At 33.4% G+C, this 72,089-nt stretch overlaps 2 protein-coding genes and 2 long non-coding RNA genes across 4 annotated transcripts in view; 2 read left to right on the top strand and 2 right to left on the bottom strand.

Annotated features, from left to right (window-relative positions):
* LOC132721854 (5-hydroxytryptamine receptor 3A-like) overlaps window positions 1–1,078 on the top strand; it is a 9,273-nt gene extending 8,195 nt beyond the window's left edge. Inside the window, exon 4 of the mRNA XM_060706227.1 lies at window positions 215–1,078. Within this exon, the coding sequence (XP_060562210.1) occupies window positions 215–799 (585 nt within the window). The 3' untranslated portion in view covers window positions 800–1,078. The remainder of the gene's footprint in view (window positions 1–214) is intronic.
* Window positions 1,079–3,381: 2,303 nt separating this feature from the next.
* Window positions 3,382–6,177, top strand: LOC132721856 (uncharacterized). Its single transcript, XR_009624530.1, has 3 exons — window positions 3,382–4,209; window positions 4,575–4,752; window positions 5,975–6,177. It is a non-coding gene; the product is annotated as an uncharacterized LOC132721856 (long non-coding RNA).
* A 29,020-nt stretch (window positions 6,178–35,197) lies between these two features.
* On the bottom strand, window positions 35,198–38,926 carry LOC132721855 (uncharacterized). The gene is made up of 3 exons (XR_009624529.1): window positions 37,367–38,926; window positions 36,964–37,097; window positions 35,198–36,040 (listed from the first exon to the last, which is right to left on the bottom strand). It is a non-coding gene; the product is annotated as an uncharacterized LOC132721855 (long non-coding RNA).
* Window positions 38,927–39,265: 339 nt separating this feature from the next.
* On the bottom strand, window positions 39,266–64,843 carry LOC132721853 (uncharacterized). Its single transcript, XM_060706226.1, has 3 exons — window positions 64,772–64,843; window positions 61,250–61,822; window positions 39,266–41,496 (listed from the first exon to the last, which is right to left on the bottom strand). The coding sequence occupies exons 2-3, from the start codon at window positions 61,599–61,601 to the stop codon at window positions 40,817–40,819; spliced, it is 1,032 nt and encodes a 343-aa protein (XP_060562209.1). The 5' UTR covers window positions 61,602–61,822; window positions 64,772–64,843; the 3' UTR covers window positions 39,266–40,816.
* Window positions 64,844–72,089: the final 7,246 nt, after the last annotated feature.

Below are 72,089 nucleotides of genomic sequence, written 5' to 3'. Positions count from 1 at the left end.
ATTTGTATCAACTTTTAAGCTAGATAAGAGAGTTTCAGATATTGGGTCATTTTCATGTTCAAGTTTAATGTATGCAGTTATTTTTGCAATAAAAAAACAACAAAATGTCACCATTGAATATGTAATATATGTTTTCTTGATAGAGTTTACAATAAAAGTTAGTTTCAAACGATTTGGTTCAATTGTTGCATTTTGTTTCTTTCACTTAATATAGGATGTTGTCCTGTATAACAGTGTTGGGAAGGCATACTATGATGAAATGATGACAACACGGACAACATGTGATCTGGACATGACCTACTTTCCTTTTGACGTCCAGTCGTGTTCTGTTATGCTTACCTTGGTCGGATTTATACAATTTTGGTTCAGGTTAGACGTCTCTATGCATGAATCGTTTTCTGAAGAAGATGCTAACCATGGTTCCTGGCGATTACTAAACACAAGTGTTACAACAAAGAATGGTGGTTTAAAAATCAATCTGGTATTTGAAAGGAAACCATTGTTTCTGTTGATCAACATTTTATTGCCCATAATCGTTTTAGCTACATTAACACCATTAGTATTTGTCTTACCGAAGAAATCCGGGGAGAGAGTGGGCTATGCAATAACAATGTTACTTGCAATTTCTGTCTACATGACCATTGTAAGTGACAATCTGCCTAAAAATTCTCAACCGATGCCCCTCATATCAATAATGATATTTATCTGGTACATCTTGGATGCAGTCATCGTTTTTGGGGGCGCATGCGCAATGCGCCCCCAATGTAATAACGACAAATTCAGATTTACTATGATGTGAACACAATTAGTCAGCTACCTACGCTAAGCAAAATAGTTCCAAAACTTCGCAGTAACTCCAAAATCATAGTTCCCTATCTATTTTAAAATTGACTGGCCAATTTTGTACTAAATTTAGCAATCGTCTTTTAAAATTGTATGTATATTTTTGCTTTACGCGATTTTAATATTACTACGCCAGCGGTCGATCATAGCCAAAGTACTTGCATAAATATAGTACAAATTACATGTAGTCACAAGTTAATTAAGTGTCATAGAACTCAAAAAATTAGCAAGTAATGGAATACGGATTTCAGATCAGCTAACTTTAAAGCTTATAGGGCCTAATGCTTCATAAGTGTAAATTTAAGAAAAAACAATGCATGCGTATGAATACGAACTATTTTTCGCCCTTACGTCATTTTACCGCAATCGCCATTGTTTACAAGTTCATCCGTGAAAGATTGAGAAGTTTATATAGAAGTTCCACGTGTTAAAAACGAGTTGTAAGTTTTATTTTACAAAAACCTTATCTCCCATTTACCTAAATGTTGTATAACTTTGCTTGTTTTGCATTTATCCATTTATCAGTGGCGAAATCGTCGTCAAAACGTTGGCGATTCTGGTTGCTTACAAAAAATACAAGGACTTAATACCGGATATGACTTTAAATACAACGTTATTCAAGATGACTGATGTTCATTGTTTATATTTCATAACGTTGATATTTAAGTTGCAATCAAAAGCTGTATTTTTTACAAATTTTCTTCACAATCGGCCATTATCGGGTAAAGCTTTTTTGTACTGAATTGACCTTATCAAATTTTAAGTTTAGCAGTTCCTTCCCTTGAAAGTCCTCCCTCAAACCATTTCCTACCCAGACATTTTTGACCCATTTTTTTTTTATATATTTTTTGGAGGTGAGTTATTTACATCTAGCGTATACATATTGTTGATGCTTACCTTACAGCTTTTTTAAATAAAAAATATACAAGTTCAGTAATGATGTCTCATTACATTTTCTCAAAGAATGAACTGGATCCACGGTGCATAATCCATATTTGTACCCTCTTTGCGAAATCTGCTGAAACGGTACCTATCATTCACTGCTTAAAACAAACCAGCGGTGGATAACAATCATGTAAAATTTCATTGTAATAAGGAAAAGAGCTGAGGTATGACACTTAGAAACCACAGAACACTAGATTGTTTTATTTATGTGCTGATTCATCATGTGCCAGTCTCTCATGTACTGCAACTTCATAATAAGCTAAAAAAAATCGACATGTCTTGCCTTGTCCATCACTTCGGCTTACAGACACTTCACCCCCCAGACACTTCACCCTAGGCCCTTTTTTGCAGACACTTCACCCCTCATTTTAATAAATTTGAGTAAGGTTATAATTATATTTACACTGGGGATTAGCATTGAAAAACCCTGACATTTGCTTAGTTCTGTGTAACATCTATACGCTACCAGTACAATTTTTTTTTGGGAAAAATGCGTTTTGACTCAAATTGATACTACATAACTGACAGGTATTCATGCCACATGGTTAATTTAGAATTTTATCCAGGAGACATGAGAATTATGCATAATATTTATACACATTTAAAGTTAAACCATGCATAATATATTGATTTCTTATTGGAGTGAAAAAAATGAGTACATGTACATAAATAATGTTCGGAAGTATAAAATGAACTAGGTACAAATATTGCTCTGTCAGATGTAGTTATACTTGGTTTTTATCACATACTACTTATCAATATGAAATCATCCATTTTATATATGCCAATTTTGGATGGGAATTTTGACAGTAATTTTGGGACTTTAAAAATAAAACATTTGAAAAATTTGCTGTCTTTTTTTTATTGGGAATGTAAATAGTTTTATAAGGGAAAAATGCTGTTCTATTACAAATAGAATAGATAATAGTTACAAATACTACAAATAATATATCAGGGATTGAAAAACGAAAAAACAACAACAACAACAATGCTTAAAAAATATAAATTTCCTACATGTTCTGACTCATTTTTCTTTTTTGAAGACATTTTTTCTTTTTTTGAAGACACTGTTTAACTTACTTCTTTCTGGCTAAACATTTGCCAAATATTGCATTGTGACATTTTAAAAAAATTTTGTGGAACATACTGGAATCGCCGCACAGGCTTTTAGTAAGTTTTTACAAAATAGAATCAGACAGAATTAAGCGTTGCATTCAACAAATCAACATCAGTTTTGCCCATCAAACACAGGGGAATTATTTTGTGCTCTGTCCTACTAGTAAAACTTGAAAAATGGTTTCAAAAGAATTGAATTGAAATTTGATTAATTTATGCTAGAAATTTCACACGTCCTGCAGGACGGGCATTTTTTGGGAGATTAACTTGTCCAGAGTCATTTTTACTCGTATTTATCATTTATGAGCAGACAAGTGGATTTGTCAAGCCTTGATTAACTGCAAGTGATTAACCACATTATTTCCATAAAACTTATACTACATGTAATTACATTTGTTTGAGATAATAAATCATTTGACTTACTAGTGAAATAAGTTTAAGACTGCATAATATGATATAAAAGTGAATTCAGTTAGTGGGTTCCAAACTACAGGTGGAAACTGTTCTATTTTCTATTCAAGTTTTTTTTTGATGAAACAAAACTTAATCCTGACAACAGTTATATATGCTTAACAGTGTTGTATTTTGATTATTTTAAAATCTGTTGAAAATATTCATATTAAATTCATGAAAAGAAGTTTAAAAAAAAAAAAAGAAATGAGATTTGGGCATAATTTTTAAGAAGGTAAAGATACTTCAATGAAAAAGTAAGATAGGTAACAAAAATCAATCAAACGAAAAACTCATTTAAATTTCAAGTTGTTCCTGACATGTCTAAGTTGTTCCTGACATGTCAGAACAAAATTAATAATTTTTTTTTTTGAAATCTGGTAACCTTGAGCTATGTTCTCTACTGATTGAGCTATGATTCCGACAATTATTACTCACTTTTACAATAATTATTGTTAGTCAGTCATATCTGGACATGCAACATTCAACTTACCCATATATATGCCTTTAAAAAGGACTGTTTCGACTATAAATACTTGAAATTATAAAGAAATTGCCCTATTATTCTTTACAGTCTATTGTGTATAGGCTAAATTTAGGAGACACTTGTGAAAATACGCAATGAAAAATGAATAATTACATTGAAAATACAGGAAATGAAAATGAGCATTTTACTTTATCAATATTTCTTAATGTTTCAATGAAGTATGTAATAAATTAAAAGAACTATTGTATTGATTAGGAAAAGTTTTTATTTCAGGTTTGTGAATAAAGGCTTGTTTGTTAGATTTCAATTGTGGCTCAGTTGGTTGTTTGCTGAGAAGCTGTGAAAACATAATTATACAGGCCATTAAGGTAAAAACATGTTAGCTTTTTTCTGACTTTGATATATATATCCATCTTACTGTAGCATAACAAAAGAGAACAATAGAATTCATTCCATAACAATAGAATATGGGGCCATGGCCCTTTAATAAACAAAAGGAAAAACAATAGTAATGGTCCTTAATCCCTTTTTCGGTCACACGGGCAAACATTTTCTTCAAGTAAGACCATACATTATATATGTTAGAAAGTTAAAAAGGAAATGTTCATTGTTATATTTATATTTGGTTTGAAAATCTTTGTATATTTACAATTTTGACCAAATAGTTTCTCAAAGTATTTATTTGACATTAACTGACATAATTAGTGGCATATGTTTCTAACTTCTTTTCCAGGAGGTTTTTGTCAGATTGATGAATGTGAAATTAAGAGGACCCATTTTGAGGATGCTTTTTATGAATGGAATCACGAGAGATGAAGTCTAAAATGTGATACTGTCAATGTGACTAACCTTCACTTGAAGTAAACAGATGACACAATGTTTTTTCAATGTCATGGGCATATAATGAAGAGGTACATGATTATTTGTATACACTTTTCCTTAATAAATACTTTCTAAATGTTTGACATGTTTAAAGGCCAACACAGGGCTCAAAGTTTATTTAAAATCTGTAAGCTTGGCACTTAGAGCCAATTGTATATTAATTATTTCAATATCTTTTCATTATGCAATCTGTTGTTAATTTAGGAACAAAAGTCGATAGCAAAAACATTTTAGCCGTGTCATGACGAAACCAACATAATGGGCATCCGCCCAGTCTGATCAGGATCCATACTGTTCGCTATCAGTTTCTCTACTTGTAATAAGGTTTGTAAGCGAACAGCATGGATCCTGATCAGACCAACCTGGTCTGGATCCATGCTGGTCGCAAACCCATTATGTTGGTTTTGTCATGACATGGCTCATTTGTGACATGTAATTCACTTAAATTGTATTTTTGAAATTCAAGTTTTCATTCCTTTCACCTCAAGGCATTTGACATTGAAATAGTGACTTCATGTAGTAAGCAGTCAGTAAAACCTAATCATCTCATCTTGACTTAGCTGTATATAGATTATCAGAATCACTCTCATTTACAAATTTATATGACTTTAAAAAAGTTGTGTTACTAAGCAAATAAATAGATTTAATTGGGGTGACCATAGTCAAAGTAATGCACCTAAACCACTTACCTTTAAAGATATACTATGCTCATCAGTAAAATATTTTAATCATGAAAATGTATTGAATTCTATGCAATTCTTTTTGAATATGTCTAATTTGAATGAATTAACTATGCATTGGAAGCCATGTTCCTTCTTACGAGACAAAAAAAAAATTTGGTCCTTCTTAAAAAAACTGTCAGTTTCCTAACAACACTATATATTTATATTGTGACCAACTATAGCATGTGGTGTTTTAACATTACATAGCTACTTTATGTAAACACAAAACATGCTTATTTTATGTTTACAAAGAGACTGTGTAGCAATTATCAATGTTCTATTATATTTAATATGGATTCTTTAATGTGAGAAAGCAATCCAGCTAGCTTTAAAAAAAGGCGGTGGTTCTACTCAGATGCTCGTTTGTGAAATCTGATCAGAGGGTTGAGCTCTGGCATTGGTCGCGCATTTTTTGGTTTTATACCTTTATAAATCAGAGTAATTCTAACAGAAAGATGCTGAAAAAAAGTTAACATACAAGTATGAATATCTCGGTCAGCAATAAACTTTTTTCAAAACTCTATTTCAGAAAACAGAGATGCTTGTTTGACAGATACAGTAATAGTAGGAGTTATGAGGGAAGATAGAATGCAGTGATAACTATATTGAGGCACCACTTCATCACCAAGAACATGAAATGAATTATCAATGTTTTCAATGTGTTTGAACACCCATTTTAAATAATACAGCTCAGAGTGAATTTTTCAAAATAATTAATTCTGTTTTCAAAGTTTTTTTTAGATGTTAGTTGATCTTGTCAAGTACTTATTTTTTTAGGGATGGCAACAATTACTAAAATCAATACTCGAGTACTCGGTCATTTAGAGTATTCGGTTACTGGGATGATTTCCAATGATCTTTAAATTTTTATCACACAATATCAAACACCGTCTGCATGCTACCTTCATTTCTATTTTAATTCATAGAATTTGTAGCTATAAATAGGATTGCAAGAAATACATATAATAAATATAAGCATAAGAAATGTCAATGACAGCATTTATTATATACCTATAAATTTCTTCCTAAAACACAGGATTATCTTGAAGCGCAAATAGTTTTCAACGGTTAGAAAATTCTGTATTATGTTAGAGACAAATACAGTACCATATATGAAAGGCCTGGACTATTTTTATGCTCCCCAAAAAATTTCGGGTGAGCATATAGTCGCCGCCTTGTCCGTCCGTCCATCCCCTTTTCTTGTCCGGGACTTAACTTTGAAACAACAAACAGGTATTAACATGAAACTTTGTAGGTAGATAGATCTCATTGAGTAGGTGTGCAGTGCACAAGAACCATAACTCTGCCTTGCTTAATTTTTGAATTATTCCCTTTGTTTATTTTACACTTTGAACTTTGTCCGGGACATAACTCTAAAACTATAAGAGGTATCAACATGAAACTTTGTAGGTAGATAGATCTAATTGAGTAGGTGTGCAGTGCACAATAACCGTAACTCTGCCCTTGTCTAATTTTTTGAATTATTCCCCTTTGTTTATTTTACACTTTGAACTTTGTCCGGGACATAACTCTAAAACTATAAGAGATATCAACATGAAACTTTGTAGGTAGATAGATCTAATTGAGTAGGTGTGCAGTGCACAAGAACCGTAACTCTGCCTTGCTTAATTTTTGAATTATTCCCCTTTGTTTATTTTACACTTTGAACTTTGTCCGGGACATAACTCTAAAAGTATAAGAGGTATCAACATGAAACTTTGTAGGTAGATAGATCTCATTGACTTGGTATGCAGTGCACAAGAACCGTAACTCTGCCTTGCCTAATTTTTGAATTATCCCCTTTTCTTTATTTTACACTTTGAACTTTGTCTCTAAAACTATAATAGGTATCAACATGAAAACTTTGTAGGTAGATAGATTTCAATGAGTTGGTAAGCAGTGCACAAGAACCTTAACTCTCCCTTGCCTTATTTTTGAATTATCCCCCTTTGTTTATTTTTACACTTTGAACTTTGTCCGAGACATAACTCTCAATGTAAAAGAGATATCAACATGAAACTTTGTAGGTAGATAGATATCGTTGAGTAAGTTTGCAGTGCACAAGAACTGTAACACTGTCTTGCCTACTTTTGGAGTTATTGCCCTTTGATCATTTTGGCACTTTGAACTTTGTCCGGGACATTACTCTAAGCAGTGCTTAAGAATTATTACTCTGCCTTGCCTTATTTTGAAGTAATTGCCCTTTGTTTATTTTTACTTTTTGACTTTTGTACGAGACATAACTTTAAAACTATTAGAAATATCAACATGAAACTTTGTAGGTAGCTAGATATAATTGGATAGAACTGCAATGCTTAAAGAACCTAAAGAAAGGCTGGTCTAATTTTGGAGTTATTACCCTAATTTCATTTTTACACTTTGAATTTTACCTTGGACATAACTCTGATATCATCAGGCAACTTTATAGATGGATAGATCTAATTGAATAGAAGTGCAGTGCAAAAAAAAACATAACTCCTCTTTGCCTAATTTTGGGGTTTTTGCCCTTTGTTCATTTTTTTTATACTTTCCAGTGTCCAGAACCTTCTCGGGGGAGCATCACCCGGTTCAACCGTTCTTGTTAATGTTGGTTCTGATCTTAGCTGTGTATAACATAGTATATGGAAACGGCAACCAAAATAATAAAAGGTGTGGCTGGTTTTGCACAAATTACGTATTCATCTGTCAGTCATAATTTATTTCTTGACAGCTACATTTCTTTTTCTGAAATTTCTTATATAAGTGTAGTATAATGAAAATCATTTATACTTCAAACGAAAAGGTATATTATTAAAGGAAAATTATGTTGTAGTAGCTTTCTGAGGCTATGCATTTTCTTCTTGCAATGTTGGAAAATTGTTATCTAGCTCGCCCTTTAGTCTCGCAAGATATCAATTTCCCACCGCTGCTCATAGCAAAATAAAAAGCCTCAGAGAGCTACTACAACATAATATTCTGTATATATATTTTTTTTATAATTAACAAGTTTGGGCTATCCTTGAACTTTTTTTTTATTTAATCAAGTTTGATTTTTTTTAAATATATTTATATGAATGCATGCAGCTTTGAAATAGATTTTACTTATGTATATTTGGCAGCAATTTCACATGTAGCTCTTCGAAAAAAAAATCACTTGAGCAAAAAAAATTTTATAGGCATAAAGTGATACCCGTTCTGTCATCATCAGTTTTTTGGTTTTTAGCTCACCTGAGCTTGCTCAGGGTGAGCTTTAAGGATCTGTGAATGTCCGTTGTCCGTCCACAATTGCTTGTGAACACTCTAGCGGTCGCATTTTTGCCTCAATCATCATCAAACTTGGTCAGGATGCTTATCTAGTTGAAAGCATGGATGAGTTCGAACATGAGTCATCTCGGATGAAAGGCTAGGTCACAAGAGCTAAAAAAAAAAAACCTTGTGAACACTGTAGAGGTCACATTTTTGACCCAATCATCATTAAACTTGGTCAGGATGTTTGCCTAGGTGATAGCTCGGATGAGTTCGAACATGGGTCATCTCTGATGAAAAAAGTAGGTCACAGGAGCTATAAATAGAAACACTTGTGAACACTCTAGTGGTCACATTTTTAAACCAATCATCATCAAACTTGGTCAGAATGCTTGTCTAGTCAATTGCTTGGATGAGTTTGAACATGGGTCATCTCTGATGAAAAACTAGGTCACAGGAGCTAAAAATAGAAAACCTTGTGAACACTCTAGTGGTCACATTTTTGACCCAATCATCATCACACTTTGTCAGGATGCTTATCTGGTTGATAGCTCGGATGAGTTCGAACATGGGTCATTTAGGATGTAAAACTAGGTCACCGGAGCTATAAATAGAAAAACCTTGTTAACACTCTAGCAGTCACATTTTTGCATCAATCATCATCAAACTTGGTCAGGATGCTTATCTAGTTGATATCTTGATGAGTTTGAACATGGGTCATCTCAGATGAAAATGTAGGTCACCGGAGCTAAAAATAGAAAAACATTGTTAACAATCTAGCGGTCACATTTTTGCATCAATCATCATCAAACTTGGTCAAGATGCTGTCTATGTGATAGCTCGAATGAGTACAAACATGGGTCATCTTGGATGAAAAAGTAGGTCACCGGAGCTAAAAATAGAAAAACCTTGTTAACACTCTAGCAGTCACCTTTTTGCATCAGTCATCATCAAACTTTTGTCAAGATGTTTGTCTAGTTGATAGCTCGGATGAGTTTGAACATGGGTCATCTTGGGATGAAAAAGTAGGTCACCTGGGGTAGAAATAGAAAAACCTTGTTAACACTCTTGTGGTCACATTTTGCATCAATCATCATCAAACTTGATTAAGATGCTTGTCTAGGTGATAGCTCGGATGAGTTCGGAAATGGGTCATCTCGGATGAAAAACTAGGGTCACAGGAGCTAAAAATAGAAAAACCTTCTTTTAACACTCTAGTGGTCACAATTTTGACTCAATTGTTAGCAAACTTGGTCAGGAAACTTGCCTAACTTGCCTGGGAATAAATCGAACATGGGACATCTCGGATGAAAAACTAGGTCACAGGAGATAAAAATAGAAAAATCTTGTTAACACTCTAGTGGCTACTGTTGTGATCCTAATATTCTGTTAATTGGTCTAAAAGTTTGTTTGATGATTTCTAAGTCAAGATCCAACATGGTTCATCTTTGGATGAAAAACTAGGTCACACCGTCCAAATATGGAAAAGCCTTGTTAACATTCTACTGGTTGCATTTTCGACTCAATTATCATCAAACTTGGTCAGGATGCTTGTCTAGTAATTGCTTGGATGAGTTCGAAATCGCATGTGAAACTAGGTCACCGGAGCTAAAAATAGAAAAATCTTGTTAACACTCTTGTTGCTACTGTTTTGATCCAAGTAATCCTGGAAATTGGTCTGACAATTTGTTTTGATGATTTCTAGGTCAAGTTTGAATATGTGTCACCTGAGTAAAAAACAAGGTCGCACTGCTCAAATATGGATATCCTTGTTAACACTGTAGTGGTCACATTTTTGACTCACCTGTCGTGAGACTTGGTCAGAATGTTTGTCTAGGTAATTGTTTGGATGAGTTTGATAAGTCAGCGTGAGCGATCTAGGGCTATCATGGCCCTCTTGTTTTGTATGGTTTTATTTAAGAAATATTTTGTTTCCAGTTATTTACAGATGTTTTGTTATGATTATTGGATTAAAGTTAAAGTACACTGATTTTCTTGTTATACACTACAATCCATTGTAACATCTTGAAATGTTTTCCATGATATATACATATATATTTATATATGGAATAACTATATGGTCTCAACCATGACTTGGTAGTTTTTAGCTCGACTATTTGAAAAAAATATGAGAGCTATTGTAGTAACCCAGCGTCCGCGTCTGCGTTGGTTTAAGTTTATTTTAAAGTCAAATATCTCAATTATTGCTTGAGATATTCAATTGAAACTTACAATAGTTATTTTATAGTAACAATGTACATCAGATTGACAAGTTGGATAACTCTGCTTACAATATTAAAACTTCACATGCATTTAGGGTCATAATTGTACATGTAGGTTACTGACCAAGATCCATAATTTTATCGAGAATTTAGGCTTATTTTTTCCCCCTTTTTTTCAACTTGAGAATTTAATGGTAAAGTTTTGCTTGTAAGCATGTTATCTCCATAACTACTGAAGGTTTGTGCCTTTTTTGGGACAATTTTATGCATTCATGATAATAAAGCAGTGATTTACTTGATAAAACATCTTAATCCAAGCCTTTGTACCTTTTTGCGCGTCAGTTTTATGTATTCATTGGTAAGCATTTTTATACTCAATAAACACCCTTGTGACAACTTTTTCGAAAAAGTCGAGCCTTACTGTCCTCAGACAGTTCTTGTGTTTGTATAATAATAACTGAACAAAAGTTTGAAGGAGTTATATTTCACAAGGTATGCAAACAATAGCTGTTGGTAGGACAGCAGGACAGCACACTCAACTATATGCTTAGTGCTTGACAATAGAAGAACCTTGGTTATTTAAAATATTTTAAGTTCACAAAAGGACCAAAAATTTCTTTAAACCCAATATTCTACAGATATAAGCATTGGAGAGAGTCCTAGCTAGTATGCTCGCAAAGAAATGTATAAAATTTCAATTTATTTCAAAGCCAGATGTCTATGGAATACGAAAATATCTTGAAGCCATAGGCAATCTTTAACAAATGGGTGCCTGATCGGGATCAAGTGTGCAAAGTTTCAATGCCATATGTCAATGGACTTCGGGAAAAATTGAGGTGATAGACGCCAATGTTCAGATGACTAGGATAATTCTACTTATTCTTATCGAATAATCGAGTAAAAATGTGACATCTGCTTTGAAAGTAGGAATGGCATCTGCTTGTAACAATAGACCACTATACAATCATCATAATGCGCCCCCAGCAGTGCTTTCAGCGCTTTGATTGTTGTTATCATCAATACGAAGATAAAAACCATACATGACGACATGCAAGTCCCATGCTTTGCCAGGAATTTTGTGATAATTACGCAAAAAGCAACGTCCCTTGTCACATGTCAATACTGCAAGAAAACAGATCACGGATCTTCAGACGAAAAGGAATCTTGTATTGAAATGGAAGCTAAAAATAAAACAGAGAAAGATGTAGACTTTTCAAAATCGGAGAAACATGACAGTTTGGATAAAGTTACTTGGAATGATGTTAGCAAATCTATCGATAAATGGTGCTTTATTATAAGCTACTTATTCAAAATTTTGCTTCCTATCATTTTCCTAACAATCGCGAAATCAAAAAGTGGTTTTGAAGAATAGTAAAAGGATAAAGACCTATACGATAATTGGAAAACACAAGTCTTGTATATTTGTCCCTATATATCTATTAATATAGCCCATTAAACAGACAAAGAACAATAAGTTTTACACCGTCTCAAGTTATTATTGTATCAAAATGAAAAGACAAAAGACAATTTGTTTTTAAAAAGACCACAAAAAATGATTTTTATATTTACATACTTTTTGGGCCATGCATCATTTAGTTGTGTAACATATATACTACCGGTATGTGAATATTTAAGTGAATTGTCTTCATATTTTTATATTATATTTAACAATAGCATGGCTACTAATCGTCTTGTATTTCATGTAAGATCAAACAATTTTTTTTTGTTACTCTGTTTTCAACTAGAACTATCGCTGAATGCGATTCATACCCCCACCAATGTCCTTGACAGATGACGACTTGGAAAGGTGGTTAAGGGAATAACTTTAATGGCACAAATACATATACATATACATAAAAAGAAATTATCTCAGGTGCAAAAAAGACAAATTGTACAGGTAATAGTATAAATATATACTGTCGAATCATGTTCGAAACAGTTACAAATAATCTTTTATTTTCCCAATGTACTAAAAGAAACAAAAGCAGTGAAGTTGAGAAAATAGCATAATTATGTCTGACCCTTCATATATTATATAGTTTCAAGTGAATATCTGTTCTAGTTTCAGAAACATTTAAGTATTAATGGTTATATCAGAACATTTTCTAAGCCTTATAGGGGCATAACTTGTGTCATAATTCAATGGAATTGTAGAATTTTCGTAATCTGAACTTGCTTGTAACCTTTTATATAAATTTTAAGTTTCAAGTAAATATCTGTTCTGGTTTAAGAAATATTATAGTAAATAGATTAAAAGACATAAAAATGGACTTAAATTTGTCAAAATACAATACAAAGTTATCCCTCACACACTTTTTTTATGAAACTTGACCTGCATATCTTACTTGCGACACTTCGTATATATTTGAAGTTTCAAATGATAATCTATTCTAGTTTTAGAAATATTCAAGCACATGTTAAAATTTCAGAACATTTTCTAAGTAAATTTTTGACCTTCAAGTGTGGCCTTGACCTTAAGCTGGCACAAGGGTAAGATGGGTTTTGCACATTGCCCAGTAAGGGTGAACATTTGAGTAAAGTTTGAAGAAAATTCTTCCATTAGTATAGAATTTATAGAGCGGACACGACATATTTTCTAGTATTGATTGTACGTAAATTTAAAGACTTAACAAGGGGCATAACTTTGTCAAAATGCAATACAGAGTTATGAAACTTGACTTGCATATCTTACTTGTGACACCTTATAAATTTTTCAAGTTTCAAGCCAATACCTCTGCTTGTTTCAGAAATATGCATGTACATGTTAAAATTTAAGAACATTTTCTAAGTCAATTTTTGACCTTCAAGAGTGACCTTGACCTTAAGCCGGCACAAAGGTAACATGGGTTCTTCACATAACTTTGATGATGTGAACATTTGAGTAAAGTTTGAAGAAAATTCTTCCATTAGTATATGATTTATAGAGCGGACACGATATACTGTCTAATATTTGACTGTATGTAAATTTGAAGACTTAAAAAGGGGCATAACTTTGTCAAAATGCATTACAGTTTTAAGAAACTTCACCTGCATATCTTAATTGTAACACTTCATATATATATTAAGTTTCAAGCAAATACCTTGTTTAGTTTCAGAAATATTCAAACACATGTTAAGATTTAAGAGTATTTTCTAAGTCAATTTTTGACCTTCAAGTGTGACCTTGACCTTAAGCCGGCAAAAGGGTAATATGGGTTCTGCACAATAACCTTGTTGAGGTGAACATTTGAGCCAAGATTGAAGAAAATCTTTCAATTAGTGTAGGACTTACAAAGCGGACACGACATACTGTCTAATATTTGATTGTTTGATATTGACCTTAAATTCTGAACTTGACCTTGAGCTGACACATGTGCAACATGGGTTCTGCACATCCACTTGTTGAGGTAAAGATTTGAGCCAAGTTTGAAGAAAATCCTTCAATTAGTGTAGGACTTACAGAGCTGACACGACATACTGTCTAATATTTGATTGTTTGATATTTGACCTTCAATTGTGACCTTGACCTTAAGCCGGCAAAAAGGTAATATGGGTTCTGCACATTAACCTTGTTGAGGTGAACATTTGAGCCAAGTTTGAAGAAAATCTTTCCATTTGTGTAGGACTTACAGAGCGGACACAACATACTGTCTAATATTTGATTGTTTGATATTTGACCTTCAATTGTGACCTTGACTTTGAGCTGATATATGGGCAACATTAGTTTTGCACATCCCCTTGTTGAGGTGAACATTTAAGCCAAATTTGAAGAAAATCCTTCAGTTTGTATAGGATTTATAGAGCGGACGCGATAATAGAGACGGACGGACCGGCCGGCGTACCGGCCGACCGACGCGACAAGCGAATCCATTATAGATCCCCCACCACATTTTGTGGTGGGCGTATAATAAAGAAGTGTTCAAAAGTTCAAATACTATCTTTTTAAGATATAGATATATTACGAAAAGCACAAATATACGATTTTCAATTATTTCTGAGTATATTTCTTAATAATATGTGCATATCATTCTGGACACAAGGAAAAAACAACATTGATTACAAAAAAGTTGGTATACTGCTTTTGTACAGGAAATACTCGCATGACAGTAGTGTTGTTCTTGTTATCACGTGACCTTTGGTGAGAATGGACGCATTTTTATCTGCTGTCGAACGTTATTATAAAAATGAAATTTAACATAGTTTTATGAGAAAATATGTGGAATAAAAGTTGTGGTTTAATGCTGATACAATGACTAAAAATCAAAGGAAAAAAGGAAGTAATACAGACGAGGAATTGGAAGAAAATAGGAAAACTTTAAAAGCATGCAGAGGCCCGGCATGGGCATCTTATGAAAACAATATTTCAGTAAGCGAAGTTTTGAATATTACAAACTCAGTATTATTTGATGACACATCATCTACACCACTACCGGTATTTGAAGACGATCACTTATTGTCGCTGAATGAGAAAGGTCACTTGGTAAAAATGAGTCCATAACAACTTCAGATATTTCTACTGTAGACAGAAACTTTCAATCTAGATAAATGGACGCTGAAATTAACTTAAACCCAACTAATGCTGACATTTTATGTTATTTGAAGAAAATTGATGCAAAAATTGATGTAAACAATTGTTTGATTGTTAACACGAGAGGTGAAAATATTCTTGATTTTTGTAAAACTACTTCTATGATATTGTTCGAAATTTAAGAACAACTAAGAAACGGCTGGTGACTAAACGTGTCTGACAAAAACTGTGCAGATTTTTGTTTTGTTGTTTTAGTTATATTTATACTGGGCGCCGGTAAACCCATATGTCCCAGACTATCGGCCTCTGTTACGATTGCTGGTCGTAGAGCCTGCAACGGAGGACTTAATTCGCCTGCAACGTCGTCAATCGTAGAGCCGCGACGGAGGTCTTTTCATGCTTTCTTGCGTAAGCGACCAAAAAAAAGGAGCGGCAAAGGTCTGACGTGGCAACTGTCCGGGGGGGGGGCAAATGTTCCAGTGGTACGAAATACCATCAACATAATTATTCATTCCTTTACATATCTTCCACAACAGACCCATTGACTTTATTATTGAGTTAAATGCAAAATAAATATTATATTTAAGCAGAACGTTGATGAAAGAATACTTGTTTATGAGCTGTATTAAAAATAATCTTTGTGCATGACATCATTTGCTTCGAATCAGCCATTTCTCAAGCCAATAGTTTCACAGTGTATAAGTTGGATATCGGCCGTGACCAGGTCTTTCCTAACCAGATCTTTATACTTTTACATAAAATAAAAGCCCCAGTAACAGTAACAATAAAAGTTACTTGAGGAAAGTATTCGGTATATACACCCCATATTCTCTTTGCTACTACTGAAATGTATATCACAGCACTGAAAGCACTGAAGTATTCATTGCTTGATAATATAATCAAGGCCATGTTGACCTCAAAAACAATAGGGGTCATCTTCTGACCAAGATCAATGTCTCTAACAAGTGACTCAAACCAATGCTTTTTTCTTCCAAAGTTATTAATGAGACAATGAAGATGTGATGCTCCATCTGTGTACTGCTAGGCAAGCTGTTAGATGAGCAATAAAGAAATCACTTTTTGAAACACACGTTAAATGGACTGCAGTATAGAATATTGAAACAGTAATATTGAGTCTTCAGTGATGCTATCTAATAAAAGACATGACCTGGCTTGAACTCTATACAAAGTCAATTAATTGAATCATCCAACAAGACTTAATTACCAAATTATAGTACACCCTTTTGTATAACTTCCATGTTACAGATCTATGTACTGTACCTTGATGCATTAATATATATATTCTTTTTTTTAACTACGACTATTTTCGCTGTTACATATTTTATAGCAATATTTAACAATACGTATATATCTATTAATATATAGAGGGTACCTTCCTAATTCCCCATAAATAGCTACATTGAAGAAGAGCGGCGCACACCAAGTAATGTTTTACAAAATTTCAAATGTAATGTTTCTAGTTGCTTTTACAAAATTTCAAATGTAATGTTTCTAGTTGCTTTGATTTAGTGAAGCCCCATATTTCACAACCGTATGTAATAATAGATGAAACAAAAGCATCAAATAATTGTAAGGCTAATTTTGGTTTAGTATTGTATCTTTTTAAATTTGAAACAAGAGCATTCATTGCCTTTAATCCCTTACAAAACACGGAGACAGAAAAAATGTGTTCATTTCTTCATTGTGGAAACTGTTCGAAAATACATGGTGAAGATGATGATGATGATGATGATGATGATGTACGATGATGATCATTTAAACCGAGCAACTTGGTATTTCTTGTGATTATGCATATCTTGCAGAAACAACCGAATCATTTACATCTTATCCTCACAACATATACTCGCGAAACATATATGACACAAATGTGTCGCTTGCAAAGCCATTTAATTTTCATTCTGCTGTGTATAACTCGCAGTAACAGACGTATCATTCACATCTTGATCTCACACAGCATTTGGATTTCTTTAACTCGCGAAACACATGTGATACAAATGTGTCGTCTGCAATTCACTGTTCATTTTTGGTATAAAGAATAAGGAGTTTTCGAGTTCTGCTGTAACGTTTCGTTTTTCTTCTAAAATGTAAAGCATCAAACTGGCCAATGGTTTTCTATGACTTTATTAACAATCGCCCAGAACTTACCACTCGATATCTTTCAGGGTATTTGTTGAGGATGTAAACACACCGTACAATCAAATGGGCAGACAGCAGTTCAAGCGTCGACAACTGTACCAGTATATACATGTATTCATCTAATTTATCATATCCCGACTGTGTTCGAGTAAAAAGAGGCCGATTGAAAAATGACGAACATTGGTTTTATGCAAATGAAGAAGTAGAAGTTGTAAACGATTTCAACTATTGAGGTAAATTACATTAAATTACACTGGGAATTTTATCTTAAATACACAAAAATTGTATACAAGAGACTCCTTATATTTTTGCTATCAAATATCATTTAGTTAAAGTGACATTATGCTCATATTTTCATAGTTAAGCTGAGCTGAATTGATATTTTATTTCAAAAGATTGACTGTTAAAATGGTGTTTGACTAACAGTTTATTTTGGAAAATATTTTGGATAAATTTAAAATCTGCATAAAATATAAAAAGACTGCCCCACTCTTTTTATAAAGGTAAGTTCTAATTGATATTTACAGAAATTCCGTCTCGATCCGGGGTTATTTATTGTTTATATGATGTAAATTATTAAATTAAAAGGAATTATGGCAATATAAAAACTTTTTTTGACTTTCACCTGTTCACTCACTGTATACCCTTGAATAGGCATAATGTTACTGAATGCACACGGGTCGCGATGATCTTTACTTAATGCCTGTCTATGCTTGTGTGAAAACGAGCTCTTTTTTACTTGTGAAACAAATATCACTGTGACTATAGTAACGCATCAATGATTGAATGAATTGTATCATCTAAAAACTAAGATTGTTTTCATGACAAATGCAAAATTCTGTAATCGGGAATGCCCAATGTCGCATGATTAATGCAGTTTTCGATGGAATTTAACCATAAGATATTTAAAGAAGTCTAAAAGAAACCGTGATGGATTTTATGGGATGTGATAGACAGAAAATGAAAATATACATGCGTATCTTTTTTTTATAAAAAAGATACTTAACAAGTGTTTTAGCACTAGTAACAGTAACAATATAAGTTACTTGAGGAAAGTATTCAGTATATACACCCCCACTTTACGTCATTCTTTATCTTCTAGTCTATCCTCCCGTAAGGGCACAAAATGCAGCTTTTGCTGTCGAGTACGGACCCCGGACATGCTCGTAAAGAGCTAATTTTGAAGCATAACGTGGTGATAATTTACCTCCATGCAATTTCCACGGAGTATTATCCAAAGATATGAATTAAGAGCCAAAAAAGGTCACTGTACGGCGGTCAATGAGAACCTTAATGTACAGGTACCCGAGACAATATGATAGGGTAGCCATTACAAGGATTGTTGGTGCCAACAAAAGGCCTGCCGTTGAAGGCGTCTATCCGTGCTAGGGGCTCACGCTCACTCTCCTCGACTTTAGTCAGGACATCGCCAGCTGATCCGCAGTACAAGTTCCGATCTTCTGCGCCGTCCCCAGTCTTCAAATCTTAGAAAACAGCATGTTCTTGACGTTATCAAATGTGAATATGGAAAACCAAATTTAGTTGAGACGGGCAGATAAATCCATTTTTGATGATTCTGGTAAATGCGGTTGCAACACAAACATAAAGTCTAGATGTAACACAAATCTTTGTTGTGTGGAAAGTTTGGACAGCTGTGCAACAGTATGTGCCATCCGAACTTAGCATGTAAAATAAATTTACTGTATTACAGAGGTACAAACTGTAAATACATGTACTGTTGATTATTATTAACACTATGAACACTATGGACACATAGACAATTTTACCTAAACTTTGTGTACTTTTAAATAGAGCATTACGCATGCTTCTTAGAAGTTTATAAAATTTGTTGCTTTTTTGTAGTAAAGAGTTTCTAAACACAATTCATTAAAATTTCAACGAGATAATGCTTTGTGTTAGCTTTTACATAAATACATTCAGGCATTTTACAAAATACCTGCTTAAATTTCCAGACATTTTGTAACATTCCTGAAAATTTTAGTCATTTTATAAAATGACTAAAACACTTAAAATCTTTTTTTTACAAAATGCCTAAACTTTTAGGTGTTTTACAAAATGTATACTTTCAGAAAATGCCTGAAACATATATATTGATATTGTTTGTTTGCTATAGACGTTATATTATGTTTATTTATTTTTATTTTTTTTTATTTAAGAAAAGTTTAGTCATTTATGACTTTGTACACTTCTATTTAAAGAATGAAACGGAAACAATTTATTTAAATAATTTAAGGGAAGCTAGCAATTGCTTTTAAGAAATATTATTATATAATTTTAGTAGTATATGATATCATATATCATAAGACTTTTGACGATTCTGAGACAGTGTGCAAGAAAATTCCAAAATAATCTAACAATAAAATCGACCTTAACCATTTAATATCTTTCCCCACCACTATTAATATTCGGATAAGAACTACAAAACCATGGCCCCATGTATCGATGCTCTTCTCGAACCAGGTGTGCCACTGCTGTATCCACGAGTTCAAAAAATAAGAAAAATTCTTTAGGGATACGATGGGGATGAGTTGAGTGGGGTTGCAGATTTCAGTAAAGGCACTGCGGCAGTAAGCAAACCTAAAAACGTTTAGCTGGGACAACGCTAGTAAGGTTACAAAACTGTTCAAATGTAACATTTCAAGAACAAGAAAACTACAAGTTTTTGCACGAAATTCACATGTTTGTGTAGTTACCATGTAAAGAAAAGAAATAGTGTCCATAACATACATTACACACACAATATAAATATATCAAAAATGCCATTTTGCAAAATAATGTTATGTTTGAACAAGTTAACACAATGTTTATTTCTAGAAAAAAATATTATTTATATTGATGGTAGGATACGGAAAAATATTTAAACCAAGATTTTGCTTCACAACATGCTTTCTATGGAACTCACATACTGCGTGTCCAAAGTATCAGTATTAAAGGGCGTATTTCTCTGAAAGCTGAAGGAGGCAACAAACGTGTTTTTATTTTATTTGTATTCTAAAAGTGATAAAGCATTTGTTTGTTATAAAATGTGCCTTTTAATCTAGCTATTCTTTGCTGTTGAATTTGTGATACAAAAACAGTTTTTGGAAATTTTATCCAGTGGAACATTGTTCGAATTATTGTGATAAACTCCTTCATTAGCTAAAAACATTTTACACGTCATTAGTTGAGTGTATGTATTAAAGGCTTAATTAATTAAGGTCCATCCGCCCTTTCGGTGACGGCCTGGTGAATTTTCGTGTTCTTTGTTCTATAGTAAATCAGTCACATGTTGAGGCTAAATTCTGGATTCCACTGTTCTTGATGAATTATATACTGTCTTCAACTTTAAACATCAACACTATTTAAGTCAAATGAGGCCTAAAAATATAATAGGTTAGCCATCTACTTTTTTCAGAAATCTTCACTCTGTTGTAACACAGTTTAAATTCACCACTTTGAAAACTCCTGACTGCTGGTGGGTGGTATATCTTTAATCCTTCCGCCAACAAATGAGTTCCTGGAGAATACACAAAAAACAACTTTTAAACACATCATATAACACACAAAAACTACACATATGCAATAAATACACTTTAATTATGACCAATCTAACTAGAGATGACTTAAATTGGGCCACTTCAAAATTTTAAAGAACTACTTTCTAGAGTCTAATTCCGTACCGGGTTGAGACCAAACTCCTCACAGTGATTACCTCCCTACGCCGAAGAATTAAGGGAAAATCACTGTGTGGAGTGGGTTGAGACCTTTCCGGCACTAAGAGTACGGATCCATTTATGTCCGGATCACGGCAGTAAGCCAAGCCAGCGCAGTTTACCGGTTCTAGTTGCCTTCACTTTCGCAAAGAACTTAAAACTTGTGTACATGCCAGCGCAGAGGTACAGCGCATTTGTCAACTATTTATTTTCAAGTGGCTTATTTCCAAAGAAAGACGGAATGAGCCGAATCTTGAACTATTTCGGTCATGGATTTCATGCGGAAGAATACAGTTTTCTTTTGACATATTTTCCCGCTTTGTGTAACTACTGATCACGTGATCATGTGGTCGTCTGCCGTATTGTACCGAAAGCGTATCATTTTAGAACAATAAAAGGTATAGAAACAATTTAATTCAATCAATTTATATTATCCAAATTTCTACGACAGAAAGGAATTTGTTGAAAATTGGAGCTCGTTTTTTACAGATAGATCTATTTAGAATTTCCTTAAATATGTCAGCAAGGATAAAACTAAGGTAAGTTTTTTTTTTTATGCAAAAGATATGTATTTTAGATATTTGTATTTTTATATCATTTTAAATGTTGGGGGTATGATGGCTGAAATTTTATTATTATTTATATGGGATGACTTGCTCTTCCTTTTGGTTAAGAGATAATTTTTGACATGGTCAAAATCCCAAAGGTTAAAAACATTGAAGGTCTATTATAGGGTGGAAAACGCTTTTACACAAATATACAAATTCCTTGGTAATAATACGTTAATAAACATAAAATATATCATTTAACATTATTTAGCGAAAAAACAATCAAGAAAAGGCACCGCAATTCGTCAAAACTCAATATTTACTCTTTTTGTTTTGAAAGTTTACCTTACCCTACCTCCCCGAGGAAGAGTTGCACTACTGTACCGTAAGGTGTACTTCGAAAATTTAGTGGCTTTACCGTTATGCGGTAACATGCTACTAAAATTTTGAGAAATTTATTTTAGTGTTTTTTTTTTTAAAAAGAAAATAATTGAAGACACAGTAAACAAACTTTATTGCAATATCATACAGTATTTAGGGAAAAAACTTGAAAAATCAGTGAACAAAGTTTATAACAAAGTTTATAGCAATTAAACCAGAGACATAGATAAACATAGTATTCAAAAGTATGGATAATGTTGTTTTACAGAATGCTTCATAAATGTGACTTTGAACATACAGGTTATAGGTTACATATTACTTATAAAGAGAAATTTACATAGATGTATGTTTTATTATTGAAAATGGCCTACAACATTAGTGAAAAAAACTGAGCTTTAGATAAATATTTTCTGTTTTATAAAATTTGACGAATATACAGTATAGACTTAAAACGGCACAAAGTTTTCATCAAATAGTGTGAATATAAAAACAATTTAATGTTATAAATTTTGACCTGCGCCGCATAGACGTTACTATGGTTACAAAAAGAGAATTTTGAAGTTATGTTCAGTTCTCCGTCGTTATGTCTCACGGCATCTTTTCTTACAAGGTCAGACAGTCCATACCACGCCAGCTGTTTGCAGTATTCCAGTTTTAAATCAGCCGTCGCAGACTCACTGATAATCTGTTCGACCTGAAAGCAGAAAGTACAAATATTACGATATATTTTACAATGGACGTTGCTTTTACGAGTAGATGTGCTATTTAAAAAAATGCTGTACCTTTCTACAAGCACTGGAACAAAACCACTCATCAGGCAAGTTGTCTTCGTCTAAATCGACGCATTCTAAGTGGAACCACTGTCCGTTAGTGCATTCAGGATTTTCACACTCTATCATCAGTCCATCCTCGTCTTCAAGATCTATATTTACATGAAAAAATATAAGTCTTTAACAATAATATCATTACACATAATAAGCATGATTTTGAAACCAGGCGTCTTACATGTCATTATGTTTAAATAGCCACAAATAAATCAATACTCAGCCAGCAAAATAACAAATACTGTAAGATTGTGGCAGTGTAATTGTATCTGAGCATTAAATTATGTGTATTAATATGTTTTGCAGGTAAGCTTCATTTTTGTGTATATATTGGTAATTAAAAGAATAATAGCTACTGGTCATTTATATTTCATAGATGCCATCATCACAATCTTCTTTGTTTTGCAATAGTTCGCTACACAGATAATTAATATAAATATAAAGTTCTAAGCATTATTAACCATCTTTATATCTTCATATACATCGGGCATTTGATAACTCTATATAACTTTGACAGGTTTCAAATACAAGAACATAATTTTCAAACCATTACCTTGTAAATGACAATGATAATAATCCGAAAGTCTTTTAATTTTATCCTGAATTGTACTTGTAATCTTACCAACGTCAGTTCAAAATCAGTAAATTTTATAGCTATGCCCCTCTGCCATCATCACATTATCATTACTATCATCATCATATCCTCCATCCCACTCATTCTTCATTTATATGCATAAATTAATATTTTTGTAGATCATACTCAGCTGTATACGACATTTGGTCATGGCTCACCGATAATCTCGACAGTGATTATGAATGTAAGATTGTAGAAATGTACCATTCAAGTACAGATGAAAGAAAAAAGGAAGAGATTCTGAATGAATTTAAGAAGAGTGACAGTCAGATCAGAATACTTGTATGTACTGTCGCCTTTGGCATGGGTGTAGGCATCAATGATGTCGAGATTATCATACATTGGGGAGCACCAAAAAATACGCTGATGTACTGGCAGGAAGTTGGTCGGGCTGGGCGTGATGGAAGACCGTCATTGGCAATCATGTATCCATTCCCTAGATCTTTAATGAAGACTATAACTTCCGAAAAAATGAAAAGTGTTGTCAGATCTGAAAGTTGTGTGCGACAAAGTGTGTTCATAGGCCCTGGGCCAGTGTGAAATTTGCGTTGAAGATGTGCTAAATTGACCTCTTTACACACCAATCTTCCTAATATACTATATTCCAATTAAAAATTCCAATTTCAAAAACAGTCCATAATATGCTATATAGTCTATAACTATATAGCATATTATGGACTGTTTTTGAAATTGGAATTTTTAATTGGAATATAGTATATTAGGAAGATTGGTGTGTAAAGAGGTCAATTTAGCACATCTTCAACGCAAATTTCACACTGGCCCAGGGCCTATGAGTGTGTTAGACACGTTGAGAACGGCAGCAATGACAGAATCTCTTACTACAAGAGTTGTTTGTCCTGATTTAACATGTGAAATTTGCATATGCTTATCATGCTCGTGCTGCTCTAATTGTAAAAAACTCTGTAGTTGTATTGGTAACTCAGATATTGTCAAAGACTTTTTGAAAAGAAAATTAAAGATACATCTTTGCTGACATGAATGTCTTATATGTTAATGTCACAAATAAAAAGGTTGGTCTACGATATTCTTATTCGTTTTGTTTCTTTAGTGTAAATCTACAGCTGTCTAAATAATCAATGACTTATGTTTTTCAAATATGTTAGTAATTTTGGAAAGTGGTACTGCTAAACAATGACAACAAAGTTGTTTTTAGTGAAAACAACTCTTTTTCGGTTAAAATACTTATACAATCAATTTTTAAAGTTTTAAACAGGTAAATTTAATAATTTATTATTTATACGTAATAATTAAATACCCGTAATATGGCCAAAATGTAGATAAAATATTGATCCGTACTAATGAAAAGAAAATGGAAAAAAAGAAAATCTCTTCTATTTATAAATACATTCGTCGGCTTAAAATCAATATTAGAAAAAAAGACACGAAATCATAGGCCTACAAACTATGAAGAGCAGAAAAAATAAGGGTTTCACGTAAAATAAATATAACCCAACTGACTGAACTACAACTGCAATATTGAATATTTATCGTAATTTTGATAACTATGTCAATTAAGGGCATAAGATATATAGCAGTTAAAAATCACTATAAAATTATCGTCGTAAAAACCCGCGTACATGATTCCGCATTGTGCACTTTACTGCTATGACGTCACGCATTCAATGGCGAATAGGGAAATTGTATCGATGTGTTACAGGGTGTAGTTTAAATAGGATTATTGTCTTATGAACCTATGTCATATAATAAAGTGTGTAGAAATTACTTCTTAAGGAATATATCTTCAAAGGTAACTAATTCTTTCATTCCAATTTTGTTGTTTTATTGGTTTTTTAAGAATTTTTCTTCCGACTCAATTTTGAGTCGGAACGTCCACCACTAAATTGGTCTTTATTGTGTTCAACGCGCAGGGCGTAGCTCTGATCGCGTTGATATTTCGACTAGTTAAGAGATGGACTGTGACTAATCAAAATATATTGACCGGCCAAAGCCTGATTCTGAGCTATTCATGTTCTTCTAAAAGGGGAGATATTTCTTATACATAAAATAGAACAATATCTGGGCTCATATAACAATTAGTTGGACAAGGACAGGGACATAGCATTCCCTCATGTAACAAGATTTCTGCTCAGGTGCCCTCTGGCAAAATGGGACACCTATTGGTTTCAGATTCCATCAACCTGAAAAGTCACAAAATGATAGAACTACTAAATAGAATGATTTTAAAACTATAGAAGGTATCAACAAAGTTACATTTAACCTGGAAACATTGTTAATCTTGATGTGGCCCCTTCTGTTTGGGGGGGGGGTGAAAGGGGGCCCCCCTCATCGCCAAGAAAATTTTGGACATGTGACAGGATAAAAATGGCCTCAGGTTGATAGTAAGGTAACTGTAACCAACACTAAAAAGCCTTTTACTATATCTCAATCCATTGAGAAATTGCAGCACTTTGAAATCAGTTTTGATTCAAAATAGTGATTTTTGGCAATTTTGAGACGTCCCCCGTTGCCATGGTAACAGGTAATTTAAGATTGAGCATACTGTTACAGGGCTATGGTCCAGTCAACATCTGTGCCAAGTTTCATCAGTATTGAAGCATTTTTCAGAGATTCATAGCAGTTTGGACTTGTAACAGGAGGCTTAATTTTCAATGAAAACAGCCATTTTTCACAATATGCTCATGCCATAAAGGTTTAAAAGCCTGACCTAGTGATTTTTACATAGGTAAACATAAACCTGTTACCCTTATTTTTTTAAAACCAGATAAAAACGATTCATTTTTTGTGGTTAAAATTATTTAGTATTTTAGTGAGCAGTTTTTTTTTCCCCTACATTACTTAAAAGCAGCACACCTCCAGAATTCTCAAAAAAAAAACAAGAACCGGTTGAACCAGGTGATGCTCCCCGAGAAGGTTCTGGACACAGGAAAGTATAAAAAAAATGAACAAAGGGCAAAAACTCCAAAATTAGGCAAGGCGGAGTTATGTTTTTTTGCACTGCACTTCTATTCAATGAGATCTATCTATCTATAAAGTTTCCTGATGATGTCAGAGTTATGTCCCGGGTAAAATTCAAAGTGTAAAAATGAAAAAAGGGCAATAACTCCAAAATTAGACCAGGCTTTGTTTAGGTTCTTTAAGCATTGCAGTTCTATCCAATTATATCTAGCCAGGGTTCTCGGGGACGCTTATTTCGGTGTCCCGGTACGCATGTTTATTACAGCTGGACGCAAATTTTTCAGAGCAAGGATTCCGCGTACGCTTTATTTTGCCTGGGGACGCATAAACATTACCGATTGTTTACAACCACAAATACACAAATACATCAGCTCGTGTCAGTCTATAGGTACATGTAGGCAGTCCTATGCACATCGACCCGTGAAGCGATTAGCCAATTAGCGATACCGCTTCCGATCATTATCACGCAATAGTGATCAGACTAATGTATACACGCGCTGTTCATGTAATTACCAGATATAACACGAGGTGATAATTTTATATCTTTGATCAACAGTTGATTGGAAATTAGCAAATTTTACCGACTAAAGGATAAAATTATCGACTATTTACGCCTCAAGTTTAAAGACTGTTTTCTCAAATTACAAATGAGTGTAATTTTGAATGAATGTCGATTATTTTCGGCATTTTCTTGGCACAATTTTGCTTTAGTTTCATTCTTGCAAAAACGTTCTATAAAAGTATTAAGAATTTAAGATATTGTGCCGAAATGCCAGGACAACAAACCAAAATACACATACGCTTTTCTTTGATATTTAGATTCTATCCGAAAATTGATCCCGAACATCGGCGATTTCACGTTCGCCAGAAACCCTAAAATTTCGCAAAAATTTTCAGTTTCCAAGCCAAACATGTGAATGCATTGTTCCTTTATTATTTTATCAACATTAAATCTTTAAATATGGATCTTCAATTTGCCCCCTTTTGAAGATATTTGCTAAAATAATTGTCTCTTACACACTGTGTGAAGCTGTACACCATTTTCCTATTCATTCCGCTAAACGCTGCCTATATACATTTACGTTTTTTTTTACATATATAAACTTTTTGTCTTTAGAATGGACTTTTTTAACTAAAATAAAATTTGATTTGGTATAAAAGTGAAAAAAAAAAACAAAAAAAAAACGATTTCCATGTGTTGATGCATTATAATGAAATAATTTCATAATAAATATTAACAACAAAACAATAATTATACTATGTAGTTCAGAGTTTCTTTTGAATAACTATAAACTTTGAAAGTCTCTTGAAGATTCAAAATATCAGCAATGCTATTGTGAGCATTGAATGACTAATCTGTAAACATATTAATTGTGACGCGTTTTTGGACAATAACTCCAAAAGTAGGCAAGACAGTGTTACAGTTCTTGTGCACTGCACACCTACTTAATGAGATCTTTCTACCTACAAAGTTTCATGTTGATACCACTTATAGTTTTAGAGTTATATCCCAGACCAAGTTCAAAGTGTAAAATAAACAAAGGGGGATAATTCAAAAATTAGGCAAGGCAGAGTTACGGTTCTTGTGCACTGCACACCTACTCAATGAGATCTATCTACCTACAAAGTTTCATGTTGATACCACTTATACTTTTAGAGTTATGTCCCTGACAAAGTTCAAAGTGTAAAAAATAAACAAAGGGGAATAATTCAAAAATTAGGCAAGGCAGAGTTACGGTTCTTATGCACTGCACACCTACTCAATGAGATCTATCTACCTACAAAGTTTCATGTTGATACCTCTTATACATTTAGAGTTATGTCCCGGACAAAGTTCAAAGTGTAAAATAAACAAAGGAGGATAATTCAAAAATTAGGCAAGGCAGAGTTATGGTTCTTGTTCACTGCACACCTACTCAATGAGATCTAATTCTACCTACAAAGTTTCATGTTGATACCTCTTATACATTTAGAGTTATGTCCCGGACAAAGTTCAAAGTATAAAATAAACAAAGGGGGATAATTAAAAAATTAGGCAAGACAGCGTTACTGTTCTTGTGCACTGCACACTTACTCAATGAGATCTATCTACCTACAAAGTTTCATGTTGATACCACTTATACTTTTAGAGTTATGTCCCTGACAAAGTTCAAAGTGTAAAAATAAACAAAGGGGAATAATTCAAAAATTAGGCAAGGCAGAGTTACGGTTCTTGTGCACTGCACACTTACTCAATGAGATCTATCTACCTACAAAGTTTCATGTTGATACCACTTATACTTTTAGAGTTATGTCCCTGACAAAGTTCAAAGTGTAAAAAATAAACAAAGGGGAATAATTCAAAAATTAGGCAAGGCAGAGTTACGGTTCTTATGCACTGCACACCTACTCAATGAGATCTATCTACCTACAAAGTTTCATGTTGATACCTCTTATACATTTAGAGTTATGTCCCGGACAAAGTTCAAAGTGTAAAATAAACAAAGGAGGATAATTCAAAAATTAGGCAAGGCAGAGTTATGGTTCTTGTTCACTGCACACCTACTCAATGAGATCTAATTCTACCTACAAAGTTTCATGTTGATACCTCTTATACATTTAGAGTTATCACCGTAGGGAACGTGTTACAGTATCGCGTTTTTCGGTTACAGTATAGAATTTTCAAGATTGAGGATTAATTATGGGAAGAGACTGAGAGGTAGGTGATTTTTATTCAGGTCCATATTACTAGTTGTGTAGTTTCTAAAAGATGTTTTTGTGCTTTGCTTGTAAGGAACAGAATCCGGTATCTAGTCATATATTTCTTCAGACCCTGCACCGCAGATTTATATCTATATTGTTTCATAAATGTGCAGATTTGACGTTTTAAAAATTTGAATCGAGAGACCAACCCATTTTTCTCCCATTTCGACATTATTTAAGCATGCCTAGATAAAGTAAATCTACAAAACGTTAGTCCTTTATGTTTAGAAACGTTTATAAAAGTAAATGACCAGTTGAACCTATTTTCCTGTTGGTAAAATGCATTTGAAAAAATAAACAATGTTACAGTATAGAGCGAGGTTAATTTTGAAGGGTTACAGCATAGACCTAGCGACTTTGATCCAATTTTGTTACAGTTTATACCCAGATTTCTGTTACAGTTTAGATACTTGCCGAATTTCAAACAAAGTTCGTATATCCATTATTTTTATGAAATAACTCATACCTTTCTATCTAATACATTCTTGAAAGGTTGTATTACTTTTTTTCTTCAGCAGAAAAGTTATAGTTTGCTATTTTTCTTACTTTAAGTTTAATAATGCCTATTAGTAATAAAATAGAGAAAAAAGAATCCTTAACAAAAGTCCAACACGGAAAACATGAAAATGTTGCAGGCTCAGTTTGACTTAACCTGTTCATGGACGGTAGTGGTAACTGCGAGCTACCGTTCACGCCTCCTAGCACCGGCTTCAGCAGAATTCACATTAAACATGAACTGGTACACTTTAGACTTTTTAACATCTGTGGATGTGTTCATATGGTGGTAATCATGGAACCTCAATGTGACACGTTATTGCCAATCTATGAAAAGCGGCATATCCCCCCCCCACCTAGGTTAAAACTTGTGTGTGCCCTAAACAAGATTGTATCATCGTTTGGAGACCTTTCTGTTGAAAATGTGTCAGGGTTAAATCGTATACATATACATGCACAGTGCGTTAACTGGAATGCGGGTATTAGTTACCCGCACTCCAGAGCATGCCCATTGATTGGCTCATTTTTGCTGGGGTTTGCAGATTTTGACGGCAGAGAAAGGGAAAGCGACAGATATGTCATATTCAAATGTTTGTTCATTGGTTCATTTTTGCCGGGGTTTCATATTGTGACAACAGGGAACGCGCTTTTATGTTTGACTATGATACAAAAGAGAAAGAACACCAAAACATTCGGCAATCTGATTAATATACTCGGGGGCTATGCCCCCTCGTACAAATCAGATAGCCTCGTGTTTCGGTGCTCTTTCTATTACATACAATGAGTGAAACTAAACAAAATGAAATTTTGAGAGGGGATCGGTGGTTATGAAGCATGCATACCATAGATAGGCTGTCAAAAGACACAATTAACAAGCAGGCAAGTGAGCAATACTGCAACCTTAAATTATATTTTAAGTTGGAATTTCCATCTACCATAATGTATTTTGTAAGTATTTAAAAGGGTTTATGAACATTTTCAATTTTGTTGTGTTGTAATTTCTTTAGCGATTCTGTTTAACTCTATTTTGTTACGTTTGGCTTTCTTGTATTTTAAGTTTCAACGACACCGAGGTCATGTGACAACATTCATGCTTTAGTGTAAAGAAAGACCCCACCCAGATACTCTTTGTGAAACATTTTAGACATGAGCGCCTGACTAAAACCACCGACCTTCCGTAAATTAGCTTGATAGATTCCTAACATACAAAGAATCCAGTCATGATTGGAATTCAACTACAGCAGTAAATGAAGGATGATTTGAAGTTGACGGCCTTATCCCGACTCTGCCACTATTATGTACCTCCATCAGGCTCACTAGAGAAGATATTGTAATTGTCTGACCTTAACTTTCAATATTATTTTCTTTTTCAGAAACATGAAAACTGTTATACAGGATGTCTGAAATAAAAAAACAACGACTTTTTATTTAACAATGACAAAATAATCGTAACTTCAACAAAGAAGCATTCGAAATGACGCCATGATCATGATTTGATTTGAATGCTTTTGGTTCGAGATAAGAAGGGTCTTTAAACATTGCCTTTTTTCAAAATCTATCATTGCCTTTTTTAAAATCTATGTTTTGGGTTTTCATATCCCCGATTGCAACCGAAACCATTTGAAAAACTTAATTGGTAGAAAGTCATGTAAATTTCATCACATTTAGTCAAGTAGTTACTGAGCGGATGGGATTGCACAAGCATGTGTACAACAGACGGACGAATAGCCATAGGGCCAATAAGCTCACAGAGATTTAAAAGTCTATGTAACATTCATACATTTTACCTAGTATAATTATATAGACAATATCGAAGTCTAAACTGTTACCGAAATCTGGGTATAAACTGTAACGAAATCGGATACAAATCGCTAGGTCTATGCTGTAACCCTGCACAAATTACCCCGCTCTATACTGTAACATTGTTTATTTTTTCAAACGCATTTTACCAACAGGAAAATAGGTTCAACTGGTCATTTACTTTTATAAATGTTTCCTAACATAAAGGACTAACGTTTTGCAGATTTACTTTTTCTAGGCATGCATAAATAATGTCAAAATTGCAGAAAAATGCGTTGGTCTCTCGATTCAAATTTTCAAACTGTCAAATCTGCATATTTATGAGACAATATAGCGATAAACCTGCGGTGCAGGGTCCGAAGAAATATATGACTAGATACCGGATTTTGTTCCTTACAAGCAAAGCACAAAAACATCTTTTAGAAACTAAACTACTTGAAGTATGGACCTGAATAAAAATCACCTACCTCTCTTCCCATAAATAATCCTCCATCTTGAAAATTCTATACTGTAACCGAAAAACGCGATACTGTAACACGTTCCCTACGGTGGTTATGTCCCGGACAAAGTTCAAAGTATAAAATAAACAAAGGGGGATAATTAAAAAATTAGGCAAGACAGCGTTACTGTTCTTGTGCACTGCACACTTACTCAATGAGATCTATCTACCTACAAAGTTTCATGTTGATACCACTTATACTTTTAGAGTTATGTCCCTGACAAAGTTCAAAGTGTAAAAATAAACAAAGGGGAATAATTCAAAAATTAGGCAAGGCAGAGTTACGGTTCTTGTGCACTGCACACTTACTCAATGAGATCTATCTACCTACAAAGTTTCATGTTGATACCTCTTGTTGTTTCAAAGTTATGTCCCTGACAAAGTTCAAAGTGTAAAAAATAAACAAAGGGGAATAATTCAAAAATTAGGCAAGGCAGAGTTACGGTTCTTATGCACTGCACACCTACTCAATGAGATCTATCTACCTACAAAGTTTCATGTTGATACCTCTTATACATTTAGAGTTATGTCCCGGACAAAGTTCAAAGTGTAAAATAAACAAAGGAGGATAATTCAAAAATTAGGCAAGGCAGAGTTATGGTTCTTGTTCACTGCACACCTACTCAATGAGATCTATCTACCTACAAAGTTTCATGTTGATACCTCTTATACATTTAGAGTTATGTCCCGGACAAAGTTCAAAGTATAAAATAAACAAAGGGGGATAATTAAAAAATTAGGCAAGACAGCGTTACTGTTCTTGTGCACTGCACACTTACTCAATGAGATCTATCTACCTACAAAGTTTCATGTTGATACCACTTATACTTTTAGAGTTATGTCCCTGACAAAGTTCAAAGTGTAAAAATAAACAAAGGGGAATAATTCAAAAATTAGGCAAGGCAGAGTTACGGTTCTTGTGCACTGCACACTTACTCAATGAGATCTATCTACCTACAAAGTTTCATGTTGATACCTCTTGTTGTTTCAAAGTTATGTCTCGGACAAGAAAAGGGGACTGAAAGACGGACGGACGGACAAGGCGGCGACTATATGCTCCCCCGAAATTTTTCGGGGAGCATAAAAAAATCTAAAGTTTGAATTTCTTGAAATATTTTGTCACATTTAAAGGTATGCAACTGTAACTGCTTGCAAGATTATTTATTTCTATGATGTTTCGGTTTAAGTGTTGGTCTCATTTAGGTGATGTGCGACCGGGGGCTGCCTAGGGGCTGGGGCTGGCTGCTGCTACCCTGGGCTGGGGTGGCCCTTACTGCATGTCACAACTTCTCCATGCGTAACAGCAACACTGTACTGGGACCTAAACCTCCAGGAGAACTATGCGGTACCGGTAGTTTAAGCTTTGGGGAATTAGGTGAGGTCTAAGTTGTGTCCTGATACAAACATGAAGTGTCCACCCCAATAGAGCTGTCATTGATTCAGTGCAAAGCATATCAACGATATATCGATATCAGATGACTAAAATCAACGATACACCGATATATCGATAATAACCTATAATTATGTGTCTGTCATTCACTTTCATACCTGTTTAAATTATTTCAGTTAAAAACATGTTCTGTACAGTGTATTGTCCACTGCATTTTTTTTCCAGACAATATTTTTTGTCACCATTGCTATGAAATATTTCCACTATATAATAAAAGCATAACATTAGACATAAATAACTGTTCTGTATATGTTTTGGGTGATTTTTAGCTCGACTATACGAAGTATATGGAGAGCTGTCCTACTCGCCCCGGCGTCGGCGTCCGCGTCCAGATTTTAGATTAAAGTTTTGGTGCAGTAAAATATTTTTCACTATAACTTTGTCATTTCTTAAGGTATCAACTTCAAACTTCAAATATATGTTCCTTATCATCAACAACATCTTATGTGACAAGGTTCATAACTCTAGCACCAATATTTTTAGATTTATCTCCCCTTGAACTTAGAATTTTCCTTAAAAAATACTATTTTTTACTGATACTTCTTTATTTCTTAAGGGATCAAACTCATACTTCAAATATATGTACCTTATCATCATCCCCATCTTATGTGACAAGGTTCATAACTCTAGCACCAATATTTTTAGATTTATCTCCCCTTGAACTTAGAATTTTCCTTAAAAAATACTATTTTTTACTGATACTTCTTTATTTCTTAAGGGATCAAACTCATACTTCAAATATATTTACGTTATCATCATCCCCATCTTATGTGACAAGGTTCATAACTCTAGCACCAATATTTTCAGATTTATCTCCCTTTGAACTTATAATTTTCCATAAAAAATATTATTTTTTACTGTAACCCAATTATTTCTAAAGGTATCAACTTCATACTTCAAATATATTTACGTTATCATCATCCACATCTTATGTGACAAGGTTCATAACTCTAGCACCAGTATTGCAAGAATTATTTCCCCATAAACTTAGATTTATTTACTAGAAAAATGTTATTTTTTATTTTAACTTTTTTATTTTTAAAGGTATCTACTTCAAACTTCAAATACTTATTGTCCTTATCATCAATTACATTTTATGTGACAATGTTCATTACTCTTGAAGCAATATTTACAGATTTATCTCTCTTTGAACTTAGGATTTTCTTTAAGAAATATAATAACTTCTTTATTTTAGGTATCTACTTCAAACTTCAAATATATATTTCTTATCATTACACAAATGTTGTGTGGCAAGGTCCATAACTCTAGCATGACTATTTCTAGAATTATTCCCCTTGATCTTGGAATTTATGTTAACAAATGTTATTTTTTTACTATAACTTAATACATAATTATACATAATTGATTTTTCTTTCATAGTTTTGTCCTCCTTACTGCGTCCAGTATTTTATTAGTCGAGCTTCGCTGTCTCCTGTGACAGCTCTTGTTTTATAATTTCTAGTCATTTAATTAATTAGTCAAAAGTATCGATTTTTTAAAATGTGTATCGATTATTGATCGGCAAAAAAATATCAACGATACATCGATATTGTCTCTATTGATGACAGCTCTACACCCCAAGCAGTCAGTCACATAGTTTTCTCTACTACTAGTACCCGGGTGTAGATTTTCCAAGGTTTTTGGCTCAAAATCCTTGGAAAAAAACCTCGGAGTATTGGAACAAGAAAATGCAAAACTTTGCTATTAAAAAAACCTTGGAAAAATAGGGAGAGGGTGAAAAACCTTGTAAAAAAAATTTCCGAGTTTTTTTAAAAAAAACCTCGTAAAAAGTAAGACCTCGGAGTATTGGAACGATTTCCAAGGATTTCAGAATAAAAACCTCGTAAAATAATTTCTGAGGATTTTGTTTAGAAAACCTTGGAAAATGAGTGACCTCGGAGTATTGGAACGATTTCCAAGGATTTTTAAAGTGTTTCCGTGGTTTGTTTTCCAAGGTTTTTAAATGAAAACCTCGGAAAGTTTCTCACAACTGTGAATACTGTTATATTTTCGAGGATTCTTACTTAAGGGCATCAGAGAATTTTCCAAGGTTTATTTGAGCAAAAACCTTGGAAATTTCTAGAATATCCATGGAAAATCAGAAAATATAACATCCAATGAAATATTCTGAAAAGAGCAATTATATTGTCCTTTTAAGGAATTAAGAAACTTCTTTTTAATAATACAGAGCAAAAAATGATCACATGACTCACTTAAACATTTAATGTCAGTGTGAAGTAAATAGTAATGCACTACAAATGAAAAGTTAAGTTAGAAGTCTTTAATGGTAAATATTACACTCAATGTTCAGTTATAATTTTTTGGTATCCGGTTAAATTTTAATGTATTCAAATATCTATCTTTTGAATTCCTGTTCACTCTTCATGATTTTTAAATGTCCCTTAGTTTTTCCCTCAACATCACAGGGGTCACATGTGGAAAATGCTCCAGGATACAATTCCTGAAATAAATAAAGTAAATATTTAATAAAGTACAGCCATTGAAAGAAGTTAGAAAAACAATTATATAAAATCACCACTGGGCGCTTCCCTCTCCATGTGGTCAGGATCAAAGACTTCAAACTACTTGCCTTACAACATTGTATTTTTAACTCCTGAAGCCAGGATGGGCTTCTTCCCTCTAAGGGAGCTATCCAGCCCAGGATTAAGGAACACCTGTGGTTATACTCAGGACAGTTCAGTATGTGTAGGCAATCAGAATTACATCATTTAATTTCTTTTTTATTAATCAATAAAAAAAATGATACATTCCTTAAACTTTTCCATAGACAAAAATATCAGTTCACTGTTGATATATATTGTTTTAAAAAATCAGCACTTTTGTGAAATCCAAAACTACTTGAATTACAAGTTGTTCAAGACATGATTGATTAAAATGAAGGCTTTAATATTTTCAAATGACCTTTTCTGTAGTTACTTTTAAATGTTTGTCTACTGTTTTGAAATAGTGAATTTAATTTTTTTCATGTTGATTTCTTATTTTTCTTCATCAGTACTTAGTGTCAGGATTTCAAGAAAACTTTGGTAAGCAGTGTGACAATTCTGCGATCTTAAGAAAGAAACGATGTCAAAGAAACGATGTCTGTTACTATTATTTTAGATAATGTCATACTTGATGTTACAACCTAAAGCACTCTAAAAATATTGCAAAAAATAACGCTTTTCATAAGGTGATTCTGATTGCCTGCACTAATTGTATCTGTCTGCTCAAAGTGACATCTGCATCAATAAAGCTGGAGAGTCATCATGTAACATTAATAGCATTTCCAACAAAGTATCAATAAAAAAATCAGTTCCAGAAACCTTCATTCATTCAAATTTCAAATTGAAACTTTCAAAACCTAGTTTTAAAACAAAAACATACTGTAGTATATTCCTTGAAGCCTTTCCTGGTCTACAGTTGGCTTCCTTAATCGATGCCTGGATGCCAATGATATACTATGATAAAACACAGCAAAGCTGGATTGCCATCTTCTTGTAGTTTGGAACAGTCTGACTCTGTAATTAAAAATTTGTAGATTCAAATAATAGATGAAAGATTTTAAAAGTTTATAAATAATGTCATCATAGTTTCATGCACTCATCTTGTTCAATACAATCATAGACAAAAATAACATTAATACTCATAAAATATCCTCTAAACAATTGTATTTAAACTAGCTTACATTTAGGTTAAAAATATAGATCTAAAATAGTTTGTATTTAATACTTTTTTGAAAAAAAAACAACAACAGATTTTATGCATAAATGTATCTAAAATTATTTACCTGAACCTTTTTACTATCATGTTTCTTTTGTTTATCTTCCTGTCCCAGGTCATTGATCTTTAGGTTCAATTACAACAACCAAACATTTCCTGAATCTTAGTAATGTCACACTAAGATAAATGTTTTCTTTGAAAATTCCAAAATATGCTCCCTAACATTTAAAACAAGATATGTCCAAAATTGCTTAAAATAAATCCAGGTTTGCACTACTTCCAACTATAACCACTTGACCCATTAATGTCTGAGATTCAAATTTTTCAACAGTATAACTGAAGGGGCAATCATAATGTGAAACAGGGGTGATCCCAAAATATCAAAGCCATCATCATTTTATTTTTACATTAATTTTATTGAAGGTACAAATATATCAAATGATAAATAAAAGTAAAACTTGAAAATTATAAGAGAATCACAGTTGCAGTGTCATTTTAGACTGTTTTGGATTGTATAAAAAACCCAGACTCCCCCTGAATAATCACATGGAACAATCTGGTCTATCCCAGAATGCTCAATGAGAAGATTGATCATGCATAGATTATAAGAGGGAACCACCTGGGGTGCCATTAGTTTTATCTGATCAGTGTGTTATATTCTGTGTGTGAAAACTTAGTGGATGCAGTATTTATTTATCTTAATTATAAGAAAGTATCAAGCATACATATTTTACACATTAATTGTACATAATTAAATATTAAAAGGACAATTAATAACTATTTATGTTTATTGTACACATAATTAATGGCAGAGTAAATTGTAATCTGAATGTATGTCACAGACTTGCTTAGTAGAATATACTATTTTATATGGCATAAAAACATAAATTAAAGATTAATAGCATTCTTATTTCAGTGTTGCTAATACAGGCTGTCAAGAAACCCTAAGTTAAGTCTATATATAGAAAGAAACTGCAGGAAAAATACTGATGCATTTAGAAACTAATAGACATAAACACTGATTGTTTCTTTTTGTATAATTATAAGTTTTGCTCTTTTATCTATTCTTAAAAATGGAGAAGATATCTAGTAACAATAATTAAAAATAATAAAAAAAAATATGAAAATAAAAAAAATAAAATTTTCATCAGTTATTTGAATAATCTTTGTCTTATTATGATTAGTTACAATACCTTTATAGCCATTAATAAAAGGTATTTTATGGCAACAAGGAATTTACATTGTATTTAACTTTTCCATGTTTTCACACTTAAATTTTTTTAATTGATTCCTCCCACAAAAATGGCTTCAGAAGATTAAAGTACAAATTTATTGAAAAGGAAGTTGGCCATTGACAATGTCCATACTAAAAATTGATTCCCTGGACCAAATCTCTCCTTTCCATGCTGTTGGACAATTGTTTGCTCTGACCATGGATTAAGAAATATCCATTGGCAATCTACGGTTGGGTTGTTATCTTAGTTTGCTTTAACTGTTGATTATTGCTTTTGATGCCCATTATAAGTTAAATCATGATTATGTCTTAACATTTTCCGAGATGAAATTTAGTTAAGTTCAATTATCCGAGGTCATTTCCAAGCTAAATATTGGCAAAGTGTTTCCAACAAATTTTACGTAAATTTTCTAAGTTCTTTTCTGAGCAAAAAAATGACAAAGTTCTTATTTCCAAGCTTTTTCCGAGCTGATTTTTGGCAGAGTGTTTAATTCCGAGATAGTTTCCAAGGTTTTCTTTATTTCCAAGGATTTTTATACAAAAACCTTTGATAAATTTTCCAAGGTTTTAAAAAAAACCTCAGAATTAAGAAAAAACCTTGTAAAACTGGTTTATTTCCAAGGTTTTTGAAGCAGTTTCCATGGTTTTTTTCATAAACCTCGGAAAATCTACACCCGGGTATGTAGAGTGTGATAGCAGATAACTTTGAGGAAATGAAAATATACACAGATGTTCCCAATTACTAATTCAATTTATTCATTTAGAAATGTCAATGTTTAATATTAGAAATGTCAATGTTTAATATTAGAAATGTCAATGTTTAATATTAGAAATGTCAATGTTTAATATTAAAAATGTCAATGTTTAATAAATGTCAATGTTTAATATTAGAAATGTCAATGTTTAATATTAGAAATGTCAATGTTTAATATTAGAAATGTCAATGTTTAATATTTCAATATTCCTTTCAAGTTTCTTATACAAAGTTTCTAATAGTTCCTTTTATTAAAATATATTAAGTCCACAATGCTTCTTATCAAAATGCTTCCAGGATTTTTTTAACAGTCACTTATACATTTATTCAGATTCTTAATAGTTCTTTTTCATAATGATTCCTATTCTGTTCCTATAACAATTCTTAAAAATTCCAATTTTGTCTTAATAACCCTAAAAATACTGTCTTAACTTATTTTTGTCTCTCTCTATATAATATTCTCAAGTATTATTAATTTAAATAATTAATTGATTAACCAATGAAAATTGAAAAACATTGATTAATGAAAAATAATTAAAAAAAAATATTAACCAATGAAAAATAGAAAAGTATTACATGATGCTTAATCTGGATAAAAATGATCTTATGAAAAAAGGTATTAAACATATCCTGTATGTTACATTATAAATTTTTCTTATACATGTAGCATTAATTGCTGAATAAATAGCACCTAAACCAAAGTGTTGATAAGAATCAGTGAAGATTTCTAAAAGTGAAATAATCTTCTTAAGTGTCAAAAAGACTGACATGTGATATTTAAGAACTAATAGATAAGTTTACTTAAAATACGCCTTATGGCTTTTTACACCTAAACAGTAAGATAATAAACAATATGATTTCAAAAAATTACAATTTAAATCTGAAAATAAATCATTTATTATAAAAACATTGTAATAGATTACATACACACTCACATTCATACATAAAAATATTATTATTAGAGCTCTATTTATAACTTTGCTACTTTTAATTATTTCATTTTCATAAAAAAATGGGGTCAAATATGCCCTTGGAGGCAGATGTGAAGATGTTGCACGATTTCTGACAAAACATATTTGGGAAAATTTCATGAATTGACCTCTCTGCCATCCGACAAACTCTGTGACAGTTATCACATATATCCGGAGTTCCTTGTAATCATATCACAAACCTGTGCTGCTTTTGTGACTGTAAAAGCACCATTGCAAGGCCGTGCATATATTTAACGTGATGTCATTTCATGATTTCTGTCATACAAACATGGCTTCATGGCGCGCTAACACTAAAGGCATGTCACTAACATTAAAAAGAATTATTTGCACTTTAAACACAGAGATGACTTTATTTTATACTATTTTAGTTTAGTTTGAGTGTGTTGGAAGCTCTAAGCTCTCAATAAAACACTCTCAAATCCATTCCTTTAATGACTTTTATTCTATACTTGTTATACATGTAGTTATTGAAAGTACCTTATCACATTCATCTGGTCTTTCATTTCACAATATGATATATCAAAATATTTTCCCATTTTAGTCAAATAAATGATCAGCTAGCATTGGTACTACGTAGCGCATATCATTGAAGATACTTTCGGTTTTGATACAAAGCTCAAACATCAAGTTTTTAGGTAACTTGTCAATACCACTGGCTGTAAAATAAGGAGTAGCTCTCAGGTTGTAGTAAGCGGCTGGTATTCCTTTTACTAATATTCCTACCACCTCATTCTCTTCTACAGCAGGTGCTCCTGATGAACCATGTTCAAAAAATGTGTGGCAAGGAAACATATCAGTGTTATGTAATTCAATGTATTCACCTTTTATGCCACCAGGTTCATGTCCATTTAGTTGCAAGACACTTGGATTTGCATTGAAATAGTTGTCAATGTCTTTTCTTATTTGGTTGTTGTTCAGAACTTCACAGTTGGCATCTAGTTTTTTCCTGGGATCAGTCGGATGTCCAAGTCCAATTATGTTCACACAATTCATTTGGCCCATATCTTTACTCAATTTGAGGCTTGGTGGTAAACCTTCTAAAGATTTAAGCTCAAGTACTGCAATGTCTAGCTGTTTGTTCATGTAAATCACATCTGGTTTAATGTGAAATTTTGGGCTTCGGAAGTCCATCACTGATTGAGCAAAAGTGATATACACAGTTGGATCATCAAGCTTGGACCAGTCATTTTCAGCAATACTGGACAGTTGTCTAGGATCTGAAAGAAAAAAGTTACTCAGTCTTTTAAAGAATACACATAAACCTCCTTATAGTCTGATTTTATTTACCTGTCAGTTATAAATACAGTATAGCTCACATTTAAATATTCGATCCCACTTCGGCTTTGTTTTTGTAATTTACAAGGATTAATGGAGTATATGACTTACATATTGAGAGTCACACCAGCTTGGTCAGACGGACCCTCATTAAACCTAGAAACATACATCACACCCAGCTTAATGTTAAGGTCATTGTTACATCAGTAAAAGCACAATCGGTTAAGCAATTGTCTGATATGTGAGCGGTCTGTGGTTTGATCCCTATTGTTGTTATATTTTTAGACCTACACTTTCTTTAATTTTGCAGTAAATTTTGATGGAAATGGCTGAGGACTTGCATAATTGTCTACACGAATATGAAGCAACTTTTTTGTCTCTGTATGTATTGTGTTTTACCGCATTGAACTGAAATTTACTAATTTTAATCCAAATGATTTTTAAATATTGATTCCTAAACCATGTTTTTATCCCCCGCTGAAAAGGGGGCGGGGGATATAGAAATAGTCTCCATTCCTCCTTCCGTCCGACATTTTTGTCCGGAGCATATCTCAAAAAGTATTTGAGGTATCAACTTGAAACTTCATAGGTGGATAGACCTCATTGAGGAGGAGTGCAGTGCACAAGAATGATAACTTTACCCTGCATATTTTTTGAGTTATTGCCCTTTGTTATTTTTCAAAATTAATTTTTGTCCAGAGCATAACTCAAAAAGCCTTTGAGATATCAACATGAAACTTCATAGGTGCATATATCTCACTCAGGAGGTGTGCAGTGCTTAAGAATGATAACTCTACCTTTCATAATTTTTGAGTTATTGCCCTTTGTTATTTTTCATACTTAATTTTTCACCAGAATGGAGCATAACTCAAAAGTGTTTGAGATATCAACATGAAATGTCATAAGTGGATAGATCTTATTGAGGAGGAATGCTGTGTACAAGAATGAAAACTCTTCCCTATACAATTTTTGAGTTATTGCCCTTTGTTCTTTTTCATACTATTTTGTCCGGAGCTTATCTCAAAAGTTTTTCAGGTATCAACTTGAAACTTCATAGGTGGATAGACCTCATTAAGTAAAAGTGCAGTGCACAAGAATGATAACTCTACCCTGCATAACTTTTGAGTTATTGCCCTTTGTTATTTTTCAAAATGAATTTTTGTCCAGAGCATCACTTAAAAAGCCTTTGAGATATCAACATGAAACTTCATAGGTGCATAGATCTCACTCAGGAGGTGTGCAGTGCACAAGAATGATAACTCTACCTTTCATAATTTTTGAGTTATTGCCCTTTGTTATTTTTCATACATAATTTTTCACCCGAGTGGAGCATAACTCAAAAGTGTTTGAGATGTCAACATGAAATGTCATAGATGGATAGATCTTATAGAGGAGGAATGCTGTGCGCAAGAATGATAACTCTTCCCTATATAATTTTTATGCTCCCCGAAAAATTTCGGGGGAGCATAAAGTCGGCGCCTTGTCCGTTCGTCCGTCCGTCTGTCAGTCCGTTATCTGGTCCGGAGCATAACTTGAAAACCCTTGGAGATAATTTGTTTAAACTTCATACAGTAGTAGAGGGCATTGAGGGGAAGTGCAGTGTCAAAGAACCATAACTCTATTTTGCTCGGTTTTTGAATTATCTCCCCTTATAGAAAAATCTTGTCCGGGGCATAACTCAAAAATTATAAGAGATATCAACATGAAACTTAGTAGGTGAATAGATCTCAATGGGTAGATGTGCAGTGCATAAGAAAAATAACTCTTTTTGTCCTAATTTTGGAGTTATTGCCCTTTGTTAATTTCAACACTGAACTTTGTCCGGAACTCTAAAACTATAGAAGATATCAAGATGCAACATTGTAGGTAGATAGATCTCATTGAGTAGAAGTGCAGTGCAAAAGAACCATAACTCTGTTAAGCCTCATAAATTTATGAATTATCTCCCCTTTTAGAAAAATCTTGTACTGGACATAGCTGTAAAACTATAAGAGATATCAACATGAAACTTTGTAGGTAGATATATCTCAATGGGTAAATGTGCAGTGCACAAGAATCATAACTCTGCCTTGCCTAATTCTGGAGTAATTGCCCTTTGTTTATTTTTACTTTTTGAAGTTGTCGTGAACATAACTCGGAAACCATAAGAGATATCAACAAGAAACGTTGTAGGTTGATAGATCCCAGTGATAGATCCCATTGATTAGAAGTGCAGTGCAAAGACTCTGCCTTGTCTTATTTTGGAATTATCGCACTTTGGACTTTTTCCAGGGACATAACTCTGAAACTACAAGAGGTGTACTTTCCTGTGTCCAAAACCTATTTGGGGAGCATCACCCGTCTCAAACCGGGCTCTTGTTTTGAGTTATTGCCCTTTGTTCTTTTTCATACTATTTTGTTCGGAGCTTATTTTATAAAGTATTTGAGATATCAACTTGCAACTTCATAGGTGGATAGATTTTACTGAGGAGGGGTGCAGCACACAAGAGTGATAACCTACCCTGCATTATTTTTCAGTTATTGCCCTTTGTTATTTTCAGCCATCAGTATTCACATAGGTTTCAAATCTGTAATCACTTCAGCCATTTAAGTTTTCATTACCAAAAGACCTCTTAAAATTGAATTATTCTGCTCTACTACATATACATTCTTCCAATGAGCAAACCCATTAGGCGGGGGATGGCCATGGCTCTTGTTAAAAATGAGTATTATAAGTCTTTACCAAAATAAGTGCAAAACATATTAAAACAAGAGCCAGCACCGGGGGGGGGGGGGGGGGGGGGGTGCGGGGGCATACTGAAAATTTCAGTACAGTGTAACTTCTGAATTCTGGAACTTCTAAAATCAGGGAAACTTCTGAAATCCAAACATTTTTCAGGGTCCCAAAATTTCCCCTTCTGTTTTCTATATAATCGAAACCTCTGAATTAAGGAGCTTCTAAATTCTGAACACTTGTTAAATAACAAAATAGGCTTAAACGTATGTTCCATAATTAAGCACAAGTAACACACTGGCAGTAACAAAAATTATCATAAGAACTCCAGGACATATTTTGAGTTATCACAAGAACTTCGTGACATTTGAAAAATCGGGTATAAATTTATTAGCCTGGGCTTTATGTTTGCAACTCTCCATTATAATTAGGTAATTAAGTATAGCAAGGAAGAAGATCACAAATGAAAAGGTCAATATGTACGAATGAGCAAGTAATTTGGAAATTTTACTCAAAACTACCAGATTTTTTAAAAAGGGCAATGAAAAATGAACTACTGTTTTTCTGAAACATAAAACAATAATTTATTATGTAGTGCAAGCTTAATTATCATAGTTTAATTAAGCACCTTAAACTCCCCATTTTAAGGTAAAAATTACCATTTTTCATGTGAGTTCTCCAAGTATATAAAAAGGTTTTCATAGAACTCCATGACAGTTATCATAAGAACTCCAAACAAGTTATCATAACAGGGTTTTTTTTTCTTTATATAACTACTACCACCCGAAAAAGGTACTGTTCCCAATTGAAATAAGACATGAAAATTCCCAATTTCTAATGTAAAAATTCTCAAAATGACTGTTCAAAATTCCCACAAGGCCATGTGATTTCTCTTAAATCATTTAAAATCAAACATGTTTATATAAATAACCCCTCAATAGTTCAACCTGTACACTGTGGAGGCTGTTAGCTGTTTTTATTCATTATGACTAATGTTATTCAGGGCTGGGAATCAAAACTGCGTCGTATCCTACAAAATGTAAACAAACGCCGCCATCTTGGAACGAAAAATGTGTGTTTTTGTTTATAATGGAAAGATTAAACGAGACTTACCTTAGGAAGTTGAAGTTTGATCGATATTTTATCAACCGCAATCACTTTTGGGATCACACAGAGAGAGGAAGCTGGCTTATCAGCAACACTGGTCAGTCTTTAGAGCCATCATCAGATCATGTCAAGTTTTTAAACATGATCTAGTGATGATAATGCATAAAGAATCAAACATATTTAACAGGGTGGGCAATTGGGTGGGTGTGTGATCCCAAAAGTGATTGCGGTTGATAAAATATCGATCAAACTTCAACTTCCTAAGGTAAGTCTCGTTTAATCTTTCCATTTTATCAACCGCATATCCCTTTTGGGGCCTCACACAGAGATTTTAGAGTTGATTCTTTAGTGCATTTAAAATTTATTCAATTTTTCCTATCAATGAAAGGTAAAATTAAAAAGAACTATATATGTTGTTGTTATTGTTTTTAATCTAACATCTAAGTAAGTTCTAACAATTCATATTTTCTAATCTAACTAAACATTTAATTATTACTGTTCTATGTAAAGCAAAGAAAATTGTGTTGTTATAAAACATATTAGAATAACTAAGTCTTGATTCAGATTGTCAAAGTTCTTTGCTCAGTAAGATATATTTTAACACAATCATTTTTTACTTGTTTGTATTGCCTCTTGTACTGTTTTTTCCTGAATGGTTTTATTGTAAAACTTGGCAAATGTTTCTGCCCCCTTCCATCCAGCTGTTTTAGCGATTGTTGTTAGAGGCACCCCACGTAGTCTAGCCGCTGATGTTGAAGCCGCTCTGGTACTATGTGGCCCATATTTATTATTAATTCCTGCCCTTTATTAAAATGTGTTTTACCCAGCGTGAAATTGTTTGATGTGATACTGCTTTGTGTGGTTTTTTGAGTGCTGATCAATAATTTTGTTTCATTTTGTCTTTAAAGGTTTTGTCCTGCGGATGTATTCTTCTAAAGTGTTTACAATGCAAATGGAAGGAATGGCTTCATATTTTTGAAGCACAATATTCTGTAGGTGATTGCCAGGTTTTGTTTGTTTCAAAATATGGTTTGACTGAATAATGACACTGTCACCTTGAAATTCAATGTCATTTAGCTCTAACAGGTGTAAGGTTTGACATCTTTGTGCTGTTAAAAGTAAATAAATGACCGATAGTTTACATGATAATTGGAGAAGAGTTGTGTTCTGTAAACTTTCAATGTATTTGAAGACAATGTCTACATCCCATATTGTGGTGTATTTTGGCAGACTAGGTCGTTCTGCAAAAATGCCGGTCATGAATCGTTTTATTAAGTTGTTATCGCTGAAATCTAAATTGCTGCATATTTTTGTCAAATTATTAATAGCAGCTCTTGCAGTTTGAAATGCAGAGTATTTTAAACCTTGTTTTATGTAATGTCAAAAAGAATTCTAGAACGGAATTTACAGAGGCCGAACGGGATTGATACGTCCCCCACAAAAAAGCAAACCATTTTTTAATATATGTGTTGTATTGTTTCTTGGTTGAATCTTCGCCATGAGTGTAAAATGATATTGATTGCATCTGTAGGTACTCCCTGTTTTTTGAGGGATTGCCTGATAACCTGAAAAGACCTAGTCTCATTCTTTTTGAGCGGGATGAAGCTTGTTTGGTTTTTGTGTGGTAGGTGAAGAATGTTTTGAGGTTGTGGCAGAAGGTAAACAATTTCCGCTGATCAGTCTTGTCAGGGATGGCCACCAAACTTGTGTTGGCCAAATGGGGCATATCATAATTGCCTCGGTTTCGTCTTCTGCTATTTTCTTTAGTATTTTTGGTATTAGACTGAAAGGAGAGAATATGTAATAAAACCATCAATCCAATTTAATGTAAATGCATCTGTTGCAATACTGTTTGTTTCAGGTAAATAAGAAACATATTTTTCTAACTTATGATTAAGTCTAGAAGCAAACAGATCTACTGACATATTTGGATACTGTTCTTTAACTTTGTCAAAAATGTGTGTTTTCAGTGTCCATTCCAAGTCATCATTGAACTTCCTTGACAGCCTATCTGCTTCATTGTTTTCAGTTCCTGCTACATGTGCTGCACTTAAAAATATATTTTTATCTATGCACCACATCCAAATTTCTCGGGCCAGATTATTTAATTCATCAGTTTTACCGCCAAATTTATTAACATAAGCACAGCTTGTGCTATTGTCCATGTAAATTCTGATATGACTGAGTAGTGTCTTTACATAATGAAGTTAGCGCTAACTGACATGCTTTCAATTCTAAAATATTTATATGCAAGTTTTGTTCTGCTGCCAAAGACCACTGACCATTTGTTGTAGCATTTGTGGTTTTATTTATAGCCCCATATCCTTTTTTCGAGGCATCAGAATAAATTACAAATTTAGGCTGTCCATGAGACACAAGCTTTTTGCTTGTTCGTAAATTTCTTATCCACAATTTATTGTTGGTTTGACTGTTTTCTGGAAGTTTCATGAAGTTATTAAAATTCCCTTTGGCCCTTTTAATACATTTGTCTATGACCTTTTTCTAGAGGCTTATAGAATAAAGGGGCAGTTTCAACACCTGGTTCAGCCGCTACCATTTTTTCCTATAAGTTTAGCAAAAAGGCGGATTGTTAAAAACCTTTTTGAAAGAACAGAACCGAAAGACTTATCAACTCTTCTTGCCTTTCTGGGGTTAACCTTACAGACATTGTTTCAGAACACAATATAAATTCCCTAAAAATGTTATTTGTTTACATGGTATCAAACTGATTTTATTGGATGAACTGTCAGTCACCTAATGAATCCATGAGTTTAACTGTGTCTGAGACATTTTTCTGGCATTCAGCAAACGTAGATGCTTGTAGACAAGAATCATCCTATGTACGCTGAACTAATATGACCTTTCCCTCTGAGAGAAGCAAATACAGGTTTCATGGACTTAGTAAAAACCCCTTGGGATGTGGGTTAAACCATAACTAAAGCGGTAAATTGGGTATTTTTGACCATTATGAATAAACCCTGAAGTATTTTTCTGTCTTGCATTCGAATAGGATGGAGTAAAATGCTTCAGAAAGATCTACAGATGCGAAAAAACAATCTTTTCGCATTGGAATTGATTGCATGTTGTAATGTTTTCCATTTTAAAGTGAATATTTTTCCATAAAGCTATCGTTAAAATTTGTTTAAGATTAAGAATAATTCTAATTTTACCCATCTTTTTTCGTCTAAATAAAAAATGTTTGAAAATAAATTCATCTCTTTTGTGTTATATTATCTACTTTTTCAGTTATGTTGCCAATTAAGAAATCTGTTTAATTCACACTCAATTAAAATTTTGCTCCGACACATTAAATGGATAATGCTTTTGGAATTGTATGTTGAAAGGGTGTTGTCGGCCAAATTCTACGTGATAACCTGTTATAGTTTGAAGTATCCACTTATGCATTTGTGAGTGATTTCCAGTTTTTTTAAAATAATAATTTTCTTGTTTTTCCTGCAACAAAATTGTCAGTGGTATTTGTCTCAGATTTGATATGTTGTTATTTACATTTATTTTTTTGATGTCTCGTTGTCTGTTGTGCTTTCTTTTTGTTGGAAGGCCTGCCCATATGGTCTTGGTTATGTTGGGATTTCGGTTGTGCATACTTGAGGTTTTTTTGTAATAGGTCCTTTGATGATTTCGATTGTGTTGAGGGGGACTTGTCGTCTGCCTAAAAAAAGAACTCTTCTTAGCGCTGTAAGACGTGGATATGTGGTGCTTTTTCACTACAACTTTCAGGTCCTCCTTCCAGTGTGTCGCCAAATAAAGAGTTGCAGATGTCTTTGACTTTGCACACATGGCTTTATATGCTGGTTGGATATGCCTTCAATAGTTTGTCTTTTCTGGCTTTGGTTGGTCGAAGATTATAGTTATAAACCAACATCTTGAAGCTGTCCCCGACCAAGGGTCTTTACCTTGTTTTTCCTGTCATAGTTTGTCAGTTCTTGGGATAACGTCCAGTTGCCTCTGATCATTTGGAAAACCGGGCAGGCTTACATATCACTCACTGCCTACTTTTCCATTTTTGCCATCAATTGCCCTTTTGGTCAAAGTTGGGAGGTCCCTCCATATAAAAGGCTCTATCCCAGGGGTCTGCAGTTGATCTTGTATTGGACTTTGGTCTTTCGATGTTTTTCCTTGAGGTCTTTCAACCTCTTTTATCATCAATTCTGCTCGCAGTGATTTGTTTTACAATTTTGCTTAAACCTTTTCCGAAGACTGGGGCCCACCCGAACTTCCTTTTTCTTCCAAAATAGTTCCTTCTAATTCTTAAGTTTAATTCGGAAATCTTTTAGGTGTCTTTTGTTTCGGTTGATGACCCAAGGGGAAATTGTCTACATTTTTTTTATTTCAGATTATCCCTTCATTCTGAAAACGGATGGGAAGTTTTGGATGGATTTTATTTCTCTTGTTTGCCTCTTTGTAGCTTGTTCTTCCGCGGCCTTTTTGAATTTGAGTAAAGTTTGAAGAAAATCAGATTCTTCATTCATTTTTCAGTGGGTATATTTAAATTTCTGGATGTGGCCCCCAAAAAAAAACTTTGTTCCCCTGGTTTTTTCCATTTTCATTTTTTTGACCTTTTATTAGTCTCCCATGTCGGACTTTTTTAATTTTTCTACGCTGTTTACAAACACTGTTTATTTTTCTTGGGGTTGGGCAGATAATTCTTGCCCATAGGGGTTTTTCATGAAAGTTTTGTAAATTTGTTTTCCCTTTTTCTACAAAGTCGAAACCATTTTTTCATTTCCCTGCTTTGGGCCCCTTTTCTTTTCCTCCGCAATTTACGTTCATTTCCGCCCACGAGCCGAATTTTTTCTGAAACTAATCTGGTACCATGTCTGTATGGCTATCTGGAAATTGAACATAATCTATTTTCAGTTACAATTTTTTGCCATAAATTAGATCGGTCCATTAAAATACCTGCCAACAGATCGATGGAGATATAGATTCTACGTATTCTCAAATTATTTTTTAAAAGAATCGGTGAAAATACCGATTATGTAACTTTTTCGTAATTATGTAACTTTTCGTAAATTTGAAAACATTCCGTTTTAACGCAATAGTGCTTGTATCGTAAACCAGTCTGCTCTGTACTATCGAACTTGGAGTACGAATGCAATAAAAGACTTTGCTCACAATGACCGAGCATTCAACTTCAAGAGTACATGAATGAAAAAGTTACAGAAATAAGTTTCTGTTTCATGTGGTATACATGTGCGTTATGCTAAATTTTCTGACGTATGCAAACTCGATGTAATTCATCGGTGCAACGATATGTATGTTTCGTACTAAATTTTTTTTCGTTCTGCCGTACGGCAATGTAGCACTAAGGCCGCGCATAAAATGTTCCGTTAAGGAAAGCGCAAACATACTTTGCAATTCCTTTGTCTATGTGATATAAATAATGGCGCCTGAAATTAGGTCAACCATTTTCCGAGAATATCGGTTAAGTTTTTCATTGCATTATAATTTTCCTGAAAATGAAGTACAACATTTTAAAAGAAACTTTTCTTACCAAATAAATCTGAATATCTATCGTCCTATTATCTAAAATATACACTAATATTTTAAAAACTTTTTATGTCTGACTCGTTATATAAGACTTCACAGTGTTAATGATAAATCTGCAACTGACCAGTGTTGCTGATAAGCCAGCTTCCTCTCTCTGTTGTGAGGCCCCAAAAGGATATGCGGTTGAATAAAACTCTTTTTGTTGGAAAGACTGAAAACCAGATATATGTATTAACACCTACACATATTTTTCCACTTTGTTCGGTATATGTTGCTTGCACAACTTATTTTTGTAAAACAAATGTTTATAGCGAACTTGCAACTCGAAGCTGAGCAGAATTTTTTATGAAATTGTGTGGATACGACGCAGTTCATATTGCTTTATCTATCGTTTTTTCCTTCAAATCAAATATATATTTCGTTTCAGAGTTCACCATAACTTCGAAATATAATTTTGCATCATTTACTAAACTTTCATTAAAAAGAGATGTTTATTTTGTAAAAAAAATAAATGATTTTTACGAAATGATACGACGCAGTTGAAAATAAAATATGATACGACGCAGTTGTATTTTTGGCAGTTTTTTTCAACAGGGATAATTTTGGTAATATATTTCTATTTTATGGAATAATCACTTGCGCTAGATAAAAAACCCAGATCATTTGCGGTGTATAGCAATGTTGTGTTACTTTTGATTATTTAGAATACATTGTGTCTTGTCCAATAAACAAGAACCGGTTGAACCGGGTGATGCTCCCCGAGAAGGTTCTGGACACAGGAAATTATAAAAAAAAATGAACAAAGGGCAAAAACTCCAAAATTAGGCAAGGAGGAGTTATGTTTTTTTTGCACTGCACTTCTATTTCAATGAGATCTATCTATCTATAAAGTTTCCTGATGATATCAGAGTTATGTCCCTGGTAAAATTCAAAGTGTAAAAAATAAACAAAGGGCAATAACTCCAAAATTAGACCAGGCTTTGTTTTAGGTTCTTTAAGCATTGCAGTTCTATCCAATTTATATCTAGCTACCTACAAAGTTTCATGTTGGTATCTATAATAGTTTTAAAGTTAATGTCCCAGACAAAAGTCAAAAAAGTAAAAAATAAACAAAAGGGCAATTACTTCAAAATAAGGCAAGGCAGAGTAATGATTCTTAAGCACTGCACTTCCATCCAATGAGACCTATCTATCTACAAAGTTTCATGTTCAGAATATCTCTTTTAATTTTAGAGTAATGTCCCGGACAAAAGTTCAAAGTGTCAAAATGAACAAAGGGCAATAACTCCAAAAGTAGGCAAGACAGTGTTACAGTTTCTTGTGCACTGCAAACCTACTAATGAGATCTATCTACCTACAAAGTTTCATGTTGATACCTGTTATAGTTTTAAAGTTATGTCCTGGACAAAGTTCAAAGTGTGAAAATAACAAAGGGGGTGATATTTAAAAAAAATTAGGCAAGGCAGATTTATGGTTCTTGTGCACTGCACACCTACTCAATGAGAATCTATCTACCTACAAAGTTTCATGTTGAAATACCTCTTAATAGTTTTACAGTTATGTTTCCTGGACAAAGTTCAAAGTGTAAAAAAAACAAAAGGGGGATAATTCAAAAAAATTAGGCAAGGCAGAGTTACGGTTCTTGTACACTGTACACCTACTCAATGAGATCTTTCTACCTACCAAAATTTCATGTTGATACCACTTACAGTTTTAGAGTTATGTCCCAGACAAAGTTCAAAGTGTAAAATAAACAAAGGGGATAATTCAAAAATTAGGCAAGGCAGAGTTAGGTTTTTTGTGCACTGCACACCTACTCAATGAGATCTAATCTACAGACAAAGTTTCATGTTGATACCTCTTTACTTTTAGAGTTATGTCCCGGACAAAGTTCAAAAGTAAAAAATAAACAAAGGGGGATAATTCAAAACTTAGGCAAGGCAGAGTTACGGGTTCTTGTTCACTGCACACCTACTCAATGAGATCTATCTACCTACAAAGTTTCATGTTGATACCTATTATAGTTTTAGAAGTTATTTCCCTAACAAAGTTCAAAGTTGTAAAAAAACAAAGGGTTAATTTTCAAAAAAATTAGGCAAGGCAGAGTTACGGTTCTTGTCACTGCACACCTACTCAATGAGATCTTATCTACCTACAAAGTTTTCATGTTGATACCTCTTATACTTTTAGATTTATGTCCCGGACAAAGTTCAAAGTGTAAAATAAACAAAGGGGAATAATTAATAAATAGGCAAGGCAGAGTTACGGTTCTTGTGCACTGCACACCTACTCATGAGATCTTATCTACCTACAAAGTTTCATGTTGATACCTCTTGTTGTTTTCAAAAGTTATGTCCCGGACAGAGAAAAAGAAGCAAAAGAAACGAAACAAAGGGGACGGACGGACGGACGGAAAGCTGGACGGACGGATGGAACAAGGCGGCGACTATATGCTCCCCCGAAATTTTTCTCGGGGAGCTATAAAAATTTAATTTTGAAAGTTTACATTGGCGGGAGCTACTTTTCAGTTAAACATGAACATGTTACTTAATTGATCATAATATCTGACATTAATTTTTATATTTTTCCTGTATGTTTCAATATTATCCCTAAAAATGTAGAAATCTATTAACTTGAAATTCATTTTGGCTAGCTACGCTCTAAAGTTTTAACTGTGGTTTCTGCATGTTTTGGGTAATAAAACTGCTTTTTGTGGTTTGTTTCCAAACTTTCACTCTACACATTAGCTTTACGCAGGAGCGAGGACCTCAGGTGTACCTTTGTGCATTATTTTCAGGCAAAATGTTGCAGCCTGCAGAGACCATCGACATTTTGAAACTAGCTTGAAAGGTTTTCCACACGAAAGAATAAAAAGTCCCTGGTGGTTTTCGAATTCATGGCGCAATTCAGTTCAAGTGATTTGAATTCAGTAAACATAAAGAGCTCGGCCTCTGTCGGACACACCTGTAAGATTTTTTTTTCAACAAAATTTGTTAACGTCAGCTGTACAAATAAGCAGCTTTCTTATTAACTTTTGGCGTGCAGTTTTAAGATTATAAATATTTGAATTAATTATATTTAAATTTCTTATTTCGGTATGACTAGCAGAGAAATTTTCAGTGTAAACAGGGGGTAATCCTCTGTGAAGTCAATTTCTGAAAACTTTTGTTTAAGTTTTCAGGCAATTCATTATCAAATAAAAATCACACTTTAGTATGAATGTATATTAAGATGCCATGTCTCTAGTCTGTTGAAAATCTGATGCGACAATCTGACCTAAATTTTCTGTTCAATGTTATGAAAACTTCTTCAATACTGTTGAAAGATTATGTCTGCCTATATCTGTATCAAATTTATCGGTGCACAGCATAAAATACCTTTGCAGAACGGACACCTTCTTTACAAAATAATTTGTAGTTGTATCATATGTAACTCGATTTTAAAAATTTAAAGTTTTTTCATGGAGAAGTGCAAATATAGAAAATACATTCCGTAGACCTTTCCTCATCGGCGATGAAGAAATGCAATACGACAAAATCAGCGGTAAATTCCGCGGCGCTGAACATAAAATGACTAAACGGAACTCATAACCTACTTACAAAAATATATTATAGCTTAACCATTTATAATATAATTTTAAGAATTTAATGTTCAGTTTCAAATAATAAAGCTCATCTGTTCTCACCGATTATTAAGAAAATGAATACAATAAAATCGGCACGTAAAAGACCTGATTAATACAGGGTCCAGGAGAGGTTACACTGGAATATTGAATTTTGTATCAAAAATAGTAATCACTCCCATTTCGAACTCACGGGAACAAGCATGCTAAGGCAACACTGGAACACGTTGTTATATTGGTGTGCGATCACGTGTTTCAATGTATATTGCATTTGATACATCTTTTCGGAATTTGTAGATGTTTATGATAGGTACTAAAATGCGACCGAAAAATGCAGCCTTAATAGAATTGTATAACATTTCCATTTTTATGGAACCAATGAGTGACATCTGCTTTTGACTTAAGTTGTAAACAATAAATGTTGTTGGACGTTAAAAGCATACCTAGCACATAATTTAAATAATTTAACCAATATGCAGCCTGCAATGAAAATACAACTGCGTCGTATCATATTTTATTTTCAACTGCGTCGTATCATTTCGTAAAAATCATTATTTTCTTACAAAATAAACATCTCTTTTTAACATGGTTCGCACTGGCCTTGAAAAGTCCTTGAATTTGGTTTCAACCTTGAAAAGTCCTTGAATTCAGGGTTGCCTTGAAAAAACACTAAAATTGTCCTTGAATTTCAGTAAACCCCCTTGAATTTCGGTAAAATGCCTTGAAAATCCAAAAGGGTATAAAACCTGTCGCTGTAAAGGTCAGGCAAATTTTCCGCTACAAATCGGCCATGTGAACGAAGGCAGCCTGATCGAGTGCGCCCATTTGGATCTGTTTAAGTAGTGTTTAGCCAGCGTTACGGTTTTGGCATGGATTTTAACAAGCACTTGTGTATGACGTCATCGCAAATTGTGTACAAAATGTCAGCTTCCATTGCGAAGTAAAAAATGGGAAAATACACTAAGAAATGTATGTTTCAGCTCAAATGGCTTCAACAATACAGTTGGGTAAAACAAGTTATACAAGACCCACAAAAGCACAATGTACCATGTGTATGAAAACCATCGATTTGTCGCAAATGGGAGAGCACACCGTATTACCGGCGGTAGTGATGGCAGATCACTGCAGTGATGGCAGATATCTGAAAATTACTGATCGGTACAGGTAGGTTATAAATTTGGTTGGTTTAATTATATTACACAAATACGGCCCATTTCATTGCTATAAAACTATTGTCCATTAAATGGAGATACTGTAAGGTAATTTTGGACTCGTTTTTTCCTGTTTTAAGACTATTTTGAGCAGGTTAAAAGTGAAAGCCTTAGAAAAATCCGTGAAAATGTCTGTTTTCTGTTCAAAATATCTCAAGTTTTAAGTAAATGGCAGGATTTCCTGTTATCAATATAGACGTTCATCCATTGGGGTCACGCAAGCCAAATATCTACCCCGTGAGTCTTTTCTTGAAAGTTTTACAGACGCTCAATCTTGTCCGGTCGAAGAAAAAATGCTGCCGTTGTAGGCAGATACATATTATAAATGCTGCCGTCGATGGCAAAAATACCATGAAAGTGGCTAACATTCTGACAGAAAATCAAGTTCAATCTTTTATCAAATTCCTCTTTTTCTTTGCGTCCTTTTAGTCAGAATTGAGACGTTAAACTATCATTTCTAATATTTTCTCAAGATAGAAAAGTTATTAACCCATTACCCCATGAGCATCTTGTGAAAAATGGCTGTTTTCATTGAAAGGTCTCCCGTTACAAGTTCAAGTTGCTATAAAACTATAAAAACTGCTTCAATACTAATCAAACTTGGCACAAATGTTGACTGGACCATTGCCTTTGTAACAACATGTTCAGTCTGAAATTTCCTGTTACCATAGCAACTAGGGGACATCTCAAAATTGCCAAAAATCACTATTTTTGCGTTGATTTTTTTCCATCAAAATTGATTTCAAAGTGCTGCCACTTCTCAATGGATTGAGATAGAGTCAAAGGCTTTTCAGCATTGGTTACACGTTACCTTATGATCGACCTGGGGCCATTTTTAGCCTCCCACAAGTCCAAAGTTTTCTTGGCGATGAGGGGGACTCAGCCCCCCTTCAAACCCCCCAAACAGAAGGGGGCACATCCCCCTTCTGGAAACCCCTTGATGTATCTTCTGGATGGGGGTGGGGGGGCCGCGCCGAAAAAGTGGTCAATGTTTTATACAACATTTATCAAACAAAAACAAGTGTTTGGGGGCCTAAATAAGGCATTTCTTCACCATTTGAGAAAGCAAAAAAGGAGGGGGGGGGGGGTGAAAAAGGCGTAGAAAGGCGTATATATCTGGTAATGGGTTAACAGAAAATGATGAAAAAAAACGAAATTACCCAAAAACGCGTTTTCCATGTTAAAATATAATTGGCCTCACATATAATTTTGAAGAAAAATTGCTGTTTTGTAGATTTTTTGATTTTTTTCATTAATGCGATATGTTCATCGAAAAAAAAGCTTATTAGCAACATGCAGTTACAATACAAAAAGTTATGATTTAGTACCACAAAATTTCACTATAAATAGAGAAATGAACATGAAAAACTTCATTTTTCTATATTCATGCATGTGTGCTTGATCTGTTGTGTCTGTCAGTTACATGCATACAATACTATATGTATCTTAAGTTTAGCAGCGCACTCACTTTTTAAGACATAAAGCCAATTGCATATTACAGCAAGTAACTTCTGTAAGTGGATATTCATTTGCTAGCATATGACATTATTTTCTCGAGGTAATAATGTTCATCGCTTTATGACAAATAAAGGCTGAAATTTACTTAATCGGCGCAGATTATAAATTATTAAATTGATGTAATAAAGGGGAGACTATTAACCTCGCAACTGGCATCAGTGTATCATAAAACAATGTATGTTAATGTAAAATGGAAAGATAATATTATTGACAGTTCAAATATTTTCCTATACGAGGGTTGTCCCAATATTCTGTGACAATATTGTTTAAAAGCTAAATAAAACAGGTACGAATTTGATATTTAAATATGTTATAAATCCATATAATTTAAACATTTTCACAAATGTCCATAGATAAATATCAACAAACAACAGAAATATGCCATAAACAACATGGCAACTAACTGAATCGCGGCGCACGTCCAACGTCAAAAACGGCGTGAAATCTATATAAGGCGCCTTTCTAAATACTCTCAATAGCTCTCAACGCAATAATGGTACCCATAAATCGTCAATTTCTGACTTAAATCATGTGGTTGTTAATGTCTGTTGAATGTTTGGATGGCATACATTAACTTTTGCTATACGCGAACTTCCGGTCTCGTTACTCCTGTTTTTAGCTGTAGGAAATAGGCGACGAAGATCGGTCTTCCTATCCGTGTTTACCTTATTTTCGCTTTTTGTAGCTCAAAACTCTGGTTCCGTTCATGCCTTTTGTACACAAATGCTCAGAATATGTTGCTAAACTGTTATATTTGGTATATTTGTTGAAAATCGTTAAATGTGTCATCTCGAAATAGTCATAAAACCTGAGTGACATGTTCACTGCGCCGCAAATTCTTCGAACGTCGCCATTTTAACTTTCCTATTTTATATGAGATATTTTCATTTATTCGTGTCTTTTTCGTTTTTTAAGTTATTTAACTAAAATTTTCAGAGATGATTTAAACATAGCAGCAGAGGTAGTCAACGTGACATTGTGCAGACACATTATCAGATATTTGAAATATACGTAATAAATTTCAGCCTATTCATAACAAAATGTAAATTATTTGACGTGCGCCGGCAACTCAGACCAATGTCGTTAATACTGAAAATTTCTAAGTAACTAGGGTAAATTTTTTGTAAATGATTTGTTGTAATGTTAAATAATAAATTTAACGGTTATATGTTTGAATTATTTTCTATTGGCGTTAAAAATGAACCGGCTATAAAATTTGTCACGGACTTTTGGGACAACCCTCGTATTATCAAGTTCTTGAAAAACACGACAACGTGGATTCATTTCTTTAAATTTTCATGTTTGTAATAGCGTTGTAGTTTGCCTTTGAATTACATTTACTATGCTAAACTATTAACAACAGTTCTAACATCACGTGCTCACATTTAACTATATATTTTTTCAATCATTTTAGTTGTAACCATGACAACTTATAAAGATGAACCTTTCGATGATTCATATCACAAGATGAAAATAAATCCTGTATTTATAGGAAAAAAACTAGAATTTTTTTGATTTGTTATATTCTTTTTCTCTTTTTTGACCTTTCAATTCATATGAACAGATCAAGCACACATGCATGAATATAGAAAAATGAAGTTTTTCATGTTCATTTCTCTATTTATAGTGAAATTTTGTCGTACTAAATCATCACTTTTTGTATTGTAACTGCATGTTGCTAAAAAGCTTTTTTCGATGCACACACCGCATTAATAACTTTTCTATCTTGAGAAAATATTAGAAATGATAGTTTAACGTCTCAATTCTGACTAAAAGGACGCAAAGAAAAGAGGAATTGATAAAAGATTGAACTTGATTTTCTGTCAGAATGTTAGCCACTTTCGTGGTATTTCTGCCATCGACGGCAGCATTTATAATATGTATCTGCCTACAACAGCAGCATTTTTTCTTCGACCGGACAAGATTGAGCGTCTGTAAAACTTTCAAGAAAAGACTCACGGGGTAGATATTTGGCTTGCGTGACCCCAATGGATGAACGTCTATATTGATAACAGGAAATCCTGCCATTTACTTAAAACTTGAGATATTTTGAACAGAAAACAGACATTTTCACGGATTTTTTCCAAGGCTTTCACTTTTAACCTGCTCAAAATAGTCTTAAAACAGGAAAAAACGAGTCCAAAAATACCTTACAGTATCTCCATTCAATGGACAATAGTTTTATAGCAATGATATGGGCCGTATTTGTGTAATATAATTAAACCAACCAAATTTATAACCTACCTGTACCGATCGGTAATTTTCAGATATCTGCCATCACTGCAGTGATCTGCCATCACTGCCGCCGGTAATACGGTGTGAGAGAGTGCATTAACATCGCATGCGAGGGGTGCAAAGCACCTAAAAAATCTAGACATCAAGTCGTCATTGACGAAGTGTGGCCTTGCATTTGTCAGACAGGAAGGAACTATAAATGTCAAAACTGAAAATTGCAGTAGATCTGATTCAAATAATAACATTGTGCCATCCCAATCCACAACGGAAACTGTGCATGACATGACAATACCACCCCCACCCACTTCTAGTAATCATTGATTTGTGACTGAATCAAACATTCTAAGAAAGGGCTTCAAAGAAAAGAAACTGGAAGTTGAGGAAATTGGAAGAGAAATCCAAAAAAGAAAGGAAAAACTAGATAGAGTTGTGTGAATTTTACTCAATCACCTATATGTTACAGTTTTGGTGTTCATATATTCTACTGACTGTGCTGATTTTCTAAATATAGTCACTGTTTTGCAATTCTAGTCATTTGAACCTTAAATTGAAATACACATGTTTTATTTACATGTTTTATATCACAGATATGGTTGTAAAAGTATAATTTTAAATAAGATCAATTGCAATAAAAATGTATATCACAGATATGGTTGTAAAAGTATAATTTTAAATAAGATCAATCGGGAAAAAAATGCCTTGAAAATGACAATTTTACCTTGAAAAGTCCTTGAAAAGTCCTTGAATTTTGATTTGAGAATTTGGTATGAACCATGTTTAATGAAAGTTTAGTAAATGATGCAAAATTATGTTTTGAAGTTTATGGTGAACTCTGAAAACGAGTATATAATTGATTTGAAGGAAAAAACGATAGATATAGCAATATGAACTGCGTCATATCCACACAATTTCATAAAAATTCTGCTCCGCTTCAAGTTGCAAGTTCGCTATAACTTTTGTTTTTAAAAGATATTTGTGCAAGCAACATATACCAAACGAAGCGGCAAATAGTGTAGCGTGTTAATACATATATCTTGTTTTCACTCATTTCCAACAAAAAGAGTTATAAAGAAAAACATACATTTTTCGTTCCAAGATAGCGGCGTTTGTTTACATTTTGTAGGATACGACGCAGTTTTGATTCCCAGTCCTGTTATTTGTAGCTGAAAAGTTGTTTAATAAAAAAATAAAAATTTGAGTCAAAATAATGCATTTTTCCCAATCAGTCTGTTACCGGCACCATTCCCAAAGTAGAGGAAAAAAACACTGCATAAGCACTCCATCCTTGGTGTAACAGTTCCTCCCCCAAGCATTAGTGGATATCAAAAAGATTTTGTTTTGTTAAGTAATGTATATTGGCGTTACCAAGACTTTAATGTAATTGTTTTGTATATTGTTGAGGCCCACAGGGAAGACTGGGCTTGCCCAACTGTGTTGCCTCATTAAATAAAGTTGTTACTTACCTACTTACCTACTTACTTACTATATGTGTATGTCAAGTGGCTTTTTGATTTTTGCAAGCTAAAACCATTCTCTCTATGGCTTAGGTTGCTAAATTGAATCTTGTAAGGGATTTTGGACTCATTCATGGGAGAAAGCCATATCAGTGGTTCTACTTAGGTCACAGTGACATGTTCACTTGTTCCTGAAATAATTCTATGGGGAAAGTTGGAAACCAGAGTCTAAAATCCTTCACTGGTAAAGATGAACAGTCACATTTGTTCATTGCGGTTCCCAACAAAAACAAAAACAGAAAAGGAAGGAAAAAGTTTTCTTACTGGTAATACTCTTCACAACATGCAGAGCTGTCATCACGTACTTGCTCCCGACTCTAAATACTGTCCCTCGTACAGAGCTGCTTGATATGATTGCCCCAACTGACTTCATTTTCACTGCCATGTCACCAACCATTTGCTCTGATAGTGTGTTGTCGTGAGCTTTCTTGAATTTATTTGAATTTCCTGGATGTATTTTAGAGACTCCATCCAATCTATCAATGTCACATCTGTTTGCTTTTAAAAGCACAACACAAAAACCAGGTTTTTTGGAGGTAAATTCATCTCGATTGTCAAGTGAAAGATTGGTGAAGTCTCCATGCCCCTTGGAGTTCCCGCATAGTATTAGTCCCATCTCAGACAGAGATAAGATGAACAAGTTTTTATCAAATGTTATATAATAATACGTATGCCTAGTACAAAAAAGACGTGACTTGTTTCCTGTAAAGACTTTAATATCTTTGCAATAAGTTTTGTAGTCTGTTTGAAAAATTTAAAGTTGACTTTTTTTGCTTTATATTCACAGTAACATCAAAGCAGAAAAGTCTTTATGTACAGTTTCCATTTGTAAATACCCTGGAAATAAAAAAAATATATATATTGCGAGTTGTTAATCAAAACTATATTCAAGATAACTTATAAGTTATACATATACACAAGTATCACTTACATGCATATACTGGTCGGGGACCATCAACCAGACACTTTTTGCACATTTTTCCGTACAGATTTCATAATTTTAAACCTCAAGAGACCAAAAAATTTGACAAAGTTCAGCTAGGTTCTTTTCCTAACTTACAAACTAGTTGACACTTATAACTGAGGCCTGTCTGATAGCGGGTATCAAAATTACCTTAATTGTTTACACTACAGTACAATCTGTCTTGACAGATATGAACATGACCTGATTTATCCAGATAAAAGCTTGGGTATTTTGATTTTTGATTTTTAACATGATGATATACAATAATTCAGCAACAAATGCTGAAGTTTTGGATATCCTATTGTTTACTCTACAAATGATTATAGTTGGTATACGAGGCATTGCTTTCATGACCCCCAAATTTCAATGTCGACATTCTTGAAAAAGACATTAAAATATTACCATTTACGGATGTTGAAATAAATTCTTTTACTTTATTTTAGAAGAAACATGCATTTATCGTTGATAAAAAAGTGACTGACAACCACTGAATAAAGAAAATACTAAATTAAGCATTTTCGGGGCTGTCCGGGTTTGGCGGTTTTCCTGTTTTTTTGTGGTCCCCACCCAGCATATCATTGTTTTTTTTCATAATATGGTTCTGATGTTTTCATACTTTGCCTCTTTTTTGTCATATGAAGATCATGTAAGCTCTGCAAGTCAGTGGGTATCACTTGTGGTTCAATTTTTGTGAGGAACACACACAAAAGTTTGATTTATCATTTCTATTTAATAACTGAAATTCTTAGTAGTTGTAAACACCCACCATCCTATAAGATCAATGTCATGGGAGTGAAAAACAGTTGTTAGAATAAGATTTTCATAATAACCCGTGTAGGTATGCATTTCTATGATGCAAGTTGCATACTAATTTCATGTTGTGTAATAATACAAGGGAAAGAAGCCAGTCAGTCATATCTTAGATAAAGATAGAGTAAGTCCCCTTTTATTTATGTTTTTTTTTATGACACTGGTTCAAGTTCAATTTAAGTTTCTTTATCTTATATATTTGTTTATTTACTACATTTTCGTGTATGTCTCCATTTTATGTTTCTCAAAACTATCATTTTCATACTTTTTAAACAAATAATTGATACAGTATATTTGAAAATCATACTTTAATATGGCTTATACAGAAACAGTCTTATGTTTGCCTTTATGGCTATTTATGTGCTTCTTGCAAATCCTTTCATTTTTCAAATAAATATCTGATGCATAAGTTAAATATATAGTAAAAAACTTTTTATATTGCTTTATTATTGATTGTGTTAAATGTCGGTAAAAATATGACATTTTTGTCTTATTTAAAAAAAACTTCTGATATACATAACACCTAGGTGAAGAATGACCGCCATAGCTTGTTCTACCTTCATATCAATTTCATAATTAGTTGTTTTTCTGCTTTCATTTTTCCATTCCAACTTGTGTGTCTTTTTTTAAGCCTTGTGTGACTAAAAATGGCCAAAAAGATCAAAGGAAAAAGTCACATAAGTACCATGTTGCGAGTATGTCCATCTGTCTGTCTGTCCGTTAGCAATTTGGTTTCCAGAGCATAACTTAAGTTCCATTTAGCCCACAATATTCAATCTTCATAGGATGATTGTCCATATTGGGTAGAAGACCCCTATCGATTTTGGGGTCACAAGGTCTAAGCTCAAGGTCACTATTACTTTAAAACTGAAAACAGTTTCCGGAGCATAAATTAAGTTCCATTTTGCGCACAATATTCAAACTTTATAGGATGATTGTCCATATTTGGTAGAAAATCCCTATTGATTTTGGGGTCACAAGGTCAAAGGTCAAGGTCACTATTACTTTAAAACTCAAAACAGTTTCCGGAGCATTAATTACGTTCCATTTGGCCCACAGTGTTAAAAATTCATAGGATGATTGTCCATATTGGGTAGAAGACCCCTATCAATTTTGGGGTTACAAGGTCAAAGGTCAAGGTCACTATTACTTTAAAACTCAAAACAGTTTCAGAACATAACTTAAGTTCCATTTGGCCCACAGTGTTCAAACTTCATAGGATGATTGTCCATATTGGGTAGAGCACCTATATTGATTTAGGGGTCACAAGGTCAAAGTTCAAGGACACTGTTACCTTAAAACTGAAAACATTTTCTGAAGCATAAATTAAGTTCCATTTGGCCCACACTATTTAAACTTCATAGGAAGATTGCTATTTGAAGGAGGTAATACTTTATTAAATCTTTATGTCTTAAAATGCTTCATCCTTACTAAAAAAATCAACAACACACTTTCTGGCATATAATGCTCTGCCTAGCTAGCTGTGCTCTTGTTTTTCATTTCACTTCATTTTCATTTCAAGTCCATTATTTGAAATATTTAGAACAGATTTTGGAGAATATTTGATTTTTTGTCTTGAAGAAACTTGCATTAGCTCTAAAGTCCAAAGAATTTGAAAATAATCTTAGAAATATTAAGTGAAAAATAACCTGAAAATTTGCACACAAATTATTGGTCCAAACCTACATCAATTGATACCCAAACCTGGGGGAAATTTTCCAGTCTAGTCAAAAAACCTCAGTGGAGTCTGTTTGATGGAGAAAAATCTTGATTCATTCAAGACAACTGACTTTCACAAGAATGAATTCATATTCAATAAAATAAAATGAATATGTCAAAAAAGAAACTAACTTTGCTTGTCATAGTGATTTTTAAAATAATATTGTATTGAACAGAAAACTTATAAAAGAAAGTTACTGTGCTCTATAAATAAAACCCTGCTACATTCAAAAACTAAATTTAAGTTCTATGAAATTATGTTACTTCTTTGAAATTTAAACGGAAATCTTTACCTTGCATTACTGTTTTTGTTTGTCTGAATTTTTTTTAAATCGGAAATCTTAAGAAATTTTACTTCCTTTTTCATGCACTAATTGTTTAAGGGAGGCTATTATTTTTTAATTCCTAACTTTTTGACAATCATATCCCTTTCTACATTTGCTCTTAATGTTTTATCTGTTATATATATAGTTTATAGTTATACAAACCTAACATTTGTATTTGTTGTGACTTTTTTCTTAATAAATATTCTAAATACATTTAATGTAACCTCTTTAAGTTTGTACTTCTCAACTAGGCAGAAACATAGTTGTCTTATCAGAGAATATAAAAGAGAAGGAAAAGGACCTGCACATGATTCAATTGCCAGCATGATATTTTTTATGAGTTAAAGTTAAATGGATGTATTTATATAATTATAAAACTGATAAGAACATTTTGATGGATGTTCACTCTAGTCTGACATGTTTCATGGTAGGGTCACCTAAGGTCATCCAACACCAATGAAGCTCAGACATTCACATTATAGGTAAATAGAAAATAAAATATGAATAAACAAAACATCATGTTTGAACAACAAAGTATTTATCTGACAAACACGCAAAATATTTCAATTCTATATACCTGATATTTTGCTATAAAATCTTCATGCATATTGATATAATTTAAAGCAGCACGCCTCCAGATTTATCCTCATTTTCTTGAAAATTTTGAAAATGAAAATAAAAGTAAAATATTGCAAAGTGAACAAAGAAAGTTATTTACATATTGCAAATGGCACTTACAAACATCAACCTAAATTACCAAAAAGGGTTCGAAATAATAAAAAAAAAGCCCTTACTGCATTAGTTAAGCTGTAGAAATATGGTGATAAGTACTGCAAAATCAGCCATTAATTGCATGAGATATAAATAATTACTTGAATCTACAATATTAGTGAAATTTTACAAAGTTTGATTTTCTTTAAATTAGGCTCATCTGGAGACATGCAGCTTTAAAGAGAGGACACATGCAGACATGTTTCATATTCACCATGTTATTGGGGATGATCATTCTGCCAGAAACTGTTACTATTGATGAAAATCAATAACGTAACACAACTGTTCTTCTCAGCAGAGTGCATGGAACAAACTACTTGTGAGAAATTTAGTCAAGGAAAATAATCATGAACTATTCTCACAGCATGTAGAAAGCATGGTTTTTCTTGTGGTTTTTTCTAGACATGGAGAAAGCGTGGGTATAAAGCTAGTCTATGATGAAGATAATGCGTGGGTATAAAGCTAGTCTATGATGAAGATAATCGCATGCCAGGCTAGGTATTATATCTGACATACACACTGCGGTATACTTATATATGATGTGAATTTCAGGAGAAAGATCTCAGTAGAGTAGATAAACATGCTGGAGTTAACATCGACACAGCCCTCAATCTGGAGTATAAAATAGTTCCTCAATGGAATCGTGTCATTCTGTGTTACCACCTATAACCACGAGGAAAGTGCCCCACCCACCCCCATATCGTCGCCTGCCACCCAAGATATACTCTACTCTCGGACATCTTATCGAAATAGTAAGTTATATTTCATTATTTAGTTATATTTAAAACTTTTTTTCAAATTTGCTTGTTTGAAAACTAAACTTTACATATGAAATCTAGTTTTCATTTTTGGTCTAAAGGTATAATTTGACTAATTATATAAAACAAATAATATGATTTAAATTAAGAACTGTAAAAGATGACAAAAGATTAATGTCAAATTGGTCCATTTACACAACGATGAAAGGTCATAATGTACATGATTCTAGAAATGAACTGGGAACTAATGTTATGACATATTTCAGATTTTACATGTATGAATGTATGAAAATACTGTATTTGTGTTGAATTACTTGATATGATAATGAAAGCACAGTATGATTACTCAGCCCCTACATCAGTACATTATTTCTAGCAATGTGGGAAAACCTAGTGGTAACCATCTGCTTAAGTTTCAGTAATCAGTGTATTACATTTCGTTACAACTACAGTCAAGTAACCAGTTCCGGTACAGGACCAGTTCCGGTTTCTCCAATGCCATTTTCATTGAATATTTCTGACATTTGAACTTTCTGTTCATAATAATTATCATGCAACATGTGTCTAATAATCTGTTGGCAGCTCATTTAAATTCTAGCCGGTTCTCTAGAAAAACAACATTGAATGAGTCGGAACAGGACCCCGAGTGCCGAAACTGGACCACTGAAAGTACATTTCATTAACAACTACTAAGTAGTAAAAGTCTTGTTAGTTGTCTGTCATGAAAGTTTTTCTTTATGTTTTATTTCTTTCTTTTTGTTTTTGTTAGCTTTTATGAACCAGTGCAGACCAAAATGAGCCGGCGCACTGTTCAATATTCACTCAGTAATTATTAAAAAAAGAATAAAAATACCTGTGGCCTCAAATCAATTGTCTCATTTTTAGCTCATTTCAAGAATTTTATTAACCTGAGGTACTAATTATGCACCAAAATCATAGAAAAAATGAATACATTGTAATAAATATGCTGACAGTCTCACTGACTATGAAAGTTTTTTTGCCTTTTAGCACATGTATAAAACATGCACCATACTTTGTTTGCAAATGGATAGACTAATTTTTTTCCTAGCATTTACAATTGATTTTCTTTGAGGGAATAGAAGAAGGGATGGGATGACTGTTGCTAATAGCAGCTGCAAACTATTTCATAAATGAATAACTGTCATCACTGGGTGCAGATCTTGTATTTTATTACATTTATTTTACAATATAAATTCACCTTTTTTATCAAAGGTTTATTGGATTCTTTTTGAGATTTCTTGACATTTATAAAATGACAAAAAAAAATGTAAAATTCCCAGTCAGTATGCTGGGATTTTACTGTACATGTTGAAAAGCACATGCTATATTGAGACAAAACTCTATGGAATATGATATATTTGAAAGTTGATACCTATATATTAAAATTGCAATTTAAAGAAGTACATGTATATCATAATTTGTATTGAGCAAAATTTCAGATTATTGAATTTCTCTACAAAATTTTTATTAAGTGATTTTCCTCCCCTTATAATTTATGATGATGTTTTCTCCCTTTTTGAATGTTTTTTTTCATTAGTATGTGAAAATTTTAGGAATAATACTTTTATGTACCAGATAATGCAGGGTATTTGTAAGTTAGTAATACTACTAAGTAATGAGTAAAATATTTTATTCAATATTGAATAAAGGTACTCTGTACTGAGTAAAACTGTTTATTTGACTTCAAACCACTTGCCCTTCATCACGTTGGGTTTGAATCTTGACAGGGACTTTGGATTCTTTCATGTGATGAAGCTATCCAGCTAGCTTACAGAATGTTGGTGGTTCTACTCTGGTGCCCTTTTGTGCCTGAAATAATGCATGGAAGGGTACCTAAGGTCTTCCTCCATCAGTAAAGCTGGATTGCCTATAATGTGTTGGTGTGACGTAAAACCCAAACAAAACAAAGAAACTATTTATTGGTGTTAACTCTGTTTCAGTGTAATAACTCTTCATAAAAGGGAATTATTTTTGTTGTGTGAGGTTCCTTCTTTGAATCATGAAGTTACAAATTGAGAGATTTGACCCTGATTATTCTGAAAGGAGTAAAGTAACTGTGCATTTCATATAGTAACTCTTTTAGGAGTAAAGCAAGTAAGGTACATGATGTATGTCTGTGTTGAGAGAAGAAACACTGTAATTAGGGAAGTAACTCTGTATTGATTAAGAGTTAATAAACCCTGTATGAAGTCAAGTTTGGTATATTTTTGTAGGTCTATATCTAGTCTGGGTAGGGTAACTCTGTTTTGAATGAAGAAAGAACACTAGATATTGAGTTAGATAAAGTCAGTATTGAGCTAGATAAAGTGAAGTTACTGACTGTACTTTTGTATTAAGATTATAATAATCTTACACTGGCTGCCGATACAGACCGGAATGTCTAGCTCGAGGGTAACTGTTTACGGCGGTAACAAGGCTCTAAACATTTACCCGAGAGCTAGATATTTTAGTCTGTACCGACAGCCGGTGTTTGATTCTTTTTCTTACATATTACATATAAAATATTTTCAGAACAGAAATTTTGAAAACTTATATTCTCATTAAGCACTTTTTAGCTCACCTGAGCATATGCTCCTACCATGCAACCAATGTAGACTCAGATCAGCAGAATTGCAACCATGCAAGCTGATGAGAATCTGCACTGTTTGCTGTTCAGATTAGAGTCAAACTAAGTAGTGCCTGTAGCAAACAAACATCAAAATTAACACATGTTTGGGTATATTGTCTTTATTCAATATTGAAATAACATTAAATCGCATTAAAGCTATGCAGATTTTAATCAGAATTATTGTTTATATGATAAAATATGATAATACAAAGTAAGGCAATGTCAGTAGTGTAGGAAAGACTGCCATGTGCAAGAAAACACTCTGAACTTACGACAGATTTTGAAAAAAAAAAAATAAAAAAAAATCCCTACCTACCCTACCTAGCAATTTTGGGAAGGTTACCCTAAACAAACAATTTTTTTTTTTGGCCCTATATGCATATAGTAAAAACTTAAAAAAATTCTTTTAAAGAACTCAAAGAGCTAAGATATTTAGCATGAAACATCTTCTAGTGAGTGTCTACCAAGTTTGTTCAAATAAAAGCCCTGTGGTCAAAATTGGCCCCGCCCCGGGGGTCATTGATTTTCCTTTTATGTGTATAGCAAAAACTTAAAAAATCATTTTTGAAAAAACCCAAATAGCTAGTTTAGATATTAAGCATGAAACATCTTCTAGTGAGTGTCTACAAAGTTTGTTCAAATAAAAGCCCTAGGGTTAAAATTAGCCTCACCCTGGGGGTCATTGATTTTCCTTATATGTGTATAGCAAAAACTTAAAAATCTTCTTTGGAAAAACCAAAATAGCTAGAGTTTTGATATTAAGCATGAAAAATCTTCTAGTAAGTGTCTACAAAGTTTGTTCAAATAAAAGCCCTGGGGTCAAAACTGGCCCCGCCCCAGGGGTGTCATTGTTTTTAACTATATGTGTATAGTAAAAACTTAAAAATCTTCTTTTAAAAAACCCAATGAGCTAGAGCTTAGATGTTTAGCATGAAACATCTTCTTGTGGGTGTCTACCAAGTTTGTTCAAATAAAAGCCCTTGGGTTAAAATTGGCCCTGCCGGGGGGGGGGGGCGGTCAAAGGTCATTGTTTTTCATTATATGTGTGTAGTAAAAACTTAACATCATGAAACATCTTCTAATGGGTGTCTTCCAAGTTTGTTCAAATAAAAGCCCTGGGGTTTAAACTGGCCCTGCCTCGGGGGCCTATATACAGGTGAGCGACCTCAGGGCCATCATGGCCCTCTTGTTTCTTATAGTAGCGTATGAACTTACAATTTCATTCATAACGGTAAAATGATGTCATCCTCAAAACGTGATTGAATAAAGATGCACGGCAATGATGTCATTTAAAGCACGTGACTTGTCTTACAAGGGGTGGGGGGTGTAAGACAGGTCTTTCTAGCACCGGTGTAAACGGTAGATAATCCTGTCTAATATGCAAGAAAACTCTGTTTTGAGTTAAATAACTCTGTATCAGTTAGCTTGATTGGTCTATATTTCCCTCTATTTTAAGTGAAAAAAAAAACAACTATATTTAGTAAGATCAAGTGAAGTAACTGACAGAGTGAGGTAAAAAGTTTGTATTGATTCAGATAACTCTGTTTTGAGTTAGGTAACTCTTTACTTGGTGAAGTAACTCTGTATTGAGCAAAGGTGTTCTATAACAAGAAAAGTATCATATAGTATTTAGTGAGCATTCAGTAGTTACTCAGTTTTTGTCAATTAAGGGTTACTTAGTATAAAAAGTTTACTCACTGTGGAGCTCTGAAAAAAAAAACACCAAAAAAGCAAGTAAAAAAATCCTGAAATTTACCATCGGCAGAACTAAATGATCAATATAAAACCAGCGATGCTTAAGTTGTAAATGTGTTAGCATATAATATGAGGGAAGATCTGTTTTCCTATGGTGCCAAACTTGTGCCAGACAAAACACTAGGTAGATCATATACTATCATAACAAAAACAGCCTGTATCTGTTATATTTTGATTGATGTACTGCATATTATTCTTCCCTCAAGAATTTCGTAAATAACTTAATATCTAAATGTACAAGAGGTTGTTGTTAAAAAGGAAGTTAGGTCTGTTTGAACTATGTCCTTTAAATCAATCACAAATTCTTACAAATCGCTATATACAGGAAAAGGTTTTGTGCTATTATTGTAACAATATTGCATATGAATAAATACTTTCTATCATTGTAACTGTAGAGAATTGTGGGGGATAGAGGAAAGGGGTGGGGATGGGGGAAAGGGATGGTGTGGATGGTGGAGACTTTGATATTATTGTAACAATATGTTGTCTAGGTAAAGATTTTGCTATTTTTATCACAAAAGTGTATATGTGAAGGATACTGCTATTATTGTAACAAAAGGGTATCTGGGAAAAGAATTTGCTATAGTTATATTGTAACAAAATGAGAAAAAGGTTTTTGGGAAAAGGTGTTGCTGTCATTGTCACAGTAGGGTTTTTTGACAGACAACTTAATCAGTGATATTAGAGCTTAACTAGGGCGGAAATAAGGCCCATTCCACTGTACACAGTTTGTTCAGCCCAATTACCTTGAAAAAATCCCCAACTGACTCCAACTGAGTTTTAATATACAGAATTTATTAGGCCCCCCTTCAAAGAAGAGGGGGTATATTGCTTTGCATTTGTCTGTCAGTTGGTCGGTGCGTTGGTCCATAGAACAAATGGTTTCCGAGTGATAACTAAAGAACACTTAGGACTTGGTATGATTATTGTTCATGACCAGCAGATCACCCTTATTGATTTTGGGGTTTAAACCCATGTGGTTAGCCATTATTAGATTACTAGTCTGACATGTTAACCACTCAGGCATGCTGCTACATCTAACAATATGAAAAAAAATTGTAGTAATTGTCCTTTTTGTTAAATAGTAAAAAATTGGGTTCATTGTGTCTGTTTTGATCAAAGAGTTATGCAGTATTGTTCATTACATCATAAAGGGTATATAGCATATGCTTCGTTTTTGGGGGCGCATGCGCAATGCGCCCCCAATGTAATAACGACAAATTCAGATTTACTATGATGTGAACACAATTAGTCAGCTACCTACGCTAAGCAAAATAGTTCCAAAACTTCGCAGTAACTCCAAAATCATAGTTCCCTATCTATTTTAAAATTGACTGGCCAATTTTGTACTAAATTTAGCAATCGTCTTTTA

Source organism: Ruditapes philippinarum, unplaced genomic scaffold (genome assembly GCF_026571515.1).
Source record: "Ruditapes philippinarum isolate M1 unplaced genomic scaffold, ASM2657151v2 ctg2980_1_1_1_1, whole genome shotgun sequence".
Taxonomy (NCBI): domain Eukaryota; kingdom Metazoa; phylum Mollusca; class Bivalvia; order Venerida; family Veneridae; genus Ruditapes; species Ruditapes philippinarum.
This window is presented reverse-complemented; position numbering and strand designations above follow the sequence as displayed.

Excerpts from the sequence above, each read along its gene's own strand:
- LOC132721853 (XM_060706226.1), bottom strand. The coding sequence starts at position 61,601 with ATGGGACTAATACTATGCGGGAACTCCAAGGGGCATGGAGACTTCACC. Across the intron at positions 41,497-61,249 it reads TGTTGTGAAGAGTATTACCA|ATCCTAGACAACTGTCCAGT; the intron begins GTAAGAAAACTT and ends TTTTTCTTTCAG.